Here is a 72,089-nt window from a genome sequence, read left to right on the forward strand (position 1 = left end):
CCAGCAGAACCAGAACCACTGGTTTAACATCTGATCCTGAAACCAGTAGAACCAGAACCACTGGTTTAACATCTGACCCTGAAACCAGCAGAACCAGAACCACTGGTTTAACATCTGACCCTGAAACCAGTAGAACCAGAACCACTGGTTTAACATCTGACCCTGAAACCAGCAGAACCAGAACCACTGGTTTAACATCTGACCCTGAAACCAGCAGAACCAGAACCACTGGTTTAACATCTGACCCTGAAACCAGCAGAACCAGAACCACTGGTTTAACATCTGATCCTGAAACCAGTAGAACCAGAACCACTGGTTTAACATCTGACCCTGAAACCAGCAGAACCAGAACCACTGGTTTAACATCTGACCCTGAAACCAGTAGAACCAGAACCACTGGTTTAACATCTGACCCTAAAACCAGCAGAACCAGAACCACTGGTTTAACATCTGACCCTGAAACCAGCAGAACCAGAACCACTGGTTTAACATCTGACCCTGAAACCAGCAGAACCAGAACCACTGGTTTAACATCTGACCCTGAAACCAGTAGAACCAGAACCACTGGTTTAACATCTGACCCTGAAACCAGCAGAACGAGAACCACTGGTTTAACATCTGACCCTGAAACCAGCAGAACCAGAACATCTGATCAGTGGATGAAGGAGCAGCTGGACCATTTCTACTGATGGTCTCCAGTGTTTGACGCATGTTCTGCTGTCTGTCCCTTATTGTTTTTTCATTTAGTTTTATATTTTTATTGGCCGTTTCTCAATTCATGAGAATGCGAGTACCTATTCGCGTTCTCGTCAAGTCCATTCTTGGCGAGAACGCAGGTGTTGGGATCTGGGGATGTACCACCTTCCTCCAGCAGAGTGCGCCGTGGGTCTCCTGGGCTGGAGCCCTCCAGCACACCTGAGACGCATCTACTCATCAGGAGACCTTCCCTTCATAAGCAGCTGCCAGACCTTCCTTCAACGCCGCAGTGTTGACCTTAGTTTGGTTAGCAACCTGAGCCTCTGTTACCTGAAAGAATCTAAGTTGTCTCTAAGTGAGAAAACTGGTTCTAACCTTCCTCTGTCTTTGCTCACAGGAAACCTGTCTCAAGCCTGAAGCTCTGGGTGAGCTTAACCTGCCTTCCAGCCCTGGTGAGCCAAACCTGAAGATTCCTATTTGGATTTCCCCTGCTGCTCTCTGTGAAGAGCTGGAAACTCTGATCAAGGTCTGCCATTCAAAGTCAGAAGCTAGACGCTGCAGCTGCTTGTGTACTCTGCTGAACCAACAGTCTCTAGACCCAACGATTCCCTCTCTCACAAGAGAAGCCTGGACCCCGTCAAGGTAGAATCAGAATTATCTAAAAGGACTCATTAATCATCTGCCTGCCCAGCTAATCAAACTATCATCTCTGCAGACTTCAGTGAACCCAACCCGGACCTGTTCCAGATCCAGTTCATGTTTTTGTGTGTCAATATCTTAAATAAACTCTGTTAAACTTTTACCCAGCCTCCGTTGTGTTCTGCATGTGGTTTTGATATAAACCAATCATGACAGAACACTGCGGCCAAACACAAAGCCCAGCAGATCACCTCCGGAGGAGGCTTGAGGAACAGGACGCTCAGATCCTTGGACATGCGCATACCCTCCGTGAGTTACACACTAAAGTTGAACATCAGAACCAAATGCTACAAACGTATGCCAGCTACATGGGAAATGCTAATGCCACGCCAGCAGTACGTCCTGTTCCGGATCCACTTCCGCCTCTAAGGTCACCGGCAGTGACGTCATTTCCTGAGTTCCGTCCTAGTCCCCCTGATAGATTTTCAGGTAACCAAAAGGATTGTAAGGGATTTTTGTTTCAATGTCGTTTACTTTTTGAGCACTCTCCCGGCAGTTTTCCGAATGACAGAAAAAAAATATCCTTCATTCTCTCTCAACTCACTGGACGAGCTCTTGAATGGGCGGAGGCAAGGTTCTCTTCAGAGTCCAGTTTTTCTTGTACTTTTTCCGAGTTCATATCTAAGCTTTCCCAAGTATTTAACCACGACTCAGATAAAACAATTGATTCCCGAGCCCTGCTAAATTTAAAACAGGGAAATTCTACAGTGGCTGAGTTCTCCATCGACTTCCGGGTCAAAGCCGCTGCCTCAGGTTGGAACGAATGTGCACTTAAGAGTGCTTATTTTAAGGCTTTAAATGATAACATCAAAGACGAACTAGCCACAATCGACGAACCAGCTAGTTTGGAGGACTTAATCCGTTTAACCATCAGACTGGATAACAGACTCCGAACTAGAAATAACTCTAGACAAAGAAGTCTAAATTTTTCTGTGTCAGCTCCTGCATTTAACAATGCTTCTGTTTTTTCTGGACCCGCAGAACCCAGTTCCAAGCCAAAGTCTAAAAACCAGACTCTTTCTGTGCCTGTCCAAGTCTCTCACTCAGATGGAGCGGAGGTCGAACCCATGCAGATTGGACACACAAGGCTATCCCCTGAGGAAAGACAACGAAGATTTAGGGGCAATCTGTGTCTGTACTGTGGTGAGACTGGCCATTTCATTGCTTCATATCCGGCTAAGTCAAAAGCCAGGGCCCGTCAGAGGAATTGAGGAGTCTGACGGGCCATCTGAAAACTGAAAAAACTCCTCATCTGATGTTGCCTGCTACTCTTTTTTTCTCCAACCAGAATCTCACCTTGTCGGCTTTCATTGACTCTGGGTGTGAAAGAAATCTCATTGATTCAGATCTGGTCCAGCAATTAAATATTGAGACTGTCCCTTTATCTAAGCCTCTCAGAGTATCTGCTATTGATGGAAAGAAGCTTCATCAAGTCACTCATCAGACACAACCTCTAGAACTTTTAATCTCTGGAAACCATCGTGAAACATTAACGTTTTTTGTTTTTCCTTCTGCATGCTCCCCTCTGGTGCTGGGATTCGAGTGGCTGGAACGTCATAACCCCCATATCAACTGGGCTGAACGCCACATTGAGTCTTGGTCCACTTCCTGTCACGAGACATATCTTCGTTCTGCAGCTCCTGCTGTTCAGTCCCTTAGAGGTAGGGGGGAGATGGACTCTCCTGACCTTACTTCTGTTCCTCCCGAATATCATGATCTGTACATCTGTTTTTGTGTACATCGATGATATTTTGATCTACTCCAAGAACCTCTCAGACCACAAGAAACATGTTTGTCTAGTTCTTCAGAGACTTTTGGAAAACAAACTCTTTGTGAAAGCAGAAAATGTGAATTTCACCAACCATCTGTCACTTTTTTAGGGTTTGTGCTCGAGGGCGGGCAGGTGAAGCCATCCGAAGACAAGATAAAGGCAGTTCTGGACTGGCCGACACCTGAAAACCACAAACAGCTTCAGAGATTTCTTGGGTTTGCAAACTTTTACAGATGCTTCATAAGAAATTATAGTCAAACAGCTCTACCTCTCACAACTCTGACTTCTGTGAAGAAGACCTTTCAATGGACACCTGAAGCCCAGAACGCTTTTGATAAATTAAAGAACCTGTTTTCCAGAGCACCCATCCTTATCCAGCCAGATCCCTCTAAGCAGTTTATCTTAGAGGTGGAAGCATCTGACTCCGGTGTTGGAGCTGTTTTATCTCAGCAATCTGACTCAGACCAAAAAACTCACCCCTGTGCATTCTTTTCACGTAGACTCTCACCAGCGGAGCAAAATTATGATGTTGGAGACCGAGAACTTCTTGCCATTAAACTTGCCCTGGAGGAATGGAGACAGTGGCTCGAGGGGGCCAAGCATCCAGTATTGGTCTGGACAGACCACAAAAACCTGGTTTATCTCCAATCGGCAAAACGATCCAATCCACGTCACTCTAGATGGTCATTATTCTTTTCCCGTTTCAACCTCATTATCTCTTACAGACCTGGTTCCAAGAACGTCAAGCCCGATTCCCTCTCTCGTCTGTACTCCACTGATCAACCTGAGACACCCGAGCCTGTTCTTCCTGCCTCCTGTACAGTTGGAGTGGTTTCCTGGGAGATCACTGATCTCATCAACTCTGCCCTAGCCTCTGAACCTGACCCAGGTAACGGCCCTCCAAATAAAACTTATGTTCCATCTTTCGTCATATCCCGACTGATCCAGTGGATGCATGCAGCTAAATTTTCCGCCCATCCTGGAGTGAGCAGAACCATTGCCCTCATTACAAGACGTTTCTGGTGGCCATCACTACACAAAGACGTTAAGGAGTACGTTTTGGCATGTCCCATCTGCGCCAGAAACAAGACCTCTCATCAACCACCTTCTGGCCTGCTGCATCCTCTACCTGTTCCAACCCGTCCTTGGTCACATATCGCCGTAGATTTTGTCACAGGTCTCCCGATTTCCAGAGGTATGTCCACCATTTTAACCATCGTCGACCGTTTTTCCAAGGCCTGTCACTTAATTCCCCTCAGGAAACTTCCCACGGCTTTCCAGACGGCCCAGCTTCTCGTGAAGCATGTTTTCCGACTCCATGGTATTCCACAAGAAATCCTCTCCGACCGCGGTCATCAGTTCATCTCACAGGTCTGGAAAGCTTTCTGTTCTGCGTTAAACTGTAAGTCCTCCCTCACCTCTGGTTATCACCCACAGTCTAACGGGCAGACAGAGAGGATGAATCAACAACTAGAGTCCACTCTCCGCTGCCTGACATCTAACAACCCTACTGACTGGAGTCAGTTTCTGACCTGGATCGAATACGCCCATAACTCTTTAAGATCTGCTTCTACTGGTTTACCCCCGTTCCAGGTTTCCATCGGTTATCAGCCTCCACTCTTCCCTGCAGACGAGAGAGAGATATCAGTCAGATCAGTCCATCACCACATCCGCCGTTGCCAGCGAATCTTGAAGGACACCATCACCACCCTCAACCGCTCATCTGCCTCCACTAAACGGTTCGCTGACTCTAAGAGACGTCCTGCCCCTGACTATACCGTAGGCCAAGAGGTATGGCTATCAACACGTGACATTCCCCTCAAAGCCATGTCCAAGAAGCTGTCACCCCGGTTCATCGGCCCATATAAGATAGCCCAAATAATCAACCCCTCTGCTGTCCGTCTGCACCTGCCACCAAGTCTTCGCATCAATCCCACGATCCATGTCTCCCAAGTCAAACCTGTCATTTCTAGCTCCCTGTGCCCACCATCCGACTCCCCTCCACCCGCCCTGGACGTCGATGGTCATTCGGCCTTCACTGTTCGCCGGATCGTGGACTCCCGTCGGCGAGGTCGCCGTTGGCAGTACCTCGTCGATTGGGAGGGCTACGGTCCGGAGGACCGCACCTGGATTCCTGGTTCATACATCCTCGATCCGTCCTTGATCGAGGAGTATGAGAGTTCCCTCCCGTCTACATCCTCGGGACCGACAAGAGGCGGTCGTTGAGAGGGGGGTACTGTTGGGATCTGGGGATGTACCACCTTCCTCCAGCAGAGTGTGCCGTGGGTCTCCTGGGCTGGAGCCCTCCAGCACACCTGAGACGCATCTACTCATCAGGAGACCTTCCCTTCATAAGCAGCTGCCAGACCTTCCTTCAACGCCGCAGTGTTGACCTTAGTTTGGTTAGCAACCTGAGCCTCTGTTACCTGAAAGAATCTAAGTTGTCTCTAAGTGAGAAAACTGGTTCTAACCTTCCTCTGTCTTTGCTCACAGGAAACCTTTCTCAAGCCTGAAACTCTGGGTGAGCTTAACCTGCCTTCCAGCCCTGGTGAGCCAAACCTGAAGATTCCTATTTGGATTTCCCCTGCTGCTCTCTGTGAAGAGCTGGAAACTCTGATCAAGGTCTGCCATTCAAAGTCAGAAGCTAGACGCTGCAGCTGCTTGTGTACTCTGCTGAACCAACAGTCTCTGGACCCAACGGTTCCCTCTCTCACAAGAGAAGCCTGGACCCCGTCAAGGTAGAATCAGAATTATCTAAAAGGACTCATTAATCATCTGCCTGCCCGGCTAATCAAACTATCATCTCTGCAGACTTCAGTGAACCCAACCCGGACCTGTTCCAGATTCAGTTCCTGTTTTTGTGTGTCAATATCTTAAATAAACTCTGTTAAACTTTTACCCAGCCTCCGTTGTGTTCTGCATGTGGGTTTGATATAAAACCAATCATGACAGCAGGAAGATCGGACTTGACGAGAACGCGAGCACGCAAGCACGTATGTGTATTGGAACAGAAGCGTACTTGTGACGTCATCACATGCAACGTTCTTTAGCATTTCTTTAACAGTCACAACTATTTATTCCCTACACAAAACATTTTGAAAACAATCTTTTTAATTTCTAAAGCTTAAAAAACATTTTAAAAAATTACCGAACCGTGGGTATAAAACTGCTGGTCACTCTGGTCCGCTCAACGTCAGACTTTTTTTTTTTTTTTTTCTCACTAACTCTGTAAACAGGCCACACAGGGAGGCTTAAATGTATAATGTTATCACCTCAAACGATTTCAAAACGTACTTTTGAAGAACAACAGCAGCAGAAAAGGGAATGTTTAACTTAACACTGTGAGCGCTGTCTTGAATCAAGCTGCGGCCGCGGGACATTCTGGGGAAGCGGTCAGTCTGAAGAACCCACAAGTCTGCTCTGATGCATGCTTGATAAAGAGGGCGGGGCGAGAACAACAGGATTTAGTGCGTTCTCGATCTGGCGTTCTCGAGAATTGGAACGGTACTCGGGCTGAGGCTGATGACGTGTCACGAGTACACGAGCACACGAGAACGCTCAAGAACGCATATTAAGAAACAGCCATTATGTTATGTTTTAGCAGGTAAGAAGGAGAGAGGTGAGAGAAAAAAGGAAGAAAAAATAGACATTTCTACTATTTAATTTTTGGCTGGTAACATTTTTATCCCAGTCCTCTAATCTTGTATGTAAACGCCACATTTATTTTTCAGATGAAATTGTTTCTCGATAATAATCTTTAAGCCTTTTATGAACAACTTTATTCAAAAAGTTAACTATGACTCTTTAGATGAAAAGTTCTGCTGTTTGTTTCTGAGCTGAGTTTAGTGAAGCATCTTCTGAAGCTCTGTGAAGGTCCAAATGTGGACCTAGAGAGCTGAGATCAGAGGCTGCAGAGATGTTCTGGTGATCAGGGTGGTAGAAGAAGATGGTCCTGATGACTGCAGGACCTTTGATCAGCTAATAATGTAGATCAGCTTCAGAACCACCTCAGAGAATCCTCATATCAACGTCTGGTTCTTCTAGAGACTGAACCGGTTCTGCTCAGCAGCATCATGGCGTATCTGAGTTACATTGTTACCAAAGATTCCAGTCTGGTCTCATTCAGTGGCATTGATGCTGCAGGAGAAACACTCCATGATCACATCCCCCCTCTTCCACCTGCAGAACCTTCATTCTTGAACCAGTTCACAGTCTGAGCTTCTGCAATACCAGTTTTTAAGAAACCTCTATGAAGTCAGCATTTAATAAAAACATCAATAACAGTTGCAATTGGACGAATAGCTATGTTTAGTAAAAACATCTTGATTGTTGTGCATCTTGAAACTCTTAGTACTTCTGTAGTGAATTAAATACTGCACTCAAGAATAGAATGTAGTGGGTAAATGTTTTACAATAAATACATTTATGTTATAAAGGCCAAAGTGTGTGCTCCAATATGGATAAAAATAGAGCAATGTGTGTAAGGCCTTCTGCAGCTGAGCGCTTTGAAGTTTGAAGATAAGAGCAGGAGGGAAAAAGACAGGTAGTGGAAGGGGGACAGAGGTTTTGGACTGGATCCAAAGCTTAGATGCTGTGTAGAGAGCCCAAAAATGAGGCCTTTTAATGAGTCATACGCATTGAGAATGTATTATTTTGACATATCAAGGTTGCACCATGAAGCTGAACTATAGTATGATATATTGTGTTGTCATATCAAAGTAATACAACAAAGTCATACCGCGCTGTGTTTTAATGAAATTTTGAGCATCAAAAGTTATGCTGAATGATTTAATGAAATGTTATGAAACATAAGTCACACTGGATAAAACGTTGTTTTGACATATTAATGATCAAGGTTATAATGAGTTTTGATTTAACTGCAATATATGTCACCATGACCTGCAAACAGATGTCACCATGACCTGTAAAGAAAGGCTTTGATAGATCAGAGAAAGGCTTTAATTAAATATATAAAAATATGGTTTGGAGGTGGGTCTTCCACCGGTAAGATGAAAGAGCCCCGAGCCCCAGGAGTGAATATAAGCGGGACTGTCTCTGTATGTAACTTCAGATGTTTTCGGTATGCATCTCGGGTGGTTGATCTGTGTTTTGCAATAAACCACTCTGGACCGTGACCCAGCTGCCTCTGCCTGTTTTTTGCTCATTGTTTGAAGACTTTTCAACTGCTTTTTAAGAACTTTGAATTTTTACAAGACTTAGCATAAAATTTTAAGTTGTTGGGAGGACATTTCCACGACACTTCAGATACCAACAGACATTTATAACACATCTTCATCGGCTTATCTGTTTTTTATGCTTAAAGTAGTAGGGAAATGCTGTATCAAGAACTGTTCTAATAAACAGAGGAGTTGGTGTAGAAAAACATTGTTTACTCAAACTTAAGGTACAATCATTCACCAAATTCGGCATCTTATGGTTTGAAAACTGTTGTCGGAAAATGTTTATCTCTCTTCTATTTTATATTAATTTATCCTATTTACTCACTATAAAAGTTTTCACTCAGTCTGTTTCTCTCTCAAGGCCACATCAATCCCTGCAGGATGGTTGTTTGTAGACCAGACATAGCTTCTTCTCATAACAAATCAGGTTCTTTCTCAAGGTTTATTCATAAGATGTTACTGGTAACCTAAGTGTGTGTAATTTGTTATGACTCTGACTGCTTTCCATTGTTGTAAGTAGGGGGGAACAAACGCTGCTCTAGCAGAACAGAGCAGAATGCTGTGCCATAAGGGCTTCATGATGAACTGTTCTCTCTTTGCAAAGATATGAATAAATGTGCCGACTGAGTGAAATCCATCTATCTCCGTTTATTTAACTAGGATGAATAGTTGAATTCTTTTTTCCCACAACAATAACGTAAATCTATTCATAGAAATATTGAGGCTCACCATTAAACTGATAACTATTCCAGTCTAAAACATCAATGTACAGAAAACGGGTGGTAATACAATAACTACAATGTTCAGAGCAGCGCAAAAATAGTGTGAAAAATACAGTAGAAACATACTGAAGATTTGCTATGTAGTGCAAGTATGATTTTATGAGTGTGATGCAGAGTCTCGATTTGTGACTTGATTAGAGTTTTTTGAACAGTTCAGCAGTCTGATGGCGGTGTGGAAAAAGCTGCTACAGAGCTGCTGGTCCTGGATTGAATGCTGTGAAGCCTCTTCCCAGAGGGCTGCAGGCAGAACAGTCCATGGTGGGGGGTGAGAGGTCATTGATGATGTTACGGGCTCAGGACATGCAGCGCTGGAATTAATTGTCTTTAATGGAGGAAAGAGGAGCCCCCATGATCCTCTCTGCTGTTCTAACCTTCTTCCAGTCTGAGGCGCTGCTGCCTCCACACCAGGGAAGTGTTGGCCTAGTGGTTTGAGCAGTGCGTTTGAGCTCTGAGAAGGTTGCAAGTACCCGGTCCAATCCCGTCAGGCCTACCTTATATGCTCTCCGCCCACTGCTCCTCAAGAGGATTGGTTAAATGCAGAGAGTTAATTTCCCATTTATGGGACAATGAAGGGATTTACACAGTAGACAGTTGGTCAGAACGCTCTCTATGGTGCTTCTGTAGAAGGTGGGGAGGATGTGTGGGGGCAGGTGGGCTCTCCTCATCATCCGCAGGAAGAACAAGTGCTTTTGACCAGTGAGGTGGTGTTTCCAGTCCAGGTGAGGGTGTCTGTGATGTGCACCCCCAGGAATTTGGTGCTGTTGACCACCTCTACAGCTGAGCTGTTGATGACCAGTGGAACGTGGTTAGGCCGGTTCTAACTGAAGTCCAAGATGATCTCCATCTTCTCCACCTTCAGGATCAGGCTGTTATCTTTGCACCAGTCAACCAGCTGCTCCACCTCCTCTCTGTAGTCCAGGTTGTTGTCGTCTCTGATGAACATCCTCTGAGATGCTGAGCGGCTTGGAAAAAATACAGTATTTTACAGTAACTAGTGTCCAGTGCCATGATGCATCAGCTGATGAATGATCGTCTTTGAATTGACCTTACATTTATTTTAGCTGTAACAGAATTAGGGCTGCAACTAACGATTATTTTAAAAATCGATGAATCGGCCGATTATTTTTTTGATTAATCGATGAATCGGACAAAAAATATTTTTTATATTAACCTCTTTATTCCAAAATAAACATTTTAGACAGAACAAACAAGCACACAAGTACAGGTTGCTCATTAACTGTACTGGTGCAATGTGAAAAATAAATGTTTGTGTTAAAACTACGCAAACTTACATGAGAAATGTAGCTGTACATCCACAAAATATAGGGTACTTTGTTTCAAAAGCGCAAAAAAATTTATTTTTGTTTTTTAAAGCCCCTAAGGGGTTCAAACAATAGGTCCCCCCCATTTCAACAAATGAGTTTTTTATAGACTAGAAGAGTTCTGCCTTTTAAGACAGGAAAGTATAGCAGTTAAAGTTGCTACTTGAGAAAATACTTAACCATAGAGATAAAAATAGCCCTGAGATTCAAATTCTAAATTGTATTTGGAATAAAAATGAGAGAACTAGGGGTGCTAAAAAACACATCCTCCAAAGACAGATATTTACATGGGAATGTGGCAGATAATTAATTGACATATTACTGATCTTGCTGGATTTTATTCTGCTTTACGTCCATAAATTGCAGGATCTTTACTTTATCTTTGCCAGAAGATTTAAACTTTAAAAGCCTTGCCCTCATAATTTGCAAGTTAATTTATTTATAAAGAAAATATAAACGCTTCTTAAGCTAATTCAAATGAAATTAAAAGTAAAATAAGTAGCCAACCTTATCACTGCCTGTAACCTACTAACAAGGTAAGGAAAGCATCAGATGAGCTACCTGAGAAACTAACGTTACGTTTCCCCACTTTAAAACCAAACAAACTTGGTCGCTCACCCTTCTGATCAGCTCTCTTCTCTGCCATCGAAGGCTCCAACGTGTTTCCTTTCCTTTTCAGGTGCTGCATCATAACAGTGGTGCTTCCGTGCCATGTTAATTTGTTTTTACAAAAGTTGCCTGTTACGACTTTTTTCACTTTACAAAGCGCAGGCTATTTTAATTATTGTGATCAATTTGCGCCGTCAATCCCAGCGCATGCACGCTTCATTTGAAGTCTGGACGCTGAGAGTAAACATCCTGCGGCTCTGACTGCAGCGCTGAGAGGGACTCCTGCGGGAGAGGGGTTGGGATGGTGGAGGCGCCCCACGGCAATGATGACGACGACGGCGGCGGATGACGCATTAATCGCGCGACACAACTAATCGATGTTGAAATTCGTTGCCAACACTTTTAAAAGTTGATTTTTATCGATTTTATCGATTCGTTGTTGCAGCCCTAAACAGAATGCATTTGAAGGGTGGGTGTTATACTGAAGCTGCATGGGATTAATGGTGTTCTGACAGCTCAGAGATCAGGAGGATCATTCAGACTGATCACTTCTTGTATTCATTTGATGTCATGGTAGCCTCAGTTTCCAGCTTTATTGGAGGCCAAACATTATTGAATTAAACCAGATGAAATTAGCTTTCTGTGTTTTATTTCCATGTGTTACCAAGTCCTCTGCACTCCAGAGGGGAACGTAATTAATATGCAGTTATTGGGATGCAGGCTGTTAAATGTCATTAATGTGTAACTTGCAGATTTATGCACCCTGCAATCCTTTTCCTCCATATTTGGTATCTTTTTGTTCGAGCCACCATGTTTGACTTTTCATTGAGATTTTTTCCCCTTTTTATTTTTATAAGTTTAGTTTTTGTTCCTCACTGGAGAAGTACAGCACTCTCCCACCTTCTGCCTGAACTGCTCCTTTATATGTGCATGTTCAGATTCACGATCATTTAAAGCTGGATTCAGTTATCGAGTTGATATCCAGCTTAATGGTACCACTGATCCTGATTGCTATAATTTTGAATTGGTTAAACTGGATAGACGGGGAGTAATCCTGATTCGTTGAGCTTGGTTTGTGGTACAGGCCTCAGATTTTTCAATCTGCTGGATGATCAGATCTAGTTAGTTTTTCTTTCCTTGTTTTTGTCCTGCACTGACTGCCCAGAAGTGATGCCACTTGTGACTCGTTGGTTTGACACGGAGAATTTAACTATTTAGGGACGTGAACCAGAGCTGCTGCTATGGAACCTCTTTTGTTTGGTCACGAGGTGGAACCGGTTTGAAAACAGGTTCAGGAATCGGAACAGGCTCAGAGCCGCGTTGGTGAAAGAGGCCTAACAGTCGGTCACAGCAAGTGATCATTGATCAGAGCAGGAAGTGATGAGCTGATGGTTCTGATAGAGACGTAGAAATGATCTGAGAAAGTCCTGCTAAGGTGAGTGAAGGTGTCTGTTCACCAGAGAGGATGGGAGGAAAAAGCTCAGCAGCTGCACACTGCTGCTCAGCAGCATCCAGACTCTGAGCATCTGCATCTTCTCTCTGTTACCTTCAGATCTTCAACTTTATTTACAATCAGTCAATGAAGTGATGAAGATCTGCTGCTTTCTCTAAAGCTCATCTTCCTCTTTGTTCTCTCAGCCCATCAGGTGGAGGTGGAGGAGGGGGCGGAGTCTGTCCTGCTGCCATTCAAGACAACATCACCTGAGGAGCTGGGAGAGGTCAGAGTGATGTGGACAGACCTTGGTAGAAACAGGAAGGTCCATGTGTATGAGACGGGTTCTGATCAGCCTCATGATCAGTCCAATGAAACCAGAACCAAGATGAACAACGATGCTCTGAAAACTGGAGACTTCAGTCTTATTCTGAAGAAGCCAACAATGGAGGACAGTGGAAATTACATATGTAGAGTCAAGAAGGACGACAAGCTGCTGAGACAGAAAACAGTTTATCTCACAGTCAAAGGTTTGTCTCTCCTTCCATCAGTGTCTCTGTGTCCTTCTGCCTTGTTTCTAACAGTGTTCTGATGGTTTTGTCTTCTCAGCAAAAACAGGTTCATTCCAGAACCATCCAGCGGACATCAGAAGCAGCTCCACTAATCAGACTCCTCTTCTGGCTGAACAAGCAGTCTGATCAGTTCATTGATCCGTCTTTGATGACTGAAGGTTCTGGGTGATGAAGAGAGACACAGATTGAACATCTGAACCCAGTTGGACCCAGAACTCTGATCCAGAACCAGCCTGAACTTCCTGAGGCACAACCTCTCCATCATTATTTACCATCCACGTGTAAAATCTGAAAACTGTTTCCTTAAAGTTCATCGTTTGGAGCTTCAGAGCAAAGAAAATGTAAAAAATATTTATTTCCTTCAGGGTTTATTTCAGATCCAGTTTTCCTGATCCTCCATAAACCAGTTAGAACTGGTCCTGATGTGTCTGATTGTCCAGCAGAGAGAGATGCTTCCAGTCCTTCATTCTGATCCAGCTGATCAACAGCAGCTCACATCTTCAATCATCAGTCAGCCATTAGCCCAGCCTCTGAACTGATAGCAGGCTTTTCTACATCTGTTACCTTATCAGGGATTTTACATTTTCCTTTATGTCTCATTAACTTTAATGTTTCACTATTTTCCTCTGATGCTCTGATATCTCTGATCTTCTTCTCTGCTCTGATCCTGCAGCAAAATCCCTGATTCCTCAGACTTTCTATTCACACTCAGTGTTACTGTTACTATGTGCCACTCTCTGCTCCTCTTCATCCTCTCCTCTTCCTCCTCTCTACTCCTCTCTGCTCCTCTTCATCCTCTCTCCCCTCTGCTCCTCCTCTCTTCTCTATCCAGCCATTGTAATGGTGTTACATGTTATCTCAAACATATCTGCTTATTTTCATGCAGCTCATTTCTAACCTGCTTTTATTGCAGCTTCAGATCCTTTAAAACTATTAAAGGAAAAGTAAATAAACTAACATTAATAAACGCTGTAATTCATCATTTAATCATCTATAAAGGCAGAAATATCCAGGATATAAACCTATATATGTGTTCCAGTTTTTATCCAGTGCAAAATGTTAATAAAAGTCAATTATTGTTTTCAGTTATTCTTTGAATTACATCATTTTAACTCTGCAGCCAGTTTGAATTGTTTTCTATTGCTTGTTTTGACTGAATATTTTCTCCTGAATGTATTTTGTGCTTCTAAAATATGTGCCATTTGCTGTGATTCAATGTGTGACATAAAAACATGTTGGAGCAAAAACAAATAAACATTTTTTACTTTAAAGCAAAAGATTCTTTCATTAAGTTTTTACATCAACTGATTTCTGTTTTGTTTTACTTTGTAGTTAAATTGTCAACTGATTTAAAATGAGAATCTTTTTTTATTAAATCATAGTGGAACCGGTCAATTTTCCACCTGCTTTAGTCATGGCCCACAGAACCACATAATGTGGAATAAAACCAACAACCTGCAGAGAAAACCTCAGCAGCTGCAGGAATGAGAATCTAAACAAAGGATTATTAAAATAACATTGACCTTATTTAACAGGGAACGATTTGGTTTCTGGACAAACAACCACAAATTACTTCTGATGGTCGTTAAGTTGCTAATATGTTAAATTAACTGTTCTGAACCTTTATGTTATATATTCCTTTGTCAAAATCATTCCCAAAGTTTTATTTCACCTAATTCAATCATGTCTGAGTGAGGAAATCTGAGAAACATTATGCCCACTTTCTACTCTGCTCATAGATGAAATGAAGTGGCATTCAGCAGCTAATCTACACACAAACACATAGGATAAATATATATATATATATAGTGTGACAATTCTTTTACAGTTGGTGTCTAAGTTGTAGAAATGTGTTTTTTAGCTGCAAGAAATCCTGATTTCTTAAAGAAGATCCTAATAACTAGAAGTGGCCTGATATGGAAAACTTTATGAAATAACCAGAACCCAGAAGCATCACAGTGAACAAGAGTCTTTCTGCTGAGATGGATTTTTATGTGTTACTTCTTAACAAATAAATACCTTAGAGGGATTGTTCAATATTTAAAAGTATGGTATAGAACCTCAAAAACAGAAGATAAAACATTTTTGGATTTCTTTGGCATCTTTGGCCCTAAAGGAACCAGTTAGACCAGCAGCTGTACCTCCTGGTTCTGGTCGGAGCACTAAATTAAAGTTCTGAAACAAGGATCCAGTTAGATTTCTGAAACAGTGGGTAGAAAGATCACATTGATTATTAACGCAGTAGTGGAGGATGTTCTTTTTCCAGGTGGATCATCTAAATAATCATTCTGGTGATATGTTTACGTCAGGCTCGTCTCAGTTCGCTATCATCTGTGGTGAGCTACGGGTTCAGACAATCATTGAAGCTCACCTTTCTCACCATGGTTCTTTGAAAAGTGTCTGAAGTGTAAGAGAAGAGAAATATGGAGGACCAAACCTGCCATAAAATTACATGCAGAAATAAAGGAAGTACTTAATCTTATAAATTTCTTGATAAAGTAGATAATATGAATTTGAGTGCCATTAAATGTGACAAAATAATAAAAGTAAGATATTTCTTCAACAATTGAACAATTATTCATCTAAAAATATATATTTTAACTTCCACTTTTTAAACTTTTCTTCTTGCATTTATGCTGACTTATTTTTAACCCACTTATTTTCTGTTTTACATTTTCTTAAAATCTTTATTTGGTGTTTGTGTGTTTATTAATAAAAATAGATATTAAAGATTTGAAATGGAAAAATAAAAGGGCTAACTTTTGAAGACGATGGAGTGCTATGATCCAGCACTGAGTTTGATCATGAGATCAATTGACTCCAAATCAGTGTTGGACCCTCCCGGAAGCGGGTACAGGGTTGTGCATGTGCATCTTTTTTAAAGTGGAGAGTGCAGGTATTTAAAAAAATTCACAAACATCCTCCACCATACCTTTAATATGTTTTAGCACAGGTAAATCACAAAGTTCTTCACAGAATAAATATATGTAGCATATAAAGACCAGAGGATCTAAACAAAAAAAAAAAAGAAAAAACAGCAGCTAACATAAAGAACCATGAAATCTGTTTTCATGGAACATTTTTTTCTTCTTCAACCTCTAATATGTCTAATGGACCTAATGAATGATTTTCTTAGTTGCTATAGTTTCCATACGCATTAACAGCAGCATTCTTCTTCATCCTTCATCTTCCTCACTTTTGCAGCTGTGATGCTGTTTCTGTCTGACACATTCTCCTGTTTGTTTGTTTTTTTCATTTCTACGTTAAAATCTCTAATTCCTGTGGTGTGAAATAGGCACTACCTGTTGCCTGTTGTCATGGTGACTCATCAAATCTGTGCTCCACTAATAATGGCTTTTCATAATTGTTATCTATGTAGAATTTAGAGTTCAGGATTTGAGTTTGTGAATCCTACCCCAGTACAGCTGGTGTAAAACTGATTGACCCAGCCTGACAGGAGGTTATCATCCTTTTCTTTTGTTTAAATCCTTAGCTAGTTTTATTAAAGCCTAACAGTAAGAAGCATGTTCAGTTTCATTTCAGATGTGTATGTTTCTGTGACCTTGAAGGAAATTCAAAGTCAATGAAACCAATAATAAAAATTTAAATTAGATAATTCAGCTTCTATTGCTATCGATTAATTGAGTTATGTCTGGTCTACTCTCAAAACATCCAACTGCGACGTTTCAGCTTTTATCTATTTATACTAGGATCACTGATGGTGGTGATGATAAACATACAGCTTCCTTACATCTATAATTGGGTAGAAACTACCTCCTTTATGCGGATATCATGTAAGTGCAACATGGAGTTAAATTTAAATTCAATTAGAAATATTTCTTTCATTTAATCAGCCTTAGATTTCCAAAGAACAAACATTGTAATTATACAGAATCAATTTGTAACTGATTTATACATAATTACAACATCCCGACAAAGATGCTTTAAATATAACTAACCAACCTGCAATATATATATAGTGACAATATCATTTATAATGTAATTACTGATGGCTCCTCTGCTTTACAGGAGAAACGTCTTCTTCATGCATCTAGATGGAGCTGCAATGTCTTACTAGCCCAGGTCCCGTGAGTCTACGGTTGCCAACTCCCTGAAAACAAAAGGGACACCTCGTGTGAGCCAGCTGACCCAATTGCCTTTACCCCTGCTGGGGTTTGCCCCATTTTGTTTGTGAAATGATTTTTTTAACTATTTGATTCAAATCTGCATTGAATTAGATGCTTATTTGTGAGTGACATGAACACATGGAAAACAAATTATTATCCAGCTATTTACTTTAATACAAAATAACAAAGTTTGCTGAATAAAATAGGTATATTAAGCATAAGCCTGTCCTGCTTGACTCCAAACTGTAAACTTGTGAACATATTTTTGTCATGAATGCAATGATTGTAGGCTAGAGATGTAAAACACAACAAAAAATCATTAGCTCAATGCTACATTATGTGGCGATAGCCTACTTTTTCCACTTGTATTTTAGGAGCTCTTGCAGAAGTGAGGAGTTGTTTATCTGAGTGCTGCAGAGTAAAGCTGAGTAAACCATCGGCAGCATTTAAATTACTCCATACTGCCCTTTTGTCTCCCGCTGTTTTCTCCGTAACACACTTGGCTCGACCAATGGGATTAGGGGATTCTTGAACGTTACATATATGGTGTCAGCTCATTGGTCACAACGCACTACAGGGCCCGGGAACATTAGACATATATAAAGAGTAGACCTCTTCAAGTTTGCACGGCCAATAGTGCCCGAATCACCCATATATATTCAGTTTTATATATATATATATAAATATATATATATATATATATATATATATATATATATATATATATATATATATATATATATATATATATATATATATATATATATATATATATATATACACTACCGTTTAAAAGTTTGGGGTCACATTGAAATGTCCTTATTTTTGAATGAAAAGCACTGTACTTTTCAATGAAGATACCTTTAAACTAGTCTTAACTTTAAAGAAATACACTCTATAAATTGCTAATGTGGTAAATGACTATTCTAGCTGCAAATGTCTGGTTTTTGGTGCAATATCTACATAGGTGTATAGAGGCCCATTTCCAGCAACTATCACTCCAGTGTTCTAATGGTACAATGTGTTTGCTCATTGGCTCAGAAGGCTAATTGATGATTAGAAAACCCTTGTGCAATCATGTTCACACACAAAAAATTAAGGTCTTTACAGAAGCTACAGAACTGACCTTCCTTTGAGCAGATTGAGTTTCTGGAGCATCACATTTGTGGGGTCAATTAAACGCTCAAAATGGCCAGAAAAAGAAAACTTTCATCTGAAACGCGACAGTCTATTCTTGTTCTTAGAAATGAAGGCTATTCCACGCGAGAAATTGCCAAAAAATTGGAAATTTCCTACAACTATGTGTACTACTCCCTTCAGAAGAGTTTGATTGCAACACCATTTGGCGCAGCTTTGATGATGTGGACCAATAAGGAGTGGTCGATTTTTGAAGCCGCCTCCAGATCGGAATAAAGCCCCAGAATACATCACTGTGGAAGAAAGCTAACATAAACCTCATCCGCCTCTCATCAATCTCACCTGCAAGTCTTTATATTCAAGTCAGATTTTTCTTTGGAATGATTCCTTAACTTGGAAGAATATCAGGCGGTGATGACATGAAGCCTGCGTTTGGAGAAAAGAGGCAAGAACTCCTGTCCACTCCAAAAGTTGTTTTCCCTGTTTGCTTTTTTACCTTTTATGTAAAACATCGGGCCTCTTTGCTTCTCTGCTCTCTTCTGCTGTAGCTTTCAGTGTTTTATTGTGGGACTATTATGACTGTGTAAGAGAGAGAGAGAGAGAGTGCAAACACTGGGAAACGATGATAATGTGGTTCATTAATGTGCACACTCACAAGTTATATTCTTTGGTGCATCCTCGCAAGAAAAAAAACGTGTTTAAAAAACATCAGAATGAGCTCTATTCAAAACATTCACCTAAATATGATCAAACATGAATTTAATTACCTTTTTAAATAAATAGTACACGTAAAATACCAGATTATACCTTCTTAAATGTGTGACATTAACATAACTGTCGTAATTAATGTACAATTTGATAGCAGGTTATTCACCAAACCAATTATTTCACAATGGTCAATATGAGGACTGTCCTCCAGGGTTGCCTCATGCATATACAAACCTAAATTGATTTTAAAGCCTGTTTATAGTTTCTGCATGGCCTTGGACAAACCATGTCTGTTCACACCATCGCCCACTACTGCAAGTATTTTACATGAAAATAACAATCCACCATATCATGTCAAATAAACATGGCTACTTTGCTAACATGTTATGAGTGTCTAGCTCATCAAATCCGGGACTTTGACTTAACATTATAAAACGCAATAAAATTCTGATAATTAGAGCTAATAGAATAAAGTTAGTCAGTGTCGGCCGGCCCATGGGGTGGGGCTCGAGCGTTGCCCTCCCTAGATGTGGAGGGAAAAAGTTATAATTTATATAGAGTCTAAAAGTATAATCAGTGTCAATTGTACTTAATAGTATGTGGCTACATGTAATATGAATTATTAAAACAAAACTTCTACCAATTGACTCTCGTTCAACAGTGCATTTCCACCGACAGAACATATAATTTGTCTTCTTGGGTGCTCATTCAAAGCGCCCCGGAAGTGTAGCAAAATAACCAATTAAATATTGTTGCTAGGGAAAATTAATAAATATTTGGCTAATCAGAATCGCCAAAATGAATGGCTTTGGGGCTCCTGGAATTGTGGCCCCTGCTACAGTGATATAGTTGATGTAGCTAATAGTCAGTCAGGCAGTGAGGTAGAGATTATGGCGATGAGTTCTTTTCCAAACATCAGGATCTGACTGTGCATAGATAAAGACAGCTAGGACTGATTTAATGCAGTTTGTAGAAAAGTCAAAGAAGAATGAACAATCTGGGATTTACATGGAAAATAATATAATATAGTTTATATTTTCTAGGTGTTTGTTAATTTGCGCAGTTGCTCTTAAAAAAACACATTTTCAGAAAATAGTTTTTATATATCAAAAAATTATAAAGCTAATTAAGAGCTTCTCCATTATTAAACTGTTATATTACTTTTTTTTTAGGTTTGTGGCACAATATTGGACCATGCAAAACACAGATTAACCTTCACAAAGCATCAGAAGAGCAAGATTTATGTATAAAAAGAAAACCTGCACATGTTTTGTTTTAATAGTGTTTTTATATATTTTGTTGTTGATGGCATTCATATAAATATACTGGTGTGATAACTTAGCATTGTTATGGATCTATTTTGCAATTATAGCCCCCCCTAGAGAAAACTCCACCAGCTGCCACTGAAATTAGTGTTTAATAAAACCTCTCTGTGTTCACTTGAACAGAGCTGCCCAGTTCACATTATTCTGCTTATAGAATGAGATGAATGCACTGTCTTGTTCTTCTGCTTCAAAGATGTCCAGTGAAAGACAGGCGTGGGCTATCAGAGTTACAGTCCAGGTATTCTGGCATGTTTTGTGGGGGTCGATTTCATTGCTCCATGTTGTAGTTGACGTAATATGTGTTCTAGTTGGTGGTCCACTGGTATTAGCTTATTTCCTGTCAGGATACTGAAGCTTTCTATGACACAAAACGGTAATAAAAATATATGTCCTTGTAACATGAATTAAACACATATTCTAAGATTTTGATGCAACCATTTATTATTTTCCTTTCATGTCCCACTTTTTATTTGGTCCTAATATGTTGGTGGGTTAAAAGCTGTTTCAAGGTGAACACACTTTTTCTCTTCACACTGTTGCCTTACCCTGGTGTTCAGCATTTACAAAAAAAGGTACATTTCGCAAAAAAAAATTGCAACTCTGCACATTAAACCTGCTGGAATGTGAGAGCATTACTCTGATGTAATGCATCAAATTTGAAGACACAATCTCGTGGATCTATTTAATGGACTGTGTGGTGAAACAGTAGTGCTCATAAAGATAACTATCTGAATATAACCCTCTAAATACATATATTTAATTCTGTGAATTAATGACGCCCCTTCATTGACTGGATCCCCATCAAAGCACATGCCATGTTTGTGTTTTTGTCCCCTAATAATGTGTCTTATGGTACTGACTGAGTTCTGTACTTTTCACAAAGAACTACTAAAGAACTGTGCTGACGGAATGAGGAAATGAAACAACCTGAGTGGCTTTAAGGAGGGTGGAGACAGGAGAGTAATTTTTATTTAGAAACTCTTTATATAAAACCGCCATTTTTTTAGACAACTTTCAATATAATTAGGACTGGCAGTTTTAACATGTTAACTTTGTTAAAATATAATGGCAACTATTTTTTGACACACCTTTTTTTTATTCCCACAGCGCTCTCCAGACTGTGTTTCGTTGTTGTTGTTTTTTTTTTTAAAGCTCAGCACTTTCAATAGTTCCAAGAATGCTGGAGTCAGAGGCAAAATTATCAAATTATTATCAACTTATATCCAGACTTTCTGGTTTTTGATTTCGTTTAAAATTGATTTGGATATAATAATTTTCTCATAGACATCCTGAAGCCACTTAGACACTGTAGCGGCGCAGCACAGAAAACAAACATCAGCACTGTAGGGCAGACCGACACATTAGACATCCAAATATATAAAGGCTAATCAATTCTTAATACATTATTTTATTTTAACTTAACACGGCTGAGGCATTATTATGCTGTAGCTCCAACCAGCCCAGTTCACAATTCCATGTCTGATATTCTGTATTTACCTAATAATGTATAGAGTAAAAACCTGTTCTAATTTTTATTTTATTTTTTGCCTGTCCCCTTCCTACATTGGGTAGTCTGTGGATCTCCTCCTGGGTCTCTGAGCCTGTTCTCCTAATGGAGATTGGTTCCCAGCCCCGGGAGGATAATGTATGTATGAGTGAAGAATATGTTTATTGTCTGCCCCTCTGTGTGTCTCCGTTGAGTGCTTGTATATGCCCATATGGGTGTAAGGGTGGGATTGTGTGAAAGTGAAGTTGTTTGTGTCTACTTTTCAGGTTGGGTGTTTGTCTCCCCTGCCTCACCTACTGAACATCCTAGGCCTCCGGTTCACCACTTTTAAATTTTTCTTCTACAAATTTTGGTTATTTTTCTGGCTGTTGATTATGATATGGTTGATTTAAACTGAAGTCTAATTCCTTGTTTTTGAACAAAGTCTTTTTCATAGAAGTTGATCATGTCCTGTGCTTAGACTGATGACATCAGAGGTGTTCTGACCGACCAGGACTGACTGAGGTCTGTTGCTGAGGAAGTCTAGCAGCCAATAGCAGAGGGGTGTATTGAAGCCCAGCTTTTCCAGTTTGCCCATCAGATGCTGTGGGATGATGGTGTTGAAACCTGAACTGAAGTCCAGGAACAGCATCCGCACATGGGCGTTCTTCTCCTCCAGGTGTGCCAGACTCAGGTGGACAGCAGCCTTAACCAGCCTTTTGAAGCACTTCATCATGATGGGAATGCTACAGACCGGTAATCTTTTAGTGAGGTGACCTGAGGCTTCTTTGGGACTGGAATAATGGTGGCAGACTTGAAGCATGCTGGCACTATGGATCGATCCAGCGAGGTGTTAAAAATGTCTGTGAGGACACCAGCCAGCTGATCTGCACACTCCTTATACACCCGTCCAGGTTTGTTATCAGGCCCTGGGGCCTTCCTTGGGTTGACTCTCCTCAAAGTCTTATAGATAAGATAACATTATAAACATAATAAAGTTCATAGATAACATTTCACCAATATAGTAATAGATAAATATGACCATCTCTCTCTCTAAAAAGTGATTACAGCCTATTTTCTGACCCACAAGATTTTTATTTCTGTCTACACTGATTTTGTGTTAGTCGGAGAGATTATATTTTTATCTGATCCTAATCAACAAAGTACATCCGTCACTGAAATAGTACCCAAAAATCTGTTTTTCTCTGCTAAAATGTGATGTCTTTTTGAACAGATGAACAGAATCCAGTGTACTGGTGACCTGTCCATGGTGTTCTCCTCCCTTTCAAGCATAGACTTCTGGATTGAGGCACCATCCCTACTATGACCCTGATGGATCAAGCAGTAAAAGGTGGATGGATTAAATGAAATATTTGCATTGTAAAGATCAGCTCTACTCGTTTTGAATCAACATTACTTTAGTTCCTGCCGTGAATATGGCCTAAAATCAACTTCACATGCTGTCCCTCATTTTTTAACCCTCCCCCACTTTGCGCATCTTAAACACTAACATACCCAACACATGACACCCTCCCTGCTTATTAGAACAAATCCTGTTATCAAACAAGTGTTTTGCTTTACATAACCATGATTACGGAGCCCTAGAGGGGTCATCGCAAAAAGTTTTGCATGTTGAGAGAATGTGCGCTCGTTTTACTACATTGTGCGCTCGTTTAACTATATTGTGCCCTCGTTTTACTAAATCGTGTGCACAATTTACTATATAGTGCTCTCGTTTTACTATAGTGTGAGCTCATTTTACTAAATTGAGCTCTCATTTTAAGCATAGTAAAACGAGGGCACAATTTATAATATAGTGCTCTCGTTTTACTATAGTGTGAGCTCATTTTACTAAATTGAGCTCTCATTTTAAGCATAGTAAAACGAGGGCACAATTTATTAAACGAGTGCACTATTTACTCAAACGAGCGCACGATTTACTAAAACGAGAGCACAATTTAGTGAACATGGTTATAGAACATTGTGTGCACGATCTACTTAAACGTGGCAGCAATATGTAAAACGTGCACTCAATATTGTCTTGGCACATGTAAACATGAGCACGTTATAGTATATTCGAGATCTCGATCTACTAAAACGCACCCACGAGTAATTAAAACGTGCGCTCGAATAAATTGTGTGCACAAAAAGGCTATAGTAATCAATCCAGAAGATAGTGGAAACTCCTGGTCGAATAGATTACATTTCCGTTTCGTAGCCTTTGAGATGGATCTGGTCAGGATATACCATGGTTTGGGCATGGCATATAAGGAAATATTGAGAACTCTAGCCACCCAGCATGGGATGGTTATGAGTTTAAGCACATTAAAAAGGATGCTGAGGGCGAACCGTCTCCGCCGTCGTGAGTATGACGATTTAGGTCATATTATAGAGTTCATTTTGAACGAACTCCAAGGCTCTGGGAGGTTACATGGGTACCGCTGGATGTACTATAAATGTATAGAACATGGTTTGCGCGTGAGAAAAGAAGATGTGCGCATCATTCTCAGCGCAGTTGACCCTGAAAGCGCTCAGTCCCGCCGCAGACGACGACTGAGACGCAGACAATACTTTTCCCGTGGGCCTAATTTCATATGGCACATCGATTCTTATGACAAGCTCAAGCCTTATGGCATATGCATAAATGGTTGCATTGATGGATATAGCAGAAAGATTATTTGGCTCAGGGCCGCCTTTACAAATAGTGATCCATGTGTGGTTGGGGGCTACTATGCAGAGGCGATAGAAAGGATGGGGGGCTATCCCAGACTTTTGCGCACTGACATGGGAACCGAGAATGTGGTCTTGAGAGACATGCAGGTGTACTTGAGACGGAATGATGAAGACAATAGAGCAGGACAATCAAGTTTTTTAACAGGAGAAAGCACTGCTAACCAAAGAATAGAAAGTTGGTGGGGAGTGATGAGAAGACAAGGAATTGAACACTGGATCCAGATGTTTAGCGAGCTGAAGGATGAAGGTCTTTTCACAGGGGACTATCTGGACAAGGCGTTAATCCAGCTGTGTTTCATGGGACCCATTAAGGTAAGTAGGCTAATGAATGCACAGTAATATATTAGATAACCTCTGATATAAATAAAGAGAGGGACGGAATAGCCTAGAGATAGAGAGCATCTTCATTGTTTGTAAAGGAAAGTTTTCACCGTCCGAAGTGATTTTGTTTTACTGCGCATCTTAAATACATATTAAAACTACTTTACTCCCACTGATCACAGCAAATATAGCTGCAAGATTTATATTCTTTAGATGAAAAACGGTTGATGCGGCGCGTCCAGCAGCAAAACTTCAATTTTTCCATCTCTCGCTGCAGCAGCGCGTTCACATCAGCTGTGAGATGGGCACGCATGGAGTCAGATTAACAGCGATTGTGATGAGTGAAAAAAAAACCACCTGGTCTCCTCGCATAGACCTCCCTCAGCCACTCTTTCATCATCTCCTCAATGAGGTGGTCTCAAAAGTCGCAGTTACAACACACATAGGGCGCACCGCACATTTTGAGGGGGAAATATTAGGGTGACTAAACGTCCGTATTTCCCGGGACATATCCGTATTTCACGTCCTGTCCCGGGTTTTTTTTTTTTTGTTTTTTAGAAAGTAAGGAAATGTCCTGATTTCACTGCGCACGACGCTCCGTGTGACGTAATCCCTGAGCCGCGTCAGTGCGGGCAGCCCTGTTCTTAATCAGAGGCTCTGTTCGAAAACCTGGGCTGCATCCTCCAAGGACGCGGTCTACCTAGACTGGATCCTTCGAAGTCCTTGAAAATAAGGAGACTGGAAGAGTTTTGGCTGTAAATTCGAACAGGTCCACCCTTCAGCGGGTTTTACTGCCGTATGCTTTGTTGCTTAGCAACCGTGAAAGGTGACACACAAAGCAGGAAAAGAATGAATACCGAGCTTTTCAAAACTGTTTGTTTATTTATTTATTTTAAAAAAAGTTAAAGTGAACAAAGACTACACTCACAAGAATCCAGAGTGGAATAAAGATTCCAACCACCGGGAGCAGGAACAAATCAAATCAAATGTAATGATAGAAACCTTAGTCAGTTAAATAACCTGCTGCTGTCATTCTGCACATCTCTGATGTTGCTGCTATTTTCAAATATCCATTACTGTAAAAATGTCCATAGTTGCATATTGGTTATTTATTCTCCAGTTTTATATTGTTAAAACACTTTACAGAATTTTATTTTTTATATTTTAACCCTTCCCTATTATGTTATTCTTATACATTTTTCTAAGGTCATTTGTGTGACCATTTTCAATAATCTTTCTGCTGCTGTAAATTTGCCCATTGTGGGACAATAAAGGGCTTTTCTAATCTGTTCTATAAAAGGGGTAGAGAGATATAACTAAATCTAAACAATGTATCTACAAAATGTATCTGCAAAATCTCTAATATTCAACAACAAAAAATACTTAGTTAAGCATATTGTGCAAAACAATAAAAAAATTAAACTCCTATCAGATTTATAGTTCCCACTCTGCAGATTTCTTAGAATCTGTCCTTAAATTACAGCCAAACCCATTTACACAGTAACAGATAAAAACCTTTAGATAAACCAAACATTACCGCCACATATCTGACTCTATAACCATTAAAACAACTAGTAACAAGTAACATTTCCTCTCATCACGGAGCAAATCCCGATGATGAGACATTTGTTCTTTCAATCAAACCCCCCGCTCCAAGGTGTCCTGGTTTTCCCAAATGAAAATATGGTCACCCTAGTTGATGTGCGCCTTATAGTTGTGAAAATACGGCACATTTCTTTCATCCAAACATTTTTCTTGGGATTCTAAATATCACTGACCTATGTATATTTCCTTTTTTCAGGACGAGTTAAACAGCATCATGAACATCTGGAACGCACATCGCATCCGCCCCTCTACAAACGCGAGTGTGCCGTCTGGCATACCTGATCTGATGTATGTGGCATCACATTTGTGGGGAGCTGATGATCTTCTCGTGCCTGTTAATGCAGACGATTTAGCTGTATGTAAGGAAAACTGCACATTCTTAAGTTCTGTTCCATGCGATCCTGAAATATTTGATTTTTGCGCAAATGTGATGTTGGAGAGGGGATTGGAGTTTTCTTCAAACTGTCCACAGGCACAGGAATTGTACATTACTTTGAGGGACTTTGTTCGTCCACTACTAATAGAGTAGGTGGCTGTAGAGAGAGACAAACACATCTCTTTCACCTGTGTTTACAGCAAATCTGAAGAAAATTAGCCTAGGATCTGAATATATTTATTTTGAACACATAATGTATCCCCCAGCTTAAATACAGTAATAAAAAGCACAGTACACATAAGATGACTTCTGCAAAAACAACATTTATTGTTTAAAACGCACTGCTTTTCAGTTGAACAAGTAACAGTTCCTCATCATGACAAGGAATACAGGGCATACTAAATATATAAAGAACCCTGTTAAAAATGTTTGCTCTTAATTGAAAAAAAACATCTGCCCATATGTAAAACATTGTACATGGTTCAGAAAAAAAAAATATTTTTAGGCATAACAAAATAAGATTTGTTGTTTCTTTACTAGACTAAAACCTGTAAATGTGTTATTCACAACTGCTTGTTTTAAACACTTGTGCAAGAACTTAAGAAAGTTGACACCTGTTTTATTCAGGAATGTTTACAAAATGTGTCATTCAAAAATAAAATGTTTTGCACATATTCAGTTTACTTATTATTATTTAACAAATAAATAACCTGAGTTATTTAGTATCAGAACAGCTTACCAACTTGTCACCTTTTTTGAGACATGGCAGTTTTTCATAAAGCTAACCAAACTATTGAGAACTGCAAACTGACATTATGTAGCTGATGAGACAATCTACACTATATCCATTACCCACACAGAACTAGTCAGCACACTATTAAAATCATTCCTGAGGTCTGGGTAATTGTAGTAACCAACAGGCAATTTAAGAATGCACCCACATGTGTGAGCCTGAGGCCTGCGCTGAAAATCAGATGTTTCAGTAAACTCAACCTTAATGGAATGCCCAACCAAATTTGAGCCAGTGCAAAACCTCAGGAAGTTTTGTAAAGTTTGATGGTCAGCTTCCACAATGTAACGTTTCAGATGGCGAGCAACTGCATGCTGTGTTGCGGTCATCACATCTGGGAACTGGAGAAGCTCCTTCACGGCCTTCGAAGTTGGTTTTTTTTGCTCTAACAGTTTATGCAGCTCATCGATCGGGAGAGTGCGGGCTAAGGTATCAACTACGGGGCGCCAGCATTCAATGATGTACATTGGTGCTTGGACTATAGACTTATGACCCATTTGTGAGAGTAATGGGACAAGATTATCTTTATTTGGCACCTGGTGACACTCATGGACATCAAGGAGATCAAGCAGAGTCTCCATTTCGACTGAATCAATGTCATCCAAGGCCCTGAGAAGAATCTGTCTCTCCTGATCTGACACATACTGTAGAAATCCATCCTTGCAGCTGCTAACTGCAGACCCATACAGCACCTCCTCCAGGAATGGGGCTGCTAGCTGCACTGGGAAGTACCCAGCACGTTTCCATCCCAAAACAAGCACCCTAGCAACAGCCTTCCATTCTTCAATTTGAAAATCGTGCCTGATAAAAGGCACTTTGGCATCACGGCCCATTGTGTATCTCCCATAGAACTCTGTCCAGAATTCTGTGATGCAATCACGGAGCAATCCTATCCCTTCTCCCTCTTCAAGCTGACCATTAGGCAATCGCATCTTAATGTAGATCTCTGACTCTAAAACATGAGGATCTTTAAATGCCTTGATAAGATCAGCAAGACAGTGTCCTCTACGTATGATTAACGTGACACTGGGCACATGGTCACTGTCTGACTCAGGGAAAGAGTCTGCAACAGGAGGCTGCAACATCCAAGAGTCTTGGGGAGGAGATTCAGTAGTGGTCAGGTCAAAAACTGAGGAATACACAGAATTACATGGCAAGGATTCACTGGCTGTTGAAGAGATAGTGTGCAGTAGGCCTATTCCTGCAACTGTGGGTTCCACCCCTGTAACTAATGGTTGGCTTAGAGGCGGTTTAGGATCACTGACAGGCTGTGCCAATGGAGATGAATCAGCAGGGGTCATATTATCTACAACAAGAGACACTGTAACAGGGGAAGCTTCATTTCCTGCTAATGTGTACTGGCCAGTCCAAACCACTGTGTCGTCCATGTTATTGTCTGTGGGAATCTCCATGTTGACAACATAGTCGTCATCTGGTTCTGGTAAGTACTGCCTGACTTCAAAAGAACTTTCAGCAACATCTGCAACTGAAGTTGAGCTCTGCAGGGTTTTGGGATGGATATCTTCCTCTATCTGTACATCCCTTAACTTGGTGCAGAGATACAGTCGTAGTATTCGAACACGACTGAGGTTGTACAGTTGCTCAATAGTGCTTGATATCTCCACTTCAATCTGTGACGACTGAATTTCAGAATGGTAACATGAGAGCTTTTTGTTCTTTGATGCCCCATCTGGAAAAAAAATATTTTCTGCCATGACCCTTACTTCCTCCACTGTTAGGTTTTTATCAATGGTCAAATGTCTAGTTCCTCCACCTTTAATGGCCTTCACCTGCTTGTACTGCTGTTGCTTAGAATCAAAATCCATCCATCCTAATTCAATCCGCCTCTCTCTTTTTTCTGCATTCTTATTCCCAATCCAAGTTGAATTTTTTGAAGGCTTCACACCTGGTGCTGATAGTCTTCGGCGCAGTCGAGTCAGTATATGGTCTCTTCTTGAATTACTGGCTGTGCTGGATCGCCTACAAAAGGCCACCACAGCTATTCGGTCCCCTGATTTAGGAATGTACTCTGCCAAGTCACCATCACTCATTAGTGGTATCACAGATGGATCAATCTGTGAGAAAGAACAGAACATGGAAGAATAATGTTAGCATTGAATATTAACTAATAAATCATAGCTTCAGATGCTACTTCAACATTTTGGTTATCAGCACAGCTGACCGGACAAAACAACCAGTCCTGTTGTCAGGATATAGCCTACAACTCCAAATCAGGAAAAAATTGGGACGTTGTGAAATGCGAATAAAAACAAAATGTAATATTCTGCAAATATAAGGTCATCTTTAGCTGCAAAATGGGCACAGACATGTTGAAAATGACAAATTTGACTATTTCATGGAAAATATATGTTAATTGTGAATTTGATACCAGCAACACGTTTCCAAAAAAGTTGGGATGGGGGCAATCAAATGCTGAAAAATTTGTGTAATGATAAAGAAAACATAAGGAGGAATATTTCACAACTAATTAGGGTTAGGGTATAGTTTCATGCTCACTTTGCATTCTTGGAAATTTAAAGGGATAGTTCGGTATTTTTGACATGAATCTGTATGGCATCCCCATCACCAGTGTCATGCAATCACACTGACTTACCCCTGGCAGCGTCCTGTGAGCAGAGTTATCGTCCAGTTTTGGTCAAGCCAAAAGTAGTCCGGCAGGTTTGCTAGAGCCAGCGAAATAAAACGTTTCTCTTCCCAAAACATTATGTGTTCAAAAGAGTGATATTTTTGCATCCCAAAAACGTTGTAGTGGAAAAAGTCACACGTCGTTATCACTTGGTCCTATTTTCTCTCATTCAGACAGCTAGGGCCTACTAACCTGACAACAGCCAGATGCATGTCTCCCTCCGCCCAGCTAGGAGCTAGGCGGAGGGAGACATGCATCTGGCTGTTGTTGAGCTCGCTGTCTGAATGACGGCGCACACTGATACGAACAGAGAAAAAATAGGACCAATTGATAACGACGTGTGACTTTTTCCACTACAATGTTTTTGGGATGCAAAAATATCACTCTTTTGAACACATAATGTTTTGGGAAGAGAAACGTTTTATTTCGCTGGGTCTAGCAAACCTGCCGGACTACTTTCGGCTTGACCAAAACTGGACGAGAACTCTGCTCACAGGACGCTGCCAGGGATAAGTCAGTGTGATTGCATGACACTGGTGATGGGGATGCCATAAAGATTCATGTCAAAAATACCGAACTATCCCTTTAATATGTTTAGACCGGCCAGTGATGATTCAAACAAAAAAAAAACAAAAAAAAAAGTTGTTGGACAGACGTTTAAAAATTGACTTCAAACATTTAATCTCATGAATTTGGGCTTTCACTGCCATCTGCTGTCATATGAGAGTAACTACAACTTGCCGACCATAAGCTTTTTCATATTTCTTGTCATTTTAAACATGAAACTACACACACACACACACACACACACACACACACACATATATATATAATGTCACATTTACTTGATGGAACGGAGTACTTTATCTGCCAATAAGTCGCCTCTGCCGGCAGCAGCCACCATCGGCCTCTCCGATGGCAAGCTCTGCCGGCAGCAGCCGCAGTGGCGGATCTAGACCAAATGCACCAGGGAGCCAGGAGGGGGCCAGCGTGTTTTCATGGGGGCACAGAAAAGCATGAAATAAAAAACAGGGCAAGGGATTTAAATATATTAAGAGAGCTGCATGAAGTGAAATTTCTTTTCAATTAGGTTCAATAAAAATTGTATTTCTTATGAGGTCAATATACATTCATAATTTAGGAATTTTATTTACTTAAGTTAAAATTACCATTTTCTATTAAATCTGATTTAGTACCTTTTTTTATTTGTTTGGAAAAAAAACATTTAGCAGATGAAAAATGGGATCCTATCTCAATACGACTGAAGCTATCACCTTACTGTTTTTAAATAATTAGTAAAGGAAAAAAATGAAATAGATCCAAAGGACCCATTAGTAACCAAGTCTGTTCCAGCGCATATCATCATTAGAATTTCTTATAAGCATTATTTCTTCAGTACAGGGGCCAGGACATGATTTACAGGGGCACTGGCTCCCATTGGCCCCTGTCTAGAACCGCCCATGAGCAGCCACAATCAGCCTCTCCGATGGCAGCATCTGCCGGCAGCGGGCACCACCGTTGGCAGCATATTGGCAGCGACCACCATGATGACAGTCCGGCTGTCCTGCCAGTAGGCTTCCCGAGCGACTCCCAGGTTTACTGACACCGTTTTGGTGGCTGCAGCAGCCGGTTTTTGTTAAATAACTTAATAATACCTTATTAATTAATGCATTTATTTATTTATTATTTTTTGTTCTTGCCTCTTTTTGGCAAATAACTTATTTATAGTACCTCTAAGTAGAAGGTTTTTCTTTTAAATAAGTGATGTTATTGTAATGTATCCTGCATTAAGCTCCCAGTGTGTGTGTGTGTGTATATATATATATATATATATATATATATATATATATATATATATATATATATATATATATATATATATATATATATATATCAAAATATTTCAGCACATGAATTTCTCAGTACTTGATAGTTTTAGAACATAACATAAAAGGATATGGCATTTGACATTTTAAAAGTTTTAAGCCCCTGTTGTGCGAAAACGTGCTTTTCTCTGGATTAAAGGAATAGTACACCCAAAACATGATTAGCCTTCATTTTCTACTCACCCCCATGCTGAACAAGTACTTTTTTGATATCTCAAATGCATCTGGAGATCTGGGAGGCTTCTTGCTGTCTGCTGACATTCAAATAATGAAGGTCTATGGCGCCCGAGGTAGAAAGGTCCATAAAAGTCCACAAAAAACGTTTCAATATTCCTCCACACTGCTCGTCCAATGTATTCCAAGTTTCCTGAGTGGGTAGCATCCAGAATTTACTCGAAACGAAGTCATTTAGAATGTTTTTAGAGCATAAACAGTAGTGTATAGGATTTCCTGAAAGCGCGCACATGCGCGATCACGACGCTACGGAAGCCGGCAGACCAAACCAGCGCATTCAGCTCGGCAAAGAACTCATGCTCTTCCTCAACACTGAAGTCCTCAGATATTTTTCTTTCGTTGTTTCTTTCTTTGCACAGGTAAACGGCACATTTCTTCTTCTACGATTGCATTATTGGAAGAGCAGACGCTGAATGCGCACTTTCATCTGGTTTGGTCTGCCGGCTTCCGTAGCGTCGTGAACGCGCTTTCAGGAAATCCTATACACTACTGTTTATGCTCTAAAAACATTCTAAATGACTTCGTTTCGAGTAAATTCTGGATGCTACCCACTCAGGACACTTGGAATACATTGGACGAGCAGTATGGAGGAATATTGAAACGTTTTTTGTGGACTTTTATGGACCTTTCTGCCTCGGGTGCCATGGACCTCCATTATTTGAATGTCAGCAGACAGCAAGAAGCCTCCCAGATCTCCAGATGCATTTGAGATATCAAATAAGTACTCCAGAGTGTTGTTCAGCATGGGGGTGAGTAGAAAATGAAGGCTAATCATGTTTTGGGTGTACTATTCCTTTAAACGGTCCTGACATGCAGATACACACAGTTGCATTATAATATAGGCCTAATTAAATTATAATATAGGCCTAATTAAAGATTCGAAAGCTTAACGTTTGTCACATAACAGCAGTTACGTGATAGACATGTTTTTATACTCGGTCTGATGACTTTGTGTAGCCCTGACATTGGAGACTACACTACAATAAATATGATTTACTGGAGGGTTTTCAATAAAGATATGATAACTTTTGCAACGATCCTCGTGACTCTGCATTGTGTTTTTTTTATCTGATCTGGCCGTATATAGCACGAGTTTCCCATGTTTCTATGTGTTTTTGCAGTTTTCAATCGGTTTTCACCTGTCAAAAATTGATTGAAGGCACAGTATAGTCACTCAAAGGTTATTTCTACCTAAATATGACTAGATTTCATTCAGAAGCATCTTATTTTAAATAGAACAAGTCCTTTTTAGGCAAAAATCACCTTTCTTCAACCACATTTGGCCTTTAATCAATTTCTAGCAGGGTGTTTTGACCTCAGCCGACTTGCTAGAAACTGATTAAAGCCCAAATACTTTCATTTAAAGGGGATATCTGCCCAAATATGACTTGATTTCATTCAGAACCTCCATAATTTAGAGATCTGAGCTCACAAAATAGCTTGGAACTCTTTACCACACTAAAAAGCCATTTTGACTTGCAAAATGGCTTTTTCTTATATGATTTCATTTCAAGAAATGCTGGGTTTCAAATTACCCAGGAATGGCATGAAATCAAGAAGTTGTTCAATCTCTTAAAAATACTACTTTACTGCCATAGAAATGCCAAGAAAAAAAAGTCAATTCATAAGTGTTGGTGCAAAATAATTGTATTTCTTTTAATCTAAAGAGATTTATATAGACAAATGAATGAACATGAAACATGAAAATTTGAAAAACAAAGATATAACTATTTACATATCAGAGGGACAATAGCAACACATGCTACTGGCAGGCCTTTAAATGAGAGTATTTGGGCTTTAATCAGTTTCTAGTAAGTCGGCTGAGGTCAAAACGCCCTGCTAGAAATTGATTAAAGGCCAAATGTGTTTGAAGAAAAGTGATTTTTGCCTAAAAAGGACTTGTTCTATTTAAAATAAGATGCTTCTGAATGAAATCAAGTCATATTTGGGCAGATATCCCCTTTGAGTGACAGTATTTGGGCTTTAATACATTTTTTGCAAGTCAAAATGGCTATTTTGTGTTGTAATGGTCCTTTAAAAGAGTTCCAAGCTGTTTTGTGAGCTCAGATCTTTAAATCATGCATCTCCTGAAGGAAATCTAGTCATATTTAGGTAGAAATAACCTTTGAGTGACTATACTGTGCCTTCAATCAATTTTTGACAGGTGAAAACCGATTGAAAACTGCAAAAACACATAGAAACATGGGAAACTCGTGCTATATACGGCCAGATCAGATAAAAAAACATAATGCAGAGTCACGAGGATCGTTGCAAAAGTTATCATATCTTTATTGAAAACCCTCCAGTAAATCATATTTATTGTAGTGTAGTCTCCAATGTCAGGGCTACACAAAGTCATCAGACCGAGTATAGAAACATGTCTATCACGTAACTGCCGTTATGTGACAAACGTTAAGCTTTCGAATCTTTAATTAGGCCTATATTATAATTTAATTAGGCCTATATTATAATGCAACTGTGTGTATCTGCATGTCAGGACCGTTTAATCCAGAGAAAAGGAGGTTTACGCTATCGCTCAGTGGGCTGCGGTGCGCGCTCCCGCGAGCGTAATCAGATTCTCGCAGACATTCACTTTTTCGCACAACACCCCCCCTGAACATGAGAAAATCCTCGTTATTCGATGCTGTAGCGCACATATTCCCTAGTTACTGGGGGGAAATATGGAGTACCAATAGGGCAGCTGGTGGCTTCAAAGCAACTCGTTCTAACAGCTGGCGATTAGCACTCCAATGTATAATATAGCTCAGTGCATCCCCCTCTCTGCATGGCTTTGGATGAGGTTCATGCACTAAAATAGGCTATCATAGGCTACTGTAATGGCATAAACATGTTGCATTGATCTACGTTAACACTGCAAACGACATGACATCAACAAAACACATTAGCAGGGTTAGCCTATTTCTAACCCAGTCAGTCAGACCACCTGTTACTCGAATACAAATAACATTAATGAAGTTAAACATATTCTTGCAGCCCACATCACAGCCTACCTTTTCGTTTTCGAGTTTCTGAATAAACTCTTCGCTGACACCTCTATCTTTCAAGAAGTCCCTCAGGCTATCAGCAGTCGGCTCCATAGCTGGCGGGACACCACAGGTGACCCTGCTACAAAGAGTAAAAGTTCGCTATCGTCATCACCTACCGATGAAAACTAAAAAGGCTTTAATTAACCACGGTATCACTTACCAATGTTGAACTGTAATGTTGCAGACAATAGCCGAATCTCAACAGCTTGAGTAACAGAAGTTGCGACAGGCAGCAGCAGTGAGAGCAGCGGTGAGAGCATGTCGGAAATGACTAAATGTGAGCGAGATTTAGGACTCAATTAAAAGAAAATGTGCTCACGTTTTATTAATTCGAGTGCTCAATTAAATGAAAACGTGTTCACGTTTTATCAATTCGAGGGCTCAATTAAAATAAAACGTGCTCACGTTTTATTAATTCGAGGACTCAATTAAAATAAAACGTGCTCACGTTTTATTAATTCGAGGGCTCAATTAAAGGAAACGTGCTCACAAATTATCACTACCTGAAAATAAATATCACTTAAAGTGAGCTCTCCCGGGCTCCGTACTGTATCAAGCCTCTCTGTTATGTTTAACTTTTAAATGTCTGGTAACTTTCTCTTATTTTCCAGTTAAACATGAATTCTGCTAAACTTTTCCCAGTAGTAGGATGTTCCACACTGTTATATATGGAAACATATTTTTTCACTTCTGGCTTTTAATCAAGTCCTTCTGCATGAATAATCCTGCTTCATTTCATCAGCAATGCGTTCTGATTTTCACATGTTTAATGACACTCATTGAACATAAACCTCTGAACAACTCTGACTAGACTGGTCCATTATCAGATTTACATGGAACTGGTAGAATAGATCATATTAATCACCTTATATCTAAATGTGATGTTATCACCTCATACAACTGTAACTATATTAAAATAAACAATATTAATATTACAAAGTGACTTATTTTTTCTAATTTATTTTATTTTTTTATTATTTTTATTTAAAAAAGTATTAAAAAAAACATAAAGAAAAAATAGAATTAAAAAAAAGACTTATTTTGAAGGCAGTTGTACAGTAAAAAGGAGACATCAGTAATATTTGTCAAGAATGTTATACATGATCACGTTTAAATGTTTAAGTTACAAGCATATTTTTGAAAGATAACATTTGGATACACCTCCTGATGTTGAAATTAAGTTATTTTAGACAGAAAATTATCAATTTACTTCATGTGATATACTCAGATATACTCCCCTGTTTCCAATGCTTGGCATTTGTTCGGTATTTAGAGGATTCTGTTCTTCAATAACTACCAAATATTATTTCTGAGTAAAATGAAGCCATTTTGGGCAGAAATCACATTCCATGTATTTATCACTTTTTGGCCAGGGATAGAGGTATATAAAATAGACAGAAATTACATTTCATGCGTCAGAAAATAGGTCATGATAATTTTTTAGACAGTTGAAATACCCAGATATTCGATGCTGGGCTTTTCTATGGTGCGGGTTACATTATTTAACAAGATCTATGAAATTCAACCCCGTTTAACAAAATAAAGGTATTGTAGTCAAAACTCACATGTCATCATCAGAATCGTTGCTCTGGGAGGCTGGAAAGGCAGTGATGAGATAAAATAATCTAATTCTCATCACTTAAGAGGAAAATAGAAAATGAAAAGATTCAGGAACTAGAAGAAATAAAGTGTTAGGAGCATCCCTGGGAGAAGAAGAAGGGATAAGTAAAATCTATAGAGTAAAAGTAGAATTAAATAATATTCTTGACAAAAAAAAAAACAACAAGACAAAGTAAATTCTTAAAAGAAAGACTTTGCATTGAAAACTTTAATCTCAGCAGTAAATCAGGAGGCTTTTTAGTTAACCAGCTTAAAAAAAAAAAAAAAAACATAGACATAACAGGGAAAACTGTATATGATCCGGATAATATAAAGAGCTGTTTCAAAGACTTTTATAAAGCTATATATTTATCAGCAATAAATCCTTCAGAGAGTGACATTGATCAATTTTTAGACAAAGAAAAACTTAAAAGGTGAAGGCCTCTTAATTAACCACTAACAACATTTGAATCCCAGCAAGCTCTCAAAGACATTCCCAATGAAAAGGTTCCAGGTTCTGATGGATTTCCTGTAGAATTATATAAAGAATTCCAGAATATCCTGGAACCAACATTCCACAGAATGCTGCAGGAAAATGATGACCTTTCTGTTCCTCTCGTCTCATACAGAAGACAGAAGTAACTTTATAATTTCTGTTTTACATTTTTGCTGTTTTGTTTTATTTTCTCTCACTTCATGCTTTCTTTTCTTTCTATGTCTCTCTGTCTCTCTCTCTCCCCTTAGTTCCTATTTTCTCTTACTTTCTAACATCCCTTTCCGTCTCTGCCTCTGTTGTATAATATTCAATAGAGTTTCATATGCAAGTATAAATGGAACCTTATATCAACAACCATACTGGTCTGCTTGTGAAAGCAAAGCTGTTGGGCTATCGTCTGGCTCTGGGACATATATTCCCAGAGCTATATTGGCAAAATATGACACATAAAAATAGAACTATACTGAATGTAAATCTGCTCAAGTGTTGGAGTTAATAGTTAGTGAAAAATATAACAACCATGCAGTGTAACTTTTACTCTATATGGAGTTGATTACCCAGCTTTTTCTAAGAGGTCTTACTGATTTTGAAAGTAAAATGATTAAAATTAACTCTTAAATATTAACACTGACTATAGAGTAAATGTAAAGCTAATTTGGAGTGGGACCAAATGTTCTTTGAATCATAGTTAAATGTAACTCTGTAGGTGTTAAACTAAAACCTTTGTTTTTATTGTGTTCCTACAGAAGTTTCCTGTCTGCACCAGGTTTCCAAAATGAAACCAAATAATGCTTTTAAAAGTAACACCATCCTGGCTGGAAATGCAGGGTCTGTGCCAAAGTTTCTCTGACACAAATAAACCTTTAGCCTGAATAGTTAGAAAAACAAACATGAGCTGACTTTGCTTAGATTTGATGCTTTTCCCCCCCAGATCTTTAGATGGAGGGTCTGTGGTACTCCGATCTTTTCATTATTAATAGGACATTTATTTATTTTTTTGCTCTGAATATTTCATTTTCTACTAATGAAATAAATCAATGTATTGATGTTGACGGGTTTTATGCATTCACTTACTTATTAGTGGCTCACACTCAACTGCTGACTGGTCCATCACATTCTCACACAGACTCCACATAGAGGGCCATTACCGCAAACATAAATGAAGTCAGACTTTTGGAGGAAGCTTGAGTACCCAGAGAGAACACACACACATAGAGGGAGAGCATACTGACTTTTAAATCTTTTATTGGAATCAGATCCAATAATTGTGCTGAAAATTGATCCAATGTGAAACTCTAGAAAAGTTTACGAAGGATTAAAGTTAAATAAAAGTAAAAAAAATAAATAGATATTTCAGATTAGAACAGCTCTCCTTGTAATAATGTTAGTATTAAAGTACTAAATCCAGGGTCTCTGTATCCCAGGCAGAGGTTTAAACCTGGTTGATGATTGATGACTGGCGGATTTGTGTTCTGCTACAGATCATTAACAGCATTGATCTCCAATCCCTGGTCTGATCACAACCTCTGATAAAAATCCAACATTTGGACTGAAGGACAACAAGACAACGGCTCCACATTGATGTCATTTTTTACTTTGTCTAGTTTATTTTCCTTCAACTCAAAACTAAAAGCTTCAATGTTGTAGTTTAGTCCAGATAATGTCTGGTGTTACATCTTCTTCTCTCTGCTGGCTTCTGCTGTGTGTCAACCTCCTGGTTTCTGCAGGTCAGTTTCTCTACCAGCTTCATGCTTGCTTTGCTTCAGGGTTTACATCACTACAGTTTTCATTTAGTGCTTAAAGTTTTAAGAAAGTAAATAATCCTGGATGTGAGATGAATCTTGATTAATCTAAAAAAGTTAGTTTGTGTGAAATAGCAAAGAAATCATTAGATTCATATTTTATAACGAGAACGATGTTAGATCTAGTGAGGGACACGTGACACATCACATACCGGTACTAACATGCTAATCCTCTTTTTACGTATAGAAGACAAACTACGATCAGTGAGAACACACAGATATGCTAAGCTTATTTTTACATAACTGAAATAATTACATTTATTATGGTTGATTTTGAATTCTTATCTTTAATGCTTATTAGATTGTCCACCTGCTGCTAAAACTAGCAGAATTTGTGGCGTCACTACACTAGTTCTCTGTTGTAAACACCCTGGCAGATGACATTAGCCAATCAGTGATGGAGAAATGTCAGGGAGGCTTTGCTATGAACCAGTAATGATGAATGATTGGTGGACGTGTGTTTTAATAGGTTAACTCTAAAACCACCGATCTAACTCCTAACGAGCCCAAATTATCTCCACCCGCCCAAAGTAATTTTTATCTGAGAAATCAAAATGAAAACTGCCCAATCTGGCAACACTGATGACAAGTGCTAAACCTTTGGAAGAGTGTCCCACAATTGCAGAAGACTCATTAATTGTTAAACAGAAGGATTTTGTACTTTTCATGGTGGAAGTGAACAATTGTATTGCTCAGACGACAACAAGAAAAAAAATCTAAATAATAGTCAAACTACATAAAAGTCCCTTGAAGTGAGAGATTTAAACTGGGAAATGATTGAAAGTATGACGGGAAAACCAGTAGGACCATTAGAAACTGGCAGAGTGATGATAAATTAAAGATAAATTAGAAATAATGAGGAAAAATATGATTATTCTACGTTTAGACCTAAAGCAGCAAAGGCAGCAGGAGCAGCTAGTTTACATGCAATGTCCATGGTTGACGCACATCGAGGAGCAGAGACGACCAGGCATTGGCTGCTGTCAAATGGCAAGTTTTTGCTGTTCTTGCTGCTTGCAGTGTGAACGTAGCATAAGTATTTGTTATTTATTACTTTGAGTTAAATTGAATAGTTCAGAAAATTTGAATTTATTTATTTATTTGTATGCATTTTTATTCTGGGCGTGACTCTTGTTTCCTGTTTCCTTGTTTAACTCCTTATCAATTGGTGGCGGTAATGCACTTTAATTATTTTGCCAACCGCCATAAAAAAGACAAAAAGCAGAAACATGAGCACTTTTCACCCTTGTTTTGTTTCTTTTTGAAGACATCATTATTCAGCTCTACTAGGTAGGAGTGCGTATCTGGTAACACTTGATCTCTGTGACTTTAATATTCCTGTTGGTGCAGAATCCTTTTGTGTTGATGTTAGCATTGTAAGTAAATATTCATATATTCTGGACCCCTCCAAATGTATAACAAAGTTTTTTTTTGTGTACTTTACATTTTTTTTATTTCTGTAAAACTAACACTGTTTAACAGAAAATGGTATTCCATTGAGAAATGACCAATGAAGCCATCCTGTTACTCCTCTTTTTATTCTTGCAAAGATCAGACCAGCTTTTAGAACAAGAAACCAAACAGTTATCCAGCAGATAATAAGATTGGTTTTAATCTAAATAGCAGCATCCAAGACTAAACAAGATGATCATAACAACACCTTGAAAAGTTATAGAAATGTGATGCTATAGATTTATTGAAAAAGATTGTTAAGCTTCTATACAATATGGCTTTTGTGTTTACAAGTTAGAAAAAAAATTAAGTCAAACAATGTCGAAATAGGCTTTGATGTGGAAAAAGTGCAGAGCTGTGAATACAGTCTGGATGCTTTGCAACAGCTGCTGATGTCCTGATTTCATTTCTATGAGGAACAATTTATATGGAACAGAATATTTCATTAAAGTCAGCCTCAGTGTAGAGACTAACGTCCCACAGTGAGCAACAGGGGTCCGAATCACGAAGCAGGTTTAACAAACTCAGATTCAAATCTGCAATTAAATTGATCTAACCTAAGGTCGGGAATTCTAAAGTTGGCAATTTTATATTCATTAAAAGCACTCCTCTCTCTTATTCCATTTGAAAATCACTAAGATGAAAAAAATCACACTCCTACAGTAATCACAATACAAAATCACACTCCTAGGCTGAAGTGTAATAATATATATTCTAAATTATATTTTTGTGGCAGAAAATTAGTTTCAGAAAGTAAAAAAATAAAAAATAAAAAATTATTAGTAAGAATTAAGTTTTAAATATCTATAAACTTTACACATTTTAGGTGGCCGTTTTGACATTTATCAGCTTAACTCAAGTATATTTATGATATCTTAAAAAATATTTATTCATAGTCAAAATAATACAAATGAAGACCAGTAACAATATGATTTAGAAGGAAAAAGGTTTTAGATATCTGGAATACATATTTAGTAATACTAATACATATCAAAACGGCTTGCCATATCCTGTTTTGTCCACGATAACATTACAATTTTTTTTCTTGAATGGTAGTGTGTCAATGTATCTTTTTAAGTGAAATAAAGTCTAAAAACATTATTCTGATAGATATGAGCAGTTCATCATGTCATGGCTTCTCAGTTTGATTCTGTCTCCCATTATACAGTAAATGCTAAGTGGCTGCAGCCGCTTCGGGTGTTATCATCCCAATAAATGGCCATTATTAGTGGTTATCAGTCCCATAGTGTGGCTTATGATTGTGCCAGTAGACTCAGTAGGTTGTTATCACTAAGTGATTCCTTTTCCACCCCACAGCATTTATTAATCTATGTATGTGTAATTTGAAATAATTGAAGCTGTTCTACATGTAAATTAAAAATAAATACATAATTATAAAATGATCTGCATGTTGCTCAAAATAACTAACCAAAGAACAATTAAATCTCATATCCTGTCAACTGAGCTGTATATTCATCTCCTTATAAATATAAAATTCTCTGTGAAAAAAATACCAATAATTCTTTAATAAGATTCTTGTCAAACGGATATGCAATGTTTTTTAAACCTAATGTGTATAATGGATCTAGTGAGATGTTTTTTTTTTATTATGCACAAAACTATGACAAAAGCAATACTTAATCTAGAAATAAAACAATGTGATTGGCTGTAAGGAGAACTTAGACAGAGGATACTCTGTCTCAGAGATTACTGAACAAAACCTGCTACTGACCAGGTTAGCTATGGGGAAAATGTTACTATGGCAACAGAAACAGAGGTTGAGTAAACTCTCTTTGTGAAACAAAAAACTCAGTCTCCCATATTTCAGGTTTAGATACTTATGACTTTTTAGTGAACCTGCTTTGTGAAACGGACTCCAGCTGCCTTAAAGCCGGTCTGATCTCTGGGGAGGAGCTGTCCATGGTGCTGAATAGTGAGTCTGATCCTGATGATCCAAAGAAACTGCATTAGAAAAGTATCCCAATTAAAATTAATATCCTCATAATTTTCTGATAAACTGTATTTTATATTATATAGATTTAAATATGAAAATATGCACAATAATTCTCAGAAATATATAAAGACATAACTAAGGTCAAGCTTTAAGGATTGCAAGTTGTAAAGACTTTGGTTTTGATGATTAAGCCTTGGTCCTGGTTTTGGTCCCATCTTGTTGGACCTTGACAAATTGTATTAAGGCCATTTCAGGACTTTGCAATTTCATAAGAAAATAACATAAAACAATAATAACCCAAATGTAACTCCCTCAGACGCATGTCACATTAGATGTGTATTCTACACATCAGTGATCAGAACACAGCTGGATCCCACCATCTCAGACTAAATATAATGTTATTAGTCATGATGACCGTGAAATCCTATGAATGTTTGCAACACCATGGCTTTTGGTTTTTTGAGGAGAGCTGTTTTTGAACTATTGCTTTAAAGCCGCGGTTCTCAAAGTGTGTGGCGCGACCCACTGGTGGGGAATTGAGACGTGACAGGTGGGGCGCGCCAAGTTCCGGTGTGTGTGTGTGTGTCGTGTGACTATAAATGTAGAACGTGTGAGAGCAAACTGTCCTTATAGCTGTATGTTGCCGCTTTTTAGACCAATCAAACCCACAAAGTAATCCTTACTAGCCTACATACAGTCTAATTAAAAGAACATTAGATATGAGAAAAATTTCACCTGGAACTGAAGTGCCAAAATAATGATTGACGTGACGTCGGCATATTATTTGTAACGGAATAAACTTTCGCGCCCCAGTGTTGCCGACTTTGTCGCTATATTTCAGACCCCTCCAGCGACTCTTTTTCAAAAAAGCGACTAGCGACAAATCTAGCGACTTTTGGAGACTCTTACGTGAAAGCACGTATCGTTCCTTTTCTTGTCCTCCAGCGGCAGGTGCTGCCGTGGGGCGCCTTCTCCCTCCCAACCCCATTCTCCCCCGCTATCGCAGGAGTCCCTCTCAGAGCTGCAGTCAGACACACCACAGCGTCCAGACTGCAAATAAAGCGCACATGCGCCGGGATTGACGGCGCAGGTTGATCATAATTAACTGAATTTGAAATATTTTATCTTAAATAAATAGGACCAGTTTATTGAAATGACGTCTGACTCCACCCTGAGGCTCAGGTTTAATGCTCAGACTCATAGTGAATTCTGGTTAGGAGTGGAGAGGGAGTATCCACTCATCGGGCAGAGAGCTGTGTGCATTCTTCTTCCCTTTGCCACATCATGTCTCTGTGAGATGGGCTTTTCAGCTGTTGCTTCACTGAAAACAAAATACAGATCTCAGCTGAACATTGAGCATGACTTGAGAGTGGCAGTATCAAGCCTGCAACCCCGTTTTGAGAAACTGTGCAATGCAAAACAGGCTCATTGCAGCCACTGATGCAGGGATAAATAGACCTGTCTTGCCAGATGGATTTCACTTCTTTTCTTTTATTAACAGATTGCAGAGTGGAACTTTAATTTTTTCTATCTTTGAGCTTGATACAAATTTTGACACAGCTGCATTTTTATTTTCTTTATTTTTGAGCTTGCTGGCTTTTGATGTAGATAGTTTGTATTTAGATACTACTTGTTCAATAAAATTGGAACATTTTAAGATTGTTGCATATTTCATTACCATTGTGTTGGGGCGATGGGGACAGGTGGGGCTTGAAAATTCCCCCTTGTCCAAAGTGGGGAATGACAGAAAAAGTTTGAGAACCACTGCTTTAAAGGAACAAACATTTGCCTTCATTTTTTTTTTCACTGAGAACACACCTGATGTCTCACCAGTGAACAAGTCCATGGTTGACAAAATTATTTATATTTGCTATTCAAAAGCATTAAGAGTTTGAAGATAAATCAAATAAAAACAACAATGAACCCCAACAATGTAGAGTTAATTGTCTTACTCAGGGACCCAGGGTGGCAGTCTGTGGGAGTGGGGCTTGAACTCAGAAACTCTGGATTCCAAGTGCAATGCCAAACCACTCCCCACATATGTGTAAGCTCAAATATTTCCATATGACTCCTTTAATGACTTATTACATCACTGTAGCTACAAATGGGACTGACTGTTCAGCTTTTTCCATCTCCGTTTGCTGTGATTTTTAGAATCAAAAATGGATTCTATTCCTCCAATAGTTCAATGGACATCTATATATGTTGAGTTTAGTAAAATTCACTCTGTGAGGCAGAAATAAAAATGGGATAAACAAGTTTTTACTTTTCCAGGTGACTTTAAGTCAGATATTATTTATCACTTATATTGCCAATAATTAGTTCTTTAAAGGGTTGTTATGTAAAAATATGAGAAGTAATGCTCGAAGATTTATCACACTTACTGTTTTCTAAAATTAATTTAAAAGAATGGAGAGTTGTGAATGTAAAAACTTTATTATGTTTAGATAATGTGTATTATTAGTATAATAACCAGAAGGCCATTTGGTAGATTAGTTAACCTTTATTCCAATTATTTTTGAATTTTCTGGTGAAGATTTAAAAAAATATATATTTGTAGAAATTCTAAACCTTCGGTCACAGCCTTGGTCTGAGCTTTAGAAGAACTGCTGTCTGGTCTCTCTGATTCTTCTCTGTAGATATTGTCTTTGACCTCTGACCTTTCCCCACTGTTGTTCCTCCTGCAGATCAGATCCACATTCAAGCAGAACCTGGACAGACCGTCATTCTGCCGTGTAGAGCTCCTGACAGCAACAGCCCCGTCACAGCTGTAGAGTGGAGCAGACCTGATCTAGAACCAGAGCATGTTCTACTTTACAATGAGGACTACTCCTATCCAGAAAACCAACATCCATCCTTTAAGAACCGTGTGGACCTCCAGGATAGAAGGATGAAGGATGGAGACGCATCTTTGATTCTTAAGGACGTCCGGACTGAAGACAGTGGGACATACGAGTGCAGCGTGATCCAGAGAGGAGACCAAAAAACCTGGAAGAGGGACGCCTTCAATACGGAGCCCATCAGAACCATTAACCTGAGTGTTGGATCAGGTGAGAGAGGAGTTCTTTCAGACTGGATGAAGTGATTTATTCTGTTGTGTTCTTCACCAACTGTCATCTCAGATCCTCACCTGGTTCTCCTCTGCAGCTGCAGATGAAGGAACGAGGAGAGAAGAAGGAACCAACAATGGAGGAAACCAGAGCGGATCAGTTGGTCAGTCAGCTGCTTTAAAGAAATAGGATAAAAATTAATTCCTAAATCAAACTCTAACTCAGACCAAATGGATCAGCAGTACGGTTATTATAGTGTTTGACTGAACAGAATGTTTGTGGATAAACAAAACATTTATTTTATTTCATCAGTCTTGAACCGAGTTGATGCCTCAGACAGCAGCTAAACAGGCTGATTAGAGATCAGTTTGTGTAACGGTGGAGGACCAATGAGCAGACAGGACACAGACCTCATTTAGACAGAGACTCTGAGTCTATTGATGGAGTGAACCCAAATTTTAATTAGATTAAAACATTTATTTTATCAAAACAAATTAATATTGAGGATCAGTCTGCTGCGTTAGAATTTATTTGACTCTTGAAGCTTGGACTTGGATTCAAACCAACCTCTTAATGCCTTGCTTTAGGGCTGATAGAACTAAGAAGGTTTCATCCTGAAGTCAGTGATCTTCAGTAGAGACCCAGCCTGTTCTTTGTTCTGCTTTAGTATCAGGCCCAGTACATTAGGATCAAATACTGGGTGCAAACTGGGAGATTTCAGGTGTTACCAAGAACCACAGTGAGCTTTCATTCTGGGGATTTGGACCTTTGACTTTTTATAAACGGATTAACTGACCGACTCATTAAATGGCTGATTTGTCTTTGCTGGAACTAACTTTTTATCCCCATTGGTCCTTCAGGCCGTCTAATAGAGGAACTCCTCCAGATGGTCCTGTTATCGTGGTTCTAGGGTTCTCCTCCGGTTCTGATGGCATCCTCTGATTATGACCACATCACTTCTGCCTCTCAGAGCTTTGAAGGCAGAGAGGAAACTGGATCAGCGGGAAGAGTTTTCCTCCCATATCTGAGAGCTGGTTCAGTTCCAGCTTCTCCTTGTTGCGTGTCAACATGCCCTTTGGCAAGGCATTAAAGCTCAAACTAAAGGACTTCTTAAAGGGCCGAGTGCTTCTGGTTCTGCGGTGTTGTCTACGACCCAAAGATGAAGTTCTGCTGTTTCCTCTCCTACAGATCAGAGGAACATCTCAGCCACACCTGGACATCAGAGGGTTCTGACATGCAGAGATCCACAGACGGGGAACATTGTAGCTGTGGAGTGGAAAAGAAAAGATTTGTCAGGTTATGTTCTCCGCTACAGAGACGAGCACTATGATGATGAAAACCAGAATCCATCATATCAGAACCGAGTGCATCTGCAGGACAGATTGATGAGAAATAGAGACGTGTCTTTGGTTCTGGAGAAAGTGAATTTTAGTGACAGAGGAACATATGAGTGTCACTCTCAGGTCGCTGGAAGCATTGAGAGGAAACAGATCTGCAGCATCACCCTGAATGTTTCTGCTAGAGGTGAGTCCATTTGTCTCTGGATCAAAACCTCCAGCTGGTTCCAGATGGTAGATAGAAACATCTGAGATCAGATGCTGTTGAATGGATTGTGTAGAATCAGCTGGTCAGACATCAGTAGAGGATGTCCTTCAGTCATCCGGATCAGACTAACTCCTGGTTCTGTTCTACAGGCGGTTCTGATGGACAGCAGAGGAACGGATACACAGCCGCTATGGTTCTGTTGGGCTCATTGTTGGTCTCTACTGGTCATTTTTAACAAACAGCCTTTCTGCCACAGATCAGCAGCTGATCTCTGGAGTTCAGGAACATCTTGGTGTTTGAATCAACTTCAACAGTTTGGAATGATTCAAGGAGAAAACAGAGAGAAATATCCAGAAAGGACACATTGCTGTTCAGGCATTAAAGCAGCAGGGCTGTGTAAAAAAAAAAAAAAGACTTCATAATTGTGAATAATTTCTCGTTTTAAATCATGAAGACTGATCCATATAAACAGTATTATTCGTATTTTCACTGTCCTTACAGACTCCATTAATCACTATTACTTTATTGTTTTGCTGTTTAATCTTAATATACTACTAATAACATGTTGCATGAATACAGTCATATGAATTAGTGTTGCACCGATGCCATTCTTTGGCCCTGATAATGATACCTGGCTGTGCAGTATTGGCTGATACTGATACCATACCTATACCATCTGTTACAACACACACACACACACACACACACACATACAGTTATTTGTCCAGTACCACAGGGCGCTTGAGTCAAGCTCATAGAGCAAAGCCATGTGTTGGTGAATGAATTGTTTCAAAAAAGTGGTGGCCTAGTGGTTAGAGAATACAGCATGGCATCCCTGGGTTCTGAGTTTGAGCCCCACTCACACAGCCTGCCACTCTGGGTCCCCAGTGTTGGGCACGTTACTTTGAAAAAGTAATTAGTTATAGTTACTAGTTACTTCTCCCAAAAAGTAACTGAGTTACTAACCGAGTTACTCCACAATAAAAGTAACTAGTTACTAGTAAAAGTAACTATTGCGTTACTTTTGCGTTTCTCGCCCCCGTAAACCTCACCACCCAGCCCCCACCTTCTCGCCGTGCGTTTCCAAAGCCAGCTGAATAGAGAGAACGACAAAGACAAGAACCTGCAGAGAGTTTTGCATTTATTGTAACTCAACGTAAATGACATCAGGGGGAACGCCATGTGAAGTTTTTTAACAGGGCATTCAGATCTGGTGAAATTAATAACTGGGGATGTCTAATTCTGAAATCCTGTGTGTTTGGGTTGTTATAGATACTGCAACATCTATCTATCTATCTATCTATCTATCTATCTATCTATCTATCTATCTATCTATCTATCTATCTATCTATCTATCTATCTCATAAAATATGGATCTCCATCTCTGCCACAAAGGCCATCAAATAATGTTTAAAATAAAAAATACAGTAGGTTGAAAAGGCAGAGTATCCATCCATCCATCCATCCATCCATCCATCCATCCATCCATCCATCCATCCATCCATCCATCCATCCATCCATCCATCCATCATCCATCCATCCATCCATCCATCCATCATCCATCCATCCATCCATCCATCCATCCATCCATCCATCCATCCATCCATCATCCATCCATCCATCCATCCATCCATCCATCCATCCATCCATCTTTCTCCCTTTCATTTGATCGTTCACGCTCTCCATAGTTCTCCTGTGGCGCGAGCACAGGGCAACTGTTGCGCGCCTTTAGCGAGCATGCGCGTTTCCTGTCGCTTGCGCGGTGACTCGTGCCGCCTGCGCTGTGCGGAGATGCAGAGGAAACCGTTATGTGATGGGGAAACGCAGCTCGACTTAACACCGGTATTTCCATGTGGAAAACGCTGTTTTGCTGCTGGATCCTCCTCTCTCCATCTTTCTGTGTGTGCTGTACCTTAACACCCGCCAGCGGAAACACCCACCTACCCAACTGACAGACGGAATCTCACTATACATCAGCCATTCTCATCCTCCCCTCTCTCATGACAAGGCGCGCACCTCTGGATGACCTAAAAATTAATCTTTAATATCTCTTAAACAAAAGTAGCACAAACAATATTTTTTTCTGCACAAATCTGCACTAACGTTGCACTAACCACTTAGTCTATTTGCAGAGTTTTTTGACGTGGGTGGGGTGTCAGCTTCACGCAGCTGCGCACGAGTCCTATCATGAAAAAAGGTTCATTGTGCGACCTGAGTAACGCGCAGTAACGGGGTGTCTGCAATGGTAACTGCGTTATAGTTACAGTCAAAGTAATTGGTTAGATTACTCGTTACTAAAACAAGGTAACGGAGTTAGTAACGCCGTTACTTTCAACGCCGTTAGTCCCATCACTGTGGGTCCCTGAGCCAAGACCCTTAACCCCACACTGCTCCCTGGGCGCCGCACAATGGCAGCCCACTGCTCCCCAAGGGGATGGGTTAAATGCAGAAGAAAGTACATTTCTCTAATGTGAAATCGATAATGTTAAATTAAAAAACACCTGATCAACACATAACTAACGGATGAACTGACGTGTTTGTATAAGTTCATTTGTCAGCGGGATCTGCAAAAAGAATCTAGAATCTTTTGCAGATCATTATTAAATGTATCAATGAATATGAAGCAAGCTCAAGGGAAGGTTTCAGCCATGTGGGACCATTTAGATCTCATATTTGTTTTGTCATCCTGTTCTCAGTTAGGACTCAGATTATCTAAATTTATATTTATTTCAAATTGACTCTTAAAATGTTCCCTAAATTTCCCTGTTATGTATGATCACATTCATTTTGGATCGCATCTAAAAATATCGGACAGATTTTCAATTTCAACAAAGATATGAAGTAATACAAAATAACAAACAATTAATTAAATCATATTACAGCTTATCAAATCAATGTCAGCTGCAGTGGAGGATCTAGGGGGTGGCTACTTGGGCTACAGCCCCGGATGTCTCCCCCAGAGGCCCGGATCTCGCCTCTGAGCTGATCTGAGTAAAATTTGCAGTACTGCAATTCACCAGATGGTGGCAGCATGTGCGGGAAAGCAGCCTCTAGCATTCCCGTGCAGAAGAAGTAGTTGTCACCACTAGCTGTCAAGTACAGTTCGCTGCAGAAAACAGACTGATGTTCTTTGTCCCGGTGTTGAATGAAATTCTGTTCCCCTTGTGTCGGGAGGTGCATTGAAGCCAGAGAGGCGGACGTGGAGGATGGGACCATTTTCACTTCGCTGCTGATCGATTTCTGCCTAAAAACAACTCCTATAATCATAAGGTTGTAACATCCAGTTTAATCAGCAGCTGTTGTTTACAAAATTGTAAAATAAATAAATAGACAAGGTCCTTTTAAGCTGTTTTTTGTTGTTATTTTAAACGCCAAGAGAATCTATCTTTTCCAACTTCTGTCCCTTCAGCCTGACAGAAATACAAGTCAGTCACCAAACACAGTTTTCCAGCAAGTAGTCAGTTTTTAATCTTTTTTTATTACTGATATCAAAGGATGCAAACTGGCTGATAGCAGGACACAAAAATGAAGAGTTCCTGCAAAGATGAGAGAGTAGACTTTATGGTAAATCCAGTTATAATGTATATGTATGACAGATTATTGGATTAAGGACATTACTAGTATACTACATGCTGTCACACATATAAATTTTTGAGAATTTGGAAACAGTTGCTCTTTATTTCCAAAAGATATGGGAGGAGAAGAGGAGAGAATGGATATTTCCAGCTGCCTGAAATAATCTGTTTCTCCTCCATAACATGGGATTAAATAAATTTACCTCCAAGTCTTTAACTGTGTTTATTTCTCTCTTCATCAACAACAAACTCTGTGGATTTGAGGACATTTGATCATTATTTGCCAGAGTTATGAGAGGGGAATCATATATTTTAGCCACCTGATATAATCCGTTCCCACTTTGATGATCTCTATGAAATGTATTTTCTGTTTAAATCTTTATCTAACACTTTAAAAATATTCCCCCAAAATTAATTAATTCAAAAACCACTGGAATTTGGTTTCCAAGTTTGAAGATATTTTGTTTTCCATTAACAAAGATTTCTCAATCCAAAATGTGTGGAGCAATGCTACAGCAGACATTTGAAATTGAGAATTGAAAATACATTTCATAAAGATCATCAAACTAACTTTCATATTTATTTTAATTATTTTGGATTTCAAAATATAAAATAAATGTTTCAAACATTATATATAGAAAAATAATGAAAGTTTTGAAATTTACAGGATTTTTTTATTTATTTTTCCCATGTGCTGGGAGGAACAGATTATTTTAGGTGGCTAAAATCAAGTTTCATAACTTCAGCAAATAATGATCAAATGTCCCCAAATCCACAGAGTTTGTTGTTGATAAAGAGAGGAATAAATACATTTAAAGATTTGCAGGTACATTTATTTAATCTGATGTTATGGAGGAGGAATGGATTATTTCAGTCAGCTAAAATATATGGTTCCCCCTCTCATAACTCTGGTAAATAATGATCAAATGCTACAAAAAAATAATTTGTTGTTGATGAAGAGAAGAATAAACACAATTAAAGACTTGCAGGTGAATTAAATTCTTCCAATGTTATGGAGGGGGAATTCTTATGTGTGAAAGCATATAGTATAGCATACTAAAAATTTCCTTAATCCAGTAATCTGTCATATTTTACATTAGAACTGAAAGTCTCTCTCATCTTCACCCTCAGGGCTAAGCCCCTGATCTCCAAGAATCTTAGATCCTCCCCTGGTCAGCTGTCTGTCAAACTAATTGTCAAAGTTTTTACCTACCGGCAAAAATAACCAGGAAGGAGTTGAATATCAGCAGAATCCTGATGAGGAGGACGGTTAGAGCAGCAGCCATTGTCTGAAGCTCAGCGAGTTAAACTTAAAGTTCAAAGGACAAAAAACGAACTTTAACTTAAACTGAATGTAAACAATCGTTTTTAGATCTCCGTTATAGTCAGAGGGGATATTCAGCTCAAAGTTAGTTAGGTTACCTTCAACGACTTCTAGGAGGAAGTTGGTGGAGCTGAAAGGAAGAGAGCGCCGCAGAGCGTTAGTGAAAATAAACAAACTGCTATCACTGGTTCCTAACTAAACTTATGAAATATCTGTGATCTTGTACACTGTTCTGTGATCCAATTGCTGCCTCATTCCTCAACCATCTGACAATATTAGCCTTAAATAATCAGATACAGACGGACAAAGCCCGGTTACTGCAGCAGACGGTGCGCCCTGTCTCTTCCTGAGCCGGACAGGTGTGGTGCACAGGTAGTTCTACCTGCGAAATAATTATCCCCTCGTCGGGAGCGCGCAGGGAGTAGGAAGAACAACCCGAGTTAACTCCGCCTCAATTCCAACGTCCTGAACCAGAAATTTGAAAGGTTTTGTATTTGTGAAAGATGAGGTTTATGCAGATGAAGTTGAGCTTTACTGTGTTATTCTTCCCTTCACATTTTATAGAAGAATATCGCCACTGATACTGATTTAAAAATAACAATAATAGACACAAGAAAAGCAGGTCGCTGACAGCAGTATATCTACTCCTTCCTCTGAAAGCAAACAGCTCCTTGTTCTTTTCCAAACGTTCCCTAAAAAAATCTCTCATTGTTTCACAGTGTCCAAATACATCCCATTGAAAACTGTTGTAAACCATATAGGCTACTATAAAAATTAAATCGTGTACGTGTAATCATTAAAGACTATATCCAGAAGGAAAATTACTTTTTCCTGGTTGAAATTTAGTACTTAAATCTATATTTGTATTTTATATTAACTTACAGTTTCTCTTTGTTGTACTATCCTTAATAAACAGTCTGTGGTAATATGGGAAGAAATAAAACCTGCTATAATCTGTTCCCCCTGTCTAAATCAGACAAAAAAGGTCCCAGCTTTTTCATTTTTGGCTTAACTTACCAGGGCAAAGACCCTTTAGCTTGACACAAAAAAATTAACCCGTCATTTAGATCTGACAAAAATTCCTAGCGATAAACAAAGAAACAAAAATGAATAGAAATACTGCGTTATAAATTTACCCATTTTAATGAATGACGTTACAACAAATTACCCTCTATAGATCATAAGACTCATTATCATCACAATAATATTAATAATAATACAATAATAATAAAAGAGTTAAATATGTAATATGTATATAATATTTCTATAATACAATATCGTAACATATTAATATACACTGTATGCTTATCTTATTAATATCATTTTTAAATATAAATTTTAATCCAGTTTGTCATCCAGTTTGACTTCAGACGTCATGCAACAGAAAAGTTCTTCCTTACACAAACCTGTATCTGAATGTCTAAAAAGGCAACCTGCATAGAAATAACAGGGAACTCAAAATTAAGTATATCAAAGAGATGTTTATTTTGATTGTTTTAGTAATATTAAACTGTGTGGGCCCAAATGACCAGCAATATAAACTTCAGAACCAAACTGTTGGGATCCGGAGGCTTGCCCACCAGAGGGCGCCAAGGATCCCTTCCTGAGGGCTTGTGCTCACCTGCAACACCTGTCTTCCATCTGCTCATCAAGAGGACTCCTACTTAAGGAGGAGGAGACTGACACTCCAGCGCCAGAGTGTTTGCCAGTAATGGTACCAGCAAAACCTGAGCCAGTCTACCAGATCTTGCCTGATTTTGGTGAACCTGTCTGACCCTGTTTTCTCCCTGTCTCTCAGAACCTGACTTGCCTGGAAACCTAAAACACTGAAGAGAGAGACCTCAACCTGGAATCTGCCTGCCTGCACTCAGTTTGCCTCTGCCAAGCTCTCAGTTCTCCGCCTGCCTGCACTCAGTTCAGTCTCTGCTAGCCCTCAGCCCTCTGCCTGCCTACTAGCCTCTGGACCCTCAAGTTCAAGTAATGGATAAAGAGGAATACAAACGCTTGGTACCCTATAAATTAAAAGGGGAATATCCACCTTCTTTTACCAAGAAAGAAAAATTTCTTCTTCGAAGGAAAGCATCACTGAACGATATTGAAGGTAAGCTATAAAATCTGTTACTACCTGTGTTAAAAAATAATAAGAAAATAAATAAAAATTAGGTTTTATGCATTGAGACACAGGGTGTGATTATTTTCCACCTTACATTTCTAGGTAAGCATTAGAGAAGTTACCCTTTAGTTTGTATCTTAATTAATTCAACTCTTTATGCAAAAAAGGTGAGGGGCTGCATATATGACATCCACAAAAAGTGTTTTCCATTCATATAAGGTTATGATAAATATGACACAATATGTAATGTATTGTTTTATGTTGTACTTAGGGCCCCAGCTGGTGTACTGGCTTCACAAAGGCACGGCTAGGTCCATTAAAACCAAGGTGGTGTGTGGGACAGCAGAGGCAAACTTGATTTTCACAGATTTTCATGCCAGCTCTACTGGATCGCATTGTGGACAAAAAACCAAAGAGTCGAAGCCATTTCTAAGCGGTTCTACTGGCCTGGGATGTCAGTAGATATCATTAAATGGGTCGGTAAAAATAAGAAACCCATTTCATAAAATTACGACAATTAAACTCTGACTTATTTTAATGTGAATAATGCATGGCACTGTTTTCTTATAAATTCAAAATTTGAAAGGGTTGCTTATTAACTTAATTTTGAATGAATTAATTTTCCTTCAATTTAGGTTTCTGAGTGCACAGCTTGTCAGACACAGGCAAATACAATAATAAAAAAAACCTTCTGAAATCATTCTAATAAAGGTGAGTCTTTTTTACCTGAACACAATAATCTCCAGGAAAAAAATGACATATGATTATGTGTAGTCCAATTGATTACTGCAACACCTTGCAATGTTAATGTTTGTTTTTTTTTGGTCTGACTTTCTGTGTCCTCCTGTTCTCTTTTAAGTGTTGTGCTATGATCCACTTTGTGCTTTGGTCCACTTTAACAAAAAAAAAAATTTGTTGATAATTGTATGTCATATTAATATAATCATGTTGAACCTATTATTTCTGTCACAATTATTTTTGCATCTCCTTGTTTTTAAGGTTTCTCAACCATTTGAACTAGTTGGGATGGATCTGATCGGAAAATTAACAGAACCCAAAAACGGAAATAAGTATCTCTGTGTCTTCATTGATTACTTCACCAAATGGCCACAGGCTTACCCGTTGAAGACAAAATCTTCCAGTGAAGTGACAAACTGTTTAATGAAATTTATGTATCAGTTTGAATCTCCAAAACGGATTCTCACTGACCAGGGACGAGAATTTGTCAATTCTGTAAGTACCTCAGTTGACATTAATTCCTGGACGCTATGGAAAAAATTTCCCAATGGAATTGCACAAAAAGAAAATAATCATAATTTCATCTAAGATTGTTCTTTTGTGTGATGTAAGTTTTTGATACATGGCCTGACTTTCCATGTGAACACAAACTCTTGGTGTACAAAAGTAGCACATTCATTTGAATATACCAGCGTTCTAATAATTCTAATAATGTCATTCTGTTTCTCCACTGTTCAGTTTATACTAATACTATACAGAACATTACTATATTTATTTTATTTACCCCTGTGTATGGTTTCCTTCATATTGAAATGTACTACAGTAAAGTTGTTTAATTTGTTTGTGCAGCTCAACATAAACATCTGTGAAATCCTAAACATTCAAAGAAGCCTGTGTTCACCGTACCATCCAGAAACAAATGGCTTTGTAGACCGGATGAACGGCACAATTCAGAGGTAACACCATTAATATTTATACCCTACCACTATGAATGTTATGAATGTTAATACAAATGGATAAAGACATATACAGTATAATTTCAGAACAGCACTGTCAAACAATCAATCCATGTGCATGTGGGTAAAAGAATTCATTGTACCACTGCTTTCCCTCAGCATAAAACACATGATATGAAACTTAATTTGGGCCAAGAGAGAATGAACTAGCAATGCAGCTTTCAGCTCCTGGGCTCGAGGCCATGATTTCAATTGACCTCTTTAGAAAAACACATAGGTTTGTTTTATCATTGCCATTATGTAGACATTTTTTGTATATAAATATTATTTGTTTTTATTGTTCATTAGTCCTTTATATTCATTTGTTATCTATGTAATTTATCTGGAGCGACAAAAAATGTTTTTGTTGTGTTGACAGACAGGCAAACAGTTTAAGGTGGTCAGAACATTTAACTGGTGAAAGTTTTTTAAATCAAACGTCCCAAAATTCAAACAAGCCACCACTACACAGGGCTTATGTTGCGTATGTAGCCAAAATAATTCTAATGCCAAAAACTTGAAGACTGCATTGTAATGTTTAGTGATCCAGTTAGCAAACTCATAATACAGATCAACAGTGTCTTTATTTCTGGTGCTTCTCCTGTTCTGGTAAAAAAAACAAAAACATATGCCCAACCCCAATTAATGATGGTCCTACACCAGTTCATATACTCTCTCTGCTTTTCCTCAGAGTAGCTTTGCCTCGTCTGTTCCTGTTTGGCTGTGACGCCATCCTGGAAAGAAACATCAGCTGTGATGCTTCCATCAACACCTGCTGGAGATCGGCCTGTTTTCCAGTGTGGTCCTGTTTCTCTGACCGTGACTGAGTGGATGTGCTATCTTTGTCCTCTAACATGGAAGCTGGCTCGGAGCTCGTCTGCCTGGCTGTGTGTTTCCTGGACGGGGCCGCCTTTTTACAGCTGCTTTTTGTGTCTCTGCTTCCGTCTCCTTGAACCCCAGTCGGCCTCGGCAGATGGCCGCTCACACTGAGCCTGGTTCTGCTGGAGGTTTCTTCCTGTTAAAAGGGAGTTTTTCCTCTCCACTGTCGCTACAGGCATGCTTAGTGTGAGGGATTGTATTTGAGTCAATGAGTCAATGCAATCAACTGGTTTTCCTTAGATAGAAAACTTTGTATCAATTTGACTGTATGATCTGGTTGAACTGTAAAGTGCCTTGAGATGACATGTGTTGGGAATTTGGCGCTATATAAATAAACTGAATTGAATTGAATTGAAAATAGACCCTCGAACAATAAATAAATGAGATAAAGAAACCACCCAAAAACTAAAACTATTAACCTAAAAATAAAATATGTAAATAACCCCAAAAACAATCTGGGATGGTTACTGTGGGTAAGAAGGGGGGCTAGAATGCAGATTAATGTTTGTTTCTTCATGCTGTCAGAGCCCTCTGTAAAGTTGTAGGGGACAATCCAGACACCTGGGATGAGTACATTGATGCCATCATGTTTGGAATTCGAACACAGAAACAGATGACCACCAAATACTCTCCTTTTTCCATGATGTTTGGCAGTTCATGGTTGGTATAAGTTCTACCAGTAACAGAAACCATTATAATTTTGGATAATGCTCTTTATTAAATGCAGTTTTACTTAAAAGCTATGAAGGACTTTTATTTTTTCAACTTAGAAGTTTTTTTGTCTGTAATATGTGTATTTATCAAAATTACATTTGTCAGATTTGTTACAGCAATTATTTTTGTTGAACAGGTTGACAGCAGTCTGGAAAATCTTGTAGGACAAGAAGACTTGGTGCATAACATTGAAAAACATGAACAACTAATGGAAGTTATCCGGGACAATGTCAGCAAAGCACAAGAAAAGATGAAGAAAAAGATGAAAAGCAGAACAAGTACTGAAACCATTAAAGTTGGTGACAGCGTCTTCAGAGCCAACATAAGAAGCCAGCAAAGAAAAGGAGGAAAGCTTGAGGCCATCTATCTAGGACCATTCACTGTAACATCTATCCAAAACAAAGTGCAGACATTCAAAATTCAAATGGTGTTATATTCCAAAAAGTAAATATTGATCATCTAAAACTGGTCAAAAAATCTAATGTGTTTTGCCCACATGCAGAAGCACTCACAGAGATAGGAAAACAGTTTATTTTGAAAACAGATGAACAAAGAAACAGAAAACTGGTTTCTCAGCTTGGGGGGTTCCAGCGATCAGGTAAACCGGAAGCAAAAGCTCTAGGGAGAGATCAAAATGGTGAGTTCAAGGTTGCTGGGAAAACAGGCAGGCTGAAAACTAAGACTGACTAGGACTCACTGTTGAGGTTTGAGGAAGCTCCAGAGTTTCTGTTTGTGGAGGCTTGAACTGTTGATGATGATGTTTAGCTGGAGGGCGGACAGGCAGACTTATGGAGGTCCTGAGGAGCAGCGAAGCAGACTGTCACAAGTATTCCTGAAGAGGGAGGCGTTCTGATAAGGTGAACTGTGTTTTTCTCAATGTGACGAGAGGATTCCTTCCAGGGCTGAAAGGACCGGATCTTTCCCAGAGGATCTGTTGAAATCCTGAAAAAGATTCACAAGAGGAAACAAGTTAATAGCTAGAGGTCTCAGAAAAAATCCCGAAGACAGACTCAGCAAACTCTGAGGGTTTAAAGTACCCAATACTGGCAAACAGTCTGGTGAGCAGGTGATGTCAGTCTGCTGCTCAAATACTCCTCAGGAGGTGATGACCAATTGGCTGCAGGTATGAGTAGTTGAGAAGAGCAAGAAGCCCTCCAGGCCAGCAGCGAACCAATGGCACCATCTGGTGGATGCACAGAGAAACTGAAAAGAACAAAACAACCCCCACAAACTGGAACCCTAACACCCTGGGATTTAAAAAAAAAAAGGGACAAAGTGCTACTCCCCCTGCTTCTCTGGCCAGTGCTTCTCCTCCACCCCATGTATCCCCTCCACTGCCCTCATTTGCTGCCACTGCTGCACCTGCACCATCCCCATCTCCTCCACCATCCCCATCTCCTCCACCATCCCCTTCTCCCGCCCCCTGCATCTCCTCTACCACGCTCAGCTACTGCCACCGATTCTCCTTAAAAACCTGTGTCTTTTCCAAAGTACAGCAAAGTAGATGCAGAATAATGTATGAGGAAAAACTTCTGTCATTCTGGGAATATAGTCTTTGTAGTTTGTCTTTTACTTTTTTTGTATAATTTAAATGATAATTACCTTATTTTTCAACAAATGTAAATTAAAATTTACAGCTAATGTTAAGATTTTAGCTTTCTATGTAGATGCATAGGTAACACTTTATTTTACAGTACATCAATAAGCATGTAATAACAGGTCAGTCACACTATATTACTAGTTAACAAGAAAAAACTTTATCTGGTAATTACCCCAAAATAAGGTATATAATTTCAAAGTAAGTGCCTGTATGTTTCATTACTATGTAACAATGAAGACTTTTGCTGGGTAATTCCCACAAAGTTACCACATAACAGTTTCTATTATTGGCCACCACCTACCAACGGCTTAAGTTTTAACTTATGATCAGGTAAATAAAGCATTATATAACTCAACTGAAGTGGCATATCAATAAATGGTGAATGGCCTGTAGCTATTTAGCGCTTTTTCAAGTCAGGAGACTTGACCAAAGTGCTTTACACTACATTCAGTCATTCACCCATTCATGCATACACACTCACACACTGATGGTGGCAAGCTACATTGTAACCACAGCTGCCCTGGGGCTCACGTACAGAAGCGAGGCTGCCGTACACTGGCGCCACCAGGCCCTCTGACCACCATCAGTAGACAATGCAGCTGAAGTGTCTTGCCCAAGGACACTGTTAGGTTCAGAAAATGTAGGTTTGTAAAAGAGAAACTGAGTCTACACAGGAAAGAAATTCAGGCAACTATTCCAGAAGCAGAAAGAAAACGCCCTACCCAACTTCAAGCTTTCTTTCTCCGAATCCTCTCCTGCAGCCGTCTTTTATTAACAGAACATAACACATGGTTACAAAACAGTATTTGTTCTGACAGAACAATTGATCAGTTCATAAAGACAGGATGCTCCACCAGGATGACAAGGCAGGATGGTCTCCTGACTGAATCACAAGACACAGTGGAGCACCCCCTTGCACAAATGTTTCATAAGCACACATTAATTTTATAATCATCATTGAATAAACCTAACAGACACAACGACACTGAAAGCCAGAGCCGGGGCTTGAACCGTCAATCCTTCGATTTCAGGGCAAACTCCTACATCTGACGCCACTGTAAGAAGACGTTTAGGTAAGAAGATTGGCTTGCTGTATTCTAGGTTTCGTTTTCTGTTATATGTCAAGTAATAAACTGCATATAACTTGATAAAAACACATTCGTTTATTTCTGTCAGTGAAATGAATGCGTTAGCCTGTAATAACGGTTTGACATTTAAGAAGTCTGACTTTCCCTTGTCAGCCTAAAATTTAGAGCACAGCACAAAATTCTCCATAAAGTTTATTTTTCACCTAGTAATATAGTGTAACTTGCTATGTTATTACCATGTTATTAAATGGTTAGACAGAATGGTAGATGTACTGTAAAACAAAGCGTTACTGACATATCAGGGGAACTAAATCCTTTGCACCTTAAATTATTAGATCTAATGAACTCACAATGGGTAGTGTAACAGAGTAGTTATAAATGTATAACTGTTCATGTATAACGACCGCCCAATCTCAGACACACTGTGGGAGAAACACAGGTAAGTGACCACGATCATCTGACTGAAGATGATGATCTAAGTAAGTCACTTACCTGGTTTAGCTGTTCAGTCCATACCCCTTGAGGGGGGTGCAATCCTGCCGATGGGCTGACAGCTGACACGGCTCGTGTCACCCAGAGTGTCCCCGATGCTGCAGCTCCGGAGGAGTTCCAGAAAGCCGATCCAGGGCAGGGATACAGGGCAGACAGGAACAGACAGATCAGAAGGGATCCAGATCAGGCAGGAGCAGACAGGTGACAGGATCCAGGCTTCCAGGCATAAACAAGCTCCCAGACAGGTTCAGAGTCTGACAGAGTTCAGAAGCGTGGCCAGACGGACACGCACAGGAGCAGACAGGATCAGGTGCAGATGAGAAGGCTCAGTGGAAGAGGGTAGCCGAGACAGGACGTGGAACCAGAACTTGATGCAGGAGCTTTAAACTGGTCTCCTCCCTGGAGCCATGCTTACCGGGATAAAAACTGAACCTCCCCACATATAGAGCCAAAAACCCAGAGGACTCCACGGGGGAGGAACAGTGGACGATCAGGAGACGAGACAAACACAAAAACCCTCTTTCCACTGGCTGCCAGGATCCAGGACATGAACCAAGGAATAAAACTAACAGACAGGCTAACAGGAAGACAAATAATGATCTGGCACTGAATGCTCAGGCTGAACTGAATATAACCCAGAGGAAACAGGTGAGAGGAATAAATTATAATTGAGGCACGGAGGGAAAACGGCAGGTGGAAGAAATTACGTATTAAAGGAGAGCAAACAGGCCAGATCATGACAATAACAGGCAAGGCACTGTGGAAAAAAAGTATGAGACATTTGAGAGAAACAAGCATGTAGAACAGAAGAGTATAAAGCAAAGAGGAACAGCAGAGGCGGAGAATATATAGGAGACCGAACAATGAGAGGTGTAATCAGCTAATTGTAAGCCAGTGTGTTTAGAAAAAGCTAAGAAGGAGCTAAGGGGAAGTAAGTGGCACTAGGAGCAACAAAGCGCAAACATGGAAAACAGGGTTTAATTGAAGCTAGAAAGTAACTCACGTAAGGATAAATGTGAATAAAACTAATGACTACAAAGTAAGCAATGACCAAGAGAAAAACTAAAGGATAAAAGAAGGAACTGTAGATAACTGAAGCCATGGAAAATATAACCGAAACATAACAGAACGAATAATTAACAAACTATAGCAATGAGTACATAAAACCAATAATGCTGAAAATAGATATCACAAAAGAATAAAATGAATGGTTTAAAAAATAATATACATTTTGACCACAACACAAGGCAAAATAAATGAAAGCACAACTGAGAAATTGAACCTTAAACAAATTACAGAAGCTTTGTTATAAAGACCTGTATTATTATTAATCATAGGCTGACATCACATGGGAAAACTTTATCATTTGAATAATCAAGTAGGAATGGCTCAATCTGTTTATCCAAACACACATTCTTTGGATAACTGCTGCCTTGACCCAGAGCTTCCGAAATCTTTCAATTAAATACTAAACTGGATTTAGCACCTATCATTTGGATTAATAAAAAAATATATATATATTTTTTATCTTTGTTTTGGTTTGATTTTCATGTCATGTATTGGGTAACTGTTTTATCGATGTTATAATCATGTTACTAACATGGTACATTATTCATTTTTGATATAACCAATGAAATATGGTGTAATTCTGGGAATTGTCAACAAGCATCATCACTGGATGTTAGTGGTAATTAACCCTTCCTTGTGTTATGGTTCCAGTTTGTGGGGGTTGTTTTGTTCTTTTTCAGTTTCTCCGTTCATCCACCAGATGGTGCCATTGGTTCTCTGCTGGCCTGAAGGGCTTCCTGCTTTTCTCTACTACTCACACCTGCAGCTAATTGGTCATCACCTCCTGAGGAGTATTTGAGCAGCAGACTGTCACCACCTCTTCTCCAGAGTGTTTGCCAGTATTGGGTACTCTAGCCCCTCAGAGTTTTGCTGAGACAATCTTTGAGTTTTTTCTGAGACCGCTAGCTATTACCTTGTTTCCTCTCGTGAATCTTTGTCAGGATTTCAACGGATCTTCTGGGAAAGATCTGGTCCTTCAAGCCCTGGAAGAAATCCTCTCGTCACCCTAAGAAAAACACAGCTCACCTTATCAGAACGCCTCCCTCTTCAGGAATACTTGTGACAGTCTGCTCCGCGGCTCCTCAGGTCCACCACCATAAGTCTGCCTGTCCGCCCTTCAGCAAAACATGGAGGAAGGAAGACAAACACACAAAAACACAGACGACACAGACTGGAGTCCTAACAATGTTCTTGTCCAAGGTTGATCCAAAAGTCCAGTACAATAGGACTATAACGACCACATAAAAAAAATCGTAATGTTTCTTTCAAACTGAAATGTATAATGAAAACACAAACAAAGAAAACCTGGACCACTAAAAGGATGGATATTGAAATTATTTTTGTTCAAATTTGCATTACACAAACGCAAAGTCATACACTATTAAAAATCTTAATGTGTTTACAGGGCATTAATGCAAAAAAAAAAATTGGAATGTAACATCTCCAGGTGGACTTGTGACACAGTGATGCATCCCAAGCAGACAGATGCCACATCATGTGGACTCTTCACCTTGAAGGCAGGCATCCAAATATGCAAAATACATAGTTATGTACAAAAAGACTTAATTGTGTAAATAAAAAGATTTATATATGTGATTCATATATGTAAATTATAATATATAGAGTATTTTCCATTTGCTTCGCCTATAAGAAATGTACAATGTAATGTATTTAAAGAAATTTAAAATAGCTTTTTCTAAAAAAAAATAAATAAATAAAAATCAACTGAGCTGAGAAAATCACTAAAAAAGAAATAAACAAGCACAGAATGAAAATTGCGACCACTCTCCTTCTCAACACAGTTATGTAACCAATGACCTTCGGATTTTCTTACATGATTAGTATCTTGCTTTTAACTACTGGAAATATTTACTTTGTATCATTTCATGTGATATTGTCAAAAAACATTAAGGCTCATTGCATATTTTGGTATGTCCTACAGATGACCTGAGCAGCCTCTGTCCCTTTTGTGGCGAGAAAAACACGGACACTGAGGACATCTGGGTATTTGAAAATATTGCCAGGGGCTTGTAAGAATTCCCAACTTTCTATGCTGATTTCTTCCTGTATTTTTAACAGATTCAGTGTGACGACTGCTTCAGATGGTTCCATCTTCCATGTGTTGGAAACCCAAATCCCCAAGAGGATTACGTGTGCTTTGCATGTCAACAGTTTTCTAAAGTTGTTTCTATTGTTCTGTTTCTACCTTGTAATAAAATTTGTTATTTTATTGTTGAGAAGTTATAAGCTAAACCTTGAATGTAAATTTTTTGCAACTAATTGTTATTGCCCTAAAGGGTTACGTTACAGACTCCACATTTTACAAATACTTAAGCCTGCAGTGAGTAGGTGCTGTCGGCTTAATTTTACTTCAGTAACTATCAATAAGACATTTTAACATCTAAAAATCTCAGCTGGTAAAGCCTGTCCCCCCTTATAACTTTAAGAAATAAAGGTCCATCGACTCCAAAGTTTCAGGGGTTAGTTGCCATCATAAAAGATGCTTATAAGCCAAAAATGAAAAAGCTGGGACCTTTTTTGCCTGATTTAGACAAGGGGAACAGATTACAGCAGGTTTTATTGCATCCCATATTGCCAGAATTGGCAATATGGGATGAAATAAAACACCTGATTTTAGAACACAAACTGTTTATTAAGGATAGTACAACATAGGGAAATTGTAAATTAATATAAAACATAAATATAGATTTAAGTACTACATTTCACACAGGAAAAAATAATTTTCCTTCTGGTTTTAGTCTTTAATGATTACATGTACACTCCATTTTCTATTTAATTTTTATTAAAAGTATATGGTTTACAACAGTTTTCAATGGGATGACAACATTTGGACACTGAAACAATGAGAGATTTTTTAATGAACTTGTGGAAAAGAACAAGCATCTGTTTGCTTTCAGAGGAAGGAGTAGACACTGCTGTCAGCGACCAGCTTTCAAGCAAACCTTTGTGTTATATTATTATTTTTAAATCAGTATCACTGGTGATATTCTGCTATAACATGTGAAGGGAAGAATAAAACAGTAAATCTCAACTTTCATACGCATAAACCTCATCTTTCATACACGTAAAACCTTTCAAATTTCACGTTCAGTACGTTGGAATTGAGGAGGAGTTAACTCGGTTTGTTCTTCCAACTCCGTGCGCGCTCCCGACGAGGGGATACAAATTTTCGCAGAGATAACTACCTGAGTGAAGTTGGCCCCCCCACCTTCTTCAAATCAGACTAAATTAGTTTTAAACGTTTGTGCAGCAAAAAGTTTAGTTTTGTGCCGCTATCATTTTAAAGATATAAAGAAATATTTCTAGAGGTCATCAAAGGTCAACCAGCCCCCCCACCTTCTTCAAATCAGACAAAATTGGTGTCAATTAACTCAGCACCATTTGTGCTGGTTTGTGCAGCAAAAATTGTTGTTTGTACTTCTTTGACTTTGAAGATATTAATGAAAATGTAAAGGTCGAAAGGTCAACCAGCCCCCCCACCTTCTTCAAATTAGACAAAATTGGTGTCAAACATTTGTGCTGGTTTTTGCAGGAAAAATTTTAGTTTTTTCCGCTACCATTTTAAAGATATAAAGAGATGTTTCTAGATGTCATCAAAGGTCAACCAGCCTCCCCCCCACTTTCTTCAAATTAGACAAAATTGGTGTCAAACGTTTGTGCTACGTTTGTGATGGTTTGTGCAACAAAAACAGAAATAACTGACAAAACTGAAAAAACAGAGTTAACTGACCTTTGATGACCTCTACAAAATATTATTAATATCATTACAATGATAGCAGTACAATTTTTGCCATACAAAAGCATAAGATTTAAAAATTAATTTTAAATATAAAATATTTAAAATAAATATATTTTAAAATCTAAAAATGCATATTTTAACCAGCACAAATGTAGCGCAGACATTTGGCACCAATTTTCTTCTTTCCTTTCCTTCGCAAAGACTTTAAATGTTCAAACGTATTATCAGCGCTCTGCAGGGACAGATATGTCTGCCTTTTATAAATGCATTGTGGGGGAAAAGATCCTGCATCTTCTTGCTGTGGTTCTGCTTTGCTGATCTGATGGAACGGTGTAATTAGGTACAGATGGTAAATATGTAAACAGTCATTAAATGTGTGAACAGTTCAGATCACTGCGCTGCTAAGACTTTACATCAAATTTAAACATGCAGAAGATTTTAACACTTCAAATAAACAAAGTGTTAGCTGGCGATAAGCTTCTTCCACATCATGGTATCAGTGATGTTGATATTCATCTGAATGTGAGAATGTCTGGGAGATGCAATCAGAAACATCATAGAAGCCACTGAAATAAATTGCGCTTTGGGATTGATAAAATATCTTTGAATTGAAATTAATAAAATCACACATCTTTGTGTGTTGGTTAAAAGTTTCCTCACAAGAAAATAAAAAGGAACAAGGCAGACATTCTATCTTCTTGGATCTCTGCTAAAATCCTTTTCCTCCAGTAGGGGGCGCCTCGGTTCCATCATATCAGCTGAATCTGCTTTATAAAGATCATCCTCATAATCTACTGAAAAATCTAATCTCATCATAAATCTCATTTCAATCTGGCTGTAAGGCAGCTCCACTACTATCTTTCACCTTCATTCATCAAAAGAAAACAACCTGAATAAAATGAAACCAACCAAATTACATTCTTAGAAACTAAGCTGCGATCTGAAGCTGTAAAAAGTTGCAGAGATCGACCAAAGGAACAGAACCAGTCACATCTTCATGGTTCCTCCTCCTCTGCTCAGTGTTTAAACAGGCAGCAGACTGATTGATGCTAATCTGTTCACCTTATAGTCACTGAAACCCAAAACTTTCTGTTTTAAGATGAAAAAAAAAACGTATAAACTGTATTTAATTAAAAACACACTGAACAGTGGGAGTAAAGCAAAGAGGGTTTATTCATGTAGCAAAGATCAATAACAAAACATAACAGGAGTAAACAGAGAAAAGCACATGAAAGTGACTTAAAGGCATCGAAAATAATGAACATGAATAACTAAAGTGTATAAAAATGAATTATTCAAGTTATAAAATGATCATTTAAAAGAAAGTTGAACAGCAACCTTTTGGTTCTGGAGCGTCTGATCTTCCTTCTAGGGCTCAGCTGGACGCTCTGGTCCAGGTCATCAGGGTCTGATGATGGTTTTTCTTCAGCCTGTTATTAGTTTTGCAGTTTGGGTCTCGCAATCTTAGTTCCTTTATCCATGTTTATAGTTATTTGACATTTTTTGTGCTCTCTGGTTTATTCTTTAGTCCTTTCTGTCATATTTATCTTAATTCACTTTCTTTCATGTCATGTTTCTGATTTATATTTTTTTTCTAGTTCAGTCATTGTTTTGTAGTTTTTAACCTTTCAGTAATTTATCCTTTAACGTTCAGCCTGGGTTGTACTTTTTGGTGCAGTCCAGGGCTGTCATAAAGTTATCAAAAATGTATTTCTCATTAACTATTTCATATATTATTCTGTATGAAATAAATGATCAATTAGCAAATGTTCATCTAATTAACAGTACCAGCATCATGCGAAGGTGTAGGAATCTGGTAACGTTGATGATTCTAATAAAAATAAATAATTAACCATGATAGTGTTGTGGGATAAAAGAATTCAACTATTCATCCTAGTTAAATAAACGGAGATCGATGGATTTCACTCAGTCGGCACATTTATTCATATCTTTGCAAAGAGAGAACAGTTCATCATTCAGCCCTAATGGCACAGCATTCTGCCCTGTTCTGCATGAGCAGCGTTCGTTCCTCCTTACTTACAATGATGCGAAAGTAGTCAAAGTCAAAACAAATTACAGACACTTTGGTTAAACAGTAACATGTTATGAATAAACCTTGAGAAAGAATCTGGTTTGTTATGGGAAAAAGCAATGTCTGGTCTACAAACACCATCCTGCAGAGAATTGTGTGGCCTTGAGAGAGAAACAGACTGAGTGAAAACTTTTATAGTGAGTAAATAGGATAAATTAATATATAATAGAAGAGAAATCAAGATTTTCCGACAACAATAGCCTACATGGAGGCCATCTTTCATTTTAAAGCCTCACAGAGAAGCTGGGAGAGGAAAGGCTCCCGGCCTGAAGGTGGAAGCAGCAGAATATGTGAAATAAAATGTTTGTTTTGCTCCACGAGTGCGACTGGAGCAGCAGGAAGGAGAAACAGAATAAAGCAGGTGGATTAAGATCAGGATTAGAGGGAGGTGAGCAATCAGGGACAGACTGAGGAGATCAGAATAGCTGCTGATAGATCAGTGAGAAAAAACAGGAAATGTTTGCACTGCAGAAATAATAGAATAAAGAGGATCATTTATTGATCTAATGAGAGAAAGAGCACACTGGCAAAGGCTTATAAATATAATTCCATAAAACCTTCAACTAAAAGCATTATTTTAACTTCCCACATTTAAATAAATATATTTATTTAAATATATAACTAGTATTAGTAAAATGTTGCTTTGCCATAATAGATGATTAATCACAGGTAGCGGTGGGTAGTAACTGGTTATATTTACTAGAGCAACCTTTTAAAGAGTTTGCTTTTCAGGAGCAGGTCCATGTAAACAGAAATTATGACTAGAGTAATATTGTTTTAATATTTCTTATCGTAGTTTAAAAAAAATATCAGGCTGCTGATGAAAACGTTACTGCCTGAGAAACTGACCTGTTTTAACCAAATATTAACCAGATAAACACCAAGATCAGGTTAAAATGAGACGTTTGGCAGAAACATTATTTTCTATCTGCTGAGTCATCAGAAGACCAAGATTATATACAGTAACAGATACATAAATATATATATTACCTCTTTAAATACTGCCACCGTGTTTTATTTAAAAAAATATCAATAGTTGGGTTTCTTCTGTGTTGTTTTTGCATATTTTCTATTTGGGTCTTTATAGCATCTAAATTGGTCACAAATATACGATTGACTGATTCAATATTTTCATAGATAACAAATCAGATCAGTTACTAAATGTCTCAGTAACCTTTTTACAAAGTAGTTTCTTATGCTTAATAAAATTTGTTGCCATATTTATATTTTTTTAAACCAATCAACATTTGATTTCTGGTATTCTGAGTGTTTCTGTAAATTATAACCAATCATGGTGGGACCCAGTCAGCTGAGTTCAGCTGCTGTTTATTATGTTTTTTTCCATTTCCACTAATGATAAAACTTAGTTTACCTTATATTGATCCTTTAAATAGATGCATTGCTCCTGATGATGCTTGGTCTAAAACTAACCACAGAGCTTAAAGGGGCTTTGCAGAAAATTTAACAGGTAAATATGTCGTTCTTTCTAACACACACCTGCAGTTACCAGACAAGCTTTTCTGTATTTAAGGTAGTTAAAGCTTTTATTACTCAGTTCTTGTTTGTGAACGAGAACACATTTCTCGGTTCTTGCAGAGTTTATATCAAGCTTTATTCTAAAAATCAGCTTTTAAAGAGACAATGAAACAAAGCTGTACATTTCATCCAAGGATGAATGAGCTTCCAGGCTCTGTCCACTAGGTGGCAGCATCACATCAGCTTCACATTGAGTGTTAAACTTTACAGTTAGGAGAGAAGCTGTGTGATTATTAACTCTCTCTCTTTGAAGCTGATGATAAATGTTCTTAATTCACAGATACTGAGATCCTGTTTCAGCTTCACTGGATCCTGTGAGATGATTGGTTCAAACTCTGACCTCATTCCTCCTGAGAAAGACTGAAAATCACCAAAATCTAAAGAGAAACAGTACAGACTTCGTCACAGAAAGGAAATTTAGTGAAAAGCTTTAAACACTTTACTGAAACCCTGTTTTATTTTCGATCTTTCCTATTTTCCTCGCAGTATCCAAAGAGTTTAGAGGTCACCTAAAAATATTATTTGGATAAAAAACATCCCCTTTATGAGATAAAGAAGAGGTTAAAGAATGTAAACGTTATATTTCTCAACCTTAATCCCAGAGAGGGGCTTTCATTTTAAGGCTACATGATAAATTATTTACAGAGATCAGATTTCTGGGAACAGATGGTTTCACTTTCATTTCCAGACAAAATGGAGACTGTGATGTAAAACCAGTCAGTAAACAGTCTGAGTGTCCTGTCTGCTTTATTATCAACTATCATGATTTCTGTTTCACTTTTATTTTAATACTAAATCATTGAATCATTGGAAGCAGATAAACTGACCTCACAACATCCAATTCAATTCAGTTTATTTCTATATCGCCAAATTCACAACACGTCATCTCAAGGCACTTTACAGTTCAACCAGATCATACAGTCAAATTGAGGCAGAGGACATCCAGTTGTCTTTAGCTGCAGGTTCTGGTTCTGCTCCCAGTGGATCCCAGCTGCTGGTTTCCACTGGAATCCAGCACAGACCCATCAGCAGCTCCACCCCTTCCTGGAGCCTGGAGACCCAGATGAGCTGAAACCTTCAGTCCTCTGATGGAGGAGATCAGGATCAACAGCTCCAGGATCACAGAAGGTAAATAAAAGGATTCATGATTCAAACTTCTTTGTTTATTAGGATAAAACCAGGAAAATCAGCAACAGCATTAAACTCCTTATAGAGACCAAACTGAAGGATTGATTCCATAAATGCATCATTTTTACATTTGAATAAAGGAACAAAAACACAACAGAAACATTCAGACTGAATCCAGGAACCAACAGAGGAGGTTTAGCTCAGAGAGGAAGAGCAGAAACTCTTCCTCATTTTAGTGTTATAATAAAAATACATTCCTAAAGTTCAAATGAGCAGAAAAGCTGTTCAACAAGCTTCTCAGGATATCATATATTTAACATCAGAACCAAACACAATAGAAACATTCAGACTGAATCCAGGAACCAACAGAGGAGCTTTAGCTCAGAGAGGAAGAGCAGAAACTCTTCCTGATCTTAGTGTTATCAGATAAAATAGAAAACAAGACATTCCTAACGTTCAAATGAGCAGAAAAACATTTCAACGAGCTTCACAGGATATCATGTATTTAACATCAGAACCAGTGATTCTGTGGAAAGTATCCCCCCCCCCCCCCCCCCCCCCCCCCACAGAGAACAGATGCTCTGGTTTGTTTCAGATCCTCCAACAGATTTTAATCATTTACAGAAATCAGCAGTTTATTTAACAGAAGCTTAAAAATGATTTCACTGATAAAGGAGAAAAAGTTCTGGCCGTGTTCTGATGTTCTGTTCATGAAGTCCGGTTGGTTCTGGTTAAGATGTAACAGAAGGTTCCACTGTTCTCCCGTCGGTCCACAGATTATTACCCTGAAGTCTTTAGGATCAGCAACATGTTCCTGGTGAATGTGAGACGGGCCCGAGTTCTTTTGGGTCAGCAGTGGTTCTGGTCTCAGAACCAACCGAACACAGGAGCTCATTAGGCACCAAGCTTTTTTTCTAAGCTTTCCAGACTGACAGATGTCAGAAACTTTGATATTTTCTGTTTGTTGCTTTTCAGAACCTTCAGCCATCAGAAAGGTTCTGGTTGGATTATTTCTTCTATCTGCAGCTCAGATTATGATTCCAATCTGGGATTAATTTTGGGATTTAATGTCAGATTATTGATGATCTAACCAGGGGAGTGAATACTTTTAGTTTCTTTGCCTGAATAAATCAAACTGTCTCAAATCAGCTGTTTTATTCATTTGGAGGTAAATATTTTTCTACAGCCTGGTGGTCAGAACCTCACTAAGAACATTGAACCTTTATTATTATTAATTAGTGATTTGGTTATATACTTAGTTATATGTATACTTACAAGCTGTGGATAAATGAAGAAAGAAGCTTCTGCTTCATATCAGATTATATTATTATCTGATTAAAGCTGATCGATGTTTCTCTGGTTGCTCAATAAGCAGAACTACATCATCAGGAGGAACAGAAGCTCCTGTTTTAGGATTTATCCTGTTGGACCTGAAGGCTGATTTCCTGCTGAGGTTACAGTCAGATCAGATCATAGATGTTTGTTCTTTATCAGGAGGAAGATCGGGCCTCCTCTTCCTCCAAACAATTACAGAAACAACAACAGCAACAAGCACAGCAATAACAGAGAGAGAAGCTTTTACTCCAGGAATCGCCCTCGATCGT

The 72,089-nt window shown here is 39.0% G+C and overlaps 2 protein-coding genes and 1 long non-coding RNA gene across 4 annotated transcripts; 2 read left to right on the plus strand and 1 right to left on the minus strand.

Moving 5' to 3' along the window:
• Nucleotides 1–23,905: 23,905 nt before the first annotated feature.
• Nucleotides 23,906–27,034, plus strand: LOC119798927. The gene is made up of 2 exons (XM_038308594.1): nucleotides 23,906–24,891; nucleotides 26,702–27,034. The coding sequence occupies exons 1-2, from the start codon at nucleotides 24,073–24,075 to the stop codon at nucleotides 27,032–27,034; spliced, it is 1,152 nt and encodes a 383-aa protein (XP_038164522.1). The 5' UTR covers nucleotides 23,906–24,072.
• A 2,170-nt stretch (nucleotides 27,035–29,204) lies between these two features.
• LOC119798930 lies at nucleotides 29,205–36,026 on the minus strand. The gene is made up of 3 exons (XR_005282785.1): nucleotides 35,646–36,026; nucleotides 35,450–35,564; nucleotides 29,205–29,746 (listed from the first exon to the last, which is right to left on the minus strand). It is a non-coding gene; the product is annotated as an uncharacterized LOC119798930 (long non-coding RNA).
• A 3,040-nt stretch (nucleotides 36,027–39,066) lies between these two features.
• On the plus strand, nucleotides 39,067–47,782 carry LOC119798928 (programmed cell death 1 ligand 1-like). Of its 2 annotated transcripts, XM_038308596.1 has the most exons (5): nucleotides 39,067–39,307; nucleotides 45,476–45,838; nucleotides 45,936–46,001; nucleotides 47,027–47,362; nucleotides 47,533–47,782. In XM_038308596.1, the coding sequence occupies exons 1-5, from the start codon at nucleotides 39,241–39,243 to the stop codon at nucleotides 47,616–47,618; spliced, it is 918 nt and encodes a 305-aa protein (XP_038164524.1). In that variant the 5' UTR covers nucleotides 39,067–39,240; the 3' UTR covers nucleotides 47,619–47,782. The 2 variants fall into 2 exon arrangements, with proteins under 2 accessions (XP_038164524.1, XP_038164525.1); XM_038308597.1 differs by lacking the exon at nucleotides 45,936–46,001.
• Nucleotides 47,783–72,089: the final 24,307 nt, after the last annotated feature.

Source organism: Cyprinodon tularosa, unplaced genomic scaffold (genome assembly GCF_016077235.1).
Source record: "Cyprinodon tularosa strain WSP-4 unplaced genomic scaffold, ASM1607723v1 ctg641, whole genome shotgun sequence".
NCBI lineage: Eukaryota > Metazoa > Chordata > Actinopteri > Cyprinodontiformes > Cyprinodontidae > Cyprinodon > Cyprinodon tularosa.

Excerpts from the sequence above, each read along its gene's own strand:
- LOC119798927 (XM_038308594.1), top strand. The coding sequence starts at position 24,073 with ATGGATCTGGTCAGGATATACCATGGTTTGGGCATGGCATATAAGGAA. Across the intron at positions 24,892-26,701 it reads GTTTCATGGGACCCATTAAG|GACGAGTTAAACAGCATCAT; the intron begins GTAAGTAGGCTA and ends TCCTTTTTTCAG.
- LOC119798928 (XM_038308596.1), top strand. The coding sequence starts at position 39,241 with ATGTCTGGTGTTACATCTTCTTCTCTCTGCTGGCTTCTGCTGTGTGTC. Across the intron at positions 46,002-47,026 it reads AAACCAGAGCGGATCAGTTG|ATCAGAGGAACATCTCAGCC; the intron begins GTCAGTCAGCTG and ends CCTCTCCTACAG. Across the intron at positions 47,363-47,532 it reads CCTGAATGTTTCTGCTAGAG|GCGGTTCTGATGGACAGCAG; the intron begins GTGAGTCCATTT and ends TCTGTTCTACAG.